Source organism: Lissotriton helveticus, chromosome 6 (assembly GCF_964261635.1).
Source record: "Lissotriton helveticus chromosome 6, aLisHel1.1, whole genome shotgun sequence".
NCBI classification, from domain to species: Eukaryota; Metazoa; Chordata; class Amphibia; order Caudata; family Salamandridae; genus Lissotriton; species Lissotriton helveticus.
The window spans coordinates 2,099,809,434-2,099,881,522 of record NC_136067.1 but is presented as its reverse complement, the minus strand read 5'-3'; the positions used below and the strand labels follow the sequence as shown (position 1 = coordinate 2,099,881,522).

At 44.8% G+C, this 72,089-nt stretch overlaps 1 protein-coding gene across 5 annotated transcripts; it reads right to left on the bottom strand.

Moving 5' to 3' along the window:
* Positions 1-18,832: 18,832 nt before the first annotated feature.
* LOC144764042 (uncharacterized) lies at positions 18,833-71,177 on the bottom strand. 5 transcript variants are annotated; one of them, XM_078650189.1, is made up of 3 exons: positions 71,093-71,175; positions 70,999-71,030; positions 18,833-21,612 (listed from the first exon to the last, which is right to left on the bottom strand). In XM_078650189.1, exon 3 carries the CDS (start codon positions 21,193-21,195, stop codon positions 19,462-19,464), a length of 1,734 nt encoding a protein of 577 aa, XP_078506315.1. In that variant the 5' UTR covers positions 21,196-21,612; positions 70,999-71,030; positions 71,093-71,175; the 3' UTR covers positions 18,833-19,461. The 5 variants fall into 5 exon arrangements, with proteins under 5 accessions (XP_078506315.1, XP_078506314.1, XP_078506313.1 ...); XM_078650188.1 differs by lacking the exon at positions 70,999-71,030 and having other exon boundaries at positions 71,066-71,177; XM_078650187.1 differs by lacking the exon at positions 70,999-71,030 and having other exon boundaries at positions 71,093-71,177.
* Positions 71,178-72,089: the final 912 nt, after the last annotated feature.

Below are 72,089 nucleotides of genomic sequence, written 5' to 3'. Positions count from 1 at the left end.
TGCCATCGAGTTATGGCGTAAGGAAGCGCATAGAAGAACGGAAAAGGAAGTCAGAAAGTCAGAGTTAAGTAGAGAATCCCAAGAACGAGCCCAAGAAAGAGAATTAATCGAGATAGGTGAACAAGTCAAAGCCGAACAGTCAGACAGACAGAGGCATGCCCTTATTAAGGGTATGTATCCTCTTCTTGCCGAAGGTGTGCCAAAAGCGACCCCGGAGGCATCCAGTAATTTCCCGCCACCATTAGTTCCGACCAAGCTACGTCACAAACCGACCGCAGCTGATATTTTCATTTCGTCCTATTTGGATGACACAGTCCCAGAATATGCAAATCCAGTTCGCGCTCCACCTGTCCCTGTAAATCAGGCACTTCCCGCTCTTCCAGGCACCGGAGTACCTGTTACGGTACCCCCGGGTCAGCCCGCCATACAAGTTCAGCCCACGTTACAATTACCGACCCTGCAAGCACGAAGAATGTCAGTTGACGATTCTAGTCTAGGGGCCGCAGGAGGAGGTCCTCCTCAAACCCCGCCGCCACACAAGCGTTTATCAGCACTCGAATTACATGCTCAAGCATCACAGCGTACTCCCAAGAGTAATAAGTCTGTCGCAGAAATCAGGCAAGCCCTTAACGAATGTAGTTATGATCCAGTTCCAGGCGAAAATACTATGGTTTTATATTCCTTGCGTGTAAGAAGAGTGACCGAGTATCTAGTCACCTTGCCGAATATGAAAGAAGATCTAGACAGAATATATCGTTTCATCCGTACAGGGGATGATCCAGAAAGTATTGGCGAGATTATGTCCCAAAGGAAAGCCGAGATTCAGCTCATGATATTAAAGTTCCTGATTAATTGTCTAATAAGAGAACAAGATTACCCGACTAAAGATCCCGCCGACATGAGAATCCTAACAAGGTGGAGTGATAATATAGCCGAGGGTAAGCACAAGACCATTAGTGCCATGGAAAGTATGTACAAGAAAATTCGTAAAGAAATAATAAAGTTACACGAACAGCGTAAAGCAGCACAAGTAAGCGAGAAAGAAAGTGCCTCTGATCCTGAAGAAGAAGACGAGAATCCCGTCAGAATAGCGTATGTAGGAAAATCCAGATTTCCAGATCGCCATTTACGTCCAGAACCTAAGTCTATTTTTCATCATCCAGCACGAGAGCCGCGCTCTCTAGAACAAGTATTTCAAGCTACCGATCACATTCTGAAATCACGAGTCGGTTATAGCGAACTAAGTACTATGCACGAACAAGAACTAGCCCGATCAGCAGTCCGATGGATTACTGATTCTACCACTTTTCCAGACGAAATAGTGGCACAAATGTTTCTGAAACTGCCCCCAGCCGAGCAACGACTGGAGTGTATGTATATGATCCAGCACCTCATTACCCTGTATGAGGGTCAACATTCTGATCCAGGTCCGTTACATGATATCCTGAACGAGTTACTCCAGTATAGATGGAGAGGTCTAGGTACCGATTTAATTAGTGTCATTCTAGAACAGCGCCACAAGTATAGAACGTTCCTGAACCCGCATTTTGTTCATGTCTCACCCCCAGAAAGTAAACCGTTTTACATAGACAGACAGAATCCGTTACGAGAAGTCCACCCAGTCCAAGGGGCGGGTGGCGACATGCAACGAGTGTTTGTATACACTCCGATATCAAAGATGGAACTCCTCGAGATGAAGAAATTAATTCCCTGTCATGACAAAGATCCAGCAGGGTTCCATCGAGAATTAAAAGACATGCTCCGTATGGGAGAATACACCTACCCAGATATCATTAAAATGTTAAAGGTTCTGCTACCCGCAGGGGTGTATGAAAAGTTAAAGGAAAAAGAATGGGAGGTGGGAGAGAAAAAGATCGATTGGACAGCTCTAGAAGCTGAAGACAAGGCACGAGTACCAGGTACCGGTCTTGGAGATAAATGTAAAGAATTACCAGAATTATTGATTCAAGTTTTACCCAGATTATTGACAACTAGGAAAGAAGACTGGGATGCAATCTCAGCCTGCAAACAGAAACAAGAAGAAGATATTAGTGATTTTTATTCTAGATTCGAGAAATGTTTCAGTATTAACAGTGGTCTCAAGACAAGTAGTGAGTCATACCCTCATCTTTTCGTTACCAAATTGGTCGAGAATTCAAGTCCACAGATTAAAAACCGAGTTTTGAAAGTCGAAAGCACCTGGCAAGCAAATAGTCCGTCCCAGATGCTCCAGATGCTCCAGTACCACCAGAATAGAATCAGAGAAGAGCAAGAACACGAGAGAAAACGTATGAAAGACACGAAAATGAAAGTGCTAGTTGCACAATCTATTCCCCAAGACAGTCAGAAGAGGGGTCCGAATCAAGCCAGTCATCCTGCAGCTCCCGTTAAAGGGAACTGCAATTATTGTAAACAGCCAGGTCATTTTATAAACGAGTGTGCAGTTCTGAAGCACAACATAGCTACTGGTAAGACTAAAGAAAGACCACGTCCGCCTAGACAAGAACAAGTTTCACAGGCTCCTCAGTCACAGAATGCACCACAGACAGTTACAGTACCGCAGCCTATTGCTGCAACACAGCACGTTACATCGCAGATGTACCAGTATGCACAGTCTGAGTATCCAGAGTACCAGTCATATTCATGAAACAGCCTAGAGAGGGAGGTAGGCTTGCCTCTCATCGAGATACCTGTAGACCAAGAAGGTCCCTATGTTCATAGTCAAGTATTAGGGAAAGACAGAAAATTTCTGATCGATACAGGGGCAAGTAGGACCACAATTAGTCATGCCGAAGTTCCAGGGGCTCCGCTCTCAGGCTCAAGAAATGTTTCCCTTGGATTTTCAGGAAAACCCATAGTTAATGAAATATCTCAGCCAGTTACTCTAGAAGTAGGTCCATTGTCCCGTACTACTGATCTGTTACTTACTAAGTCATGTCCAGAAAATCTATTGGGTATTAAGACATTGAAAGAATTAGGTGCAATTATTTGTTGTTCCCCAGAGGGAATACGTCTGTTCCTACGTGACTTTAAGGGTCACTATGTATTACGAGATTTTGATTCAAGATTGTCTAATGTTCCGCAGCAGTTATGGGCGCAAGGTCCAACTGATGTAGGTTACATGCAAATCACACCCTATCGTGTGACTCTCAAACCAGGTGTAGTGTTACCCCGAATCAGACAGTACAGATTGCCACCTGAGGCTGTAGCAGCCTTATCCAAAATTATTGACGAGCTCATGGCTCAAGGGGTAGTTGTAGAAACTGACTCCAATATATGCAATTCTCCGATCATTCCAGTCATGAAACGTACTGATCCGAATGCACCCCCAGTATATCGATTAGTGATTGATTTACGAGAGCTTAACAAATGTATTATTCCTCAGTACCCAGTTGTTCCAGACATTTCTTCTCTGTTAACTGCCATTGATTCCGAAGCCATGTTTTTCACTGTTATTGACCTCAAGAATGCATTTTTTAGTGTTCCAATTCATCCAGACAGCCAGTTTCTTTTCGGATTTTGTTTAAATGGAAGGAGCTATATGTTTACACGCGCTCCTCAAGGTTTCACAGAAAGCCCTAGTATTTACAGTCAAGCACTCAAGAGACAACTAGACAACATTCACATGCCAACTGACACTGCCCTGCTCCAGTATGTCGATGATCTACTGATCACAGCCCGTTCTGAACGTGCTTGCGAGCGAGCATCACTTACAGTTCTGTATTTTCTAGCCGAGATGGGGCACAAGGTGTCACCTTCGAAGCTTCAATTCTGTGTCCAGCAAGTGGTATACTTAGGACACTTGCTGTCCAAGAGGGGTAGGCAGTTGACACCCGACCGTATCCAGTTAATAGCGAGTCTTCCCCAGCCCAGAACCCAGAAGGAGGTACGTGCTTTTATCGGCCTTACTTCTTATTGTAGACAATGGATTCCCCAGTATGCATTTCTAGCCAAGCCATTGATACAGTTAACGACACAGGAGGCAGCCGTATCGACTGTCCTCCCTTGGACATCTGAACATACACTTAGTTTCAACGAGTTAAAGAAAGCCCTATGTCAAGCTCCAGTTCTAGCTACACCGAACTACAGTAAGCCTTTTACACTTTTCGTTACAGAACGCGAAGGTACAGCATTATCTGTTCTCACACAAGATCAAGCAGGTCAATACAAGCCCTGTGCTTATTTTTCGAGCACATTAGATCCAGTCGCCCAGGCGTTGCCTGCGTGCCTCAAGTCAGTTGCAGCCACAGCACTAGCTATCAGACAAAGTGATTCCATAGTTTTAGGACATTCCCTGACAGTACAAGTTCCACATTCAGTAGAAGTTCTTTTAAACCGAACACAGACTCAGCACTTGACAATTGCACGTTTAACAGGTTATGAATTGACACTGTTCCAGCCACACATAGAAATTAGACGCTGCAACGTCCTGAATCCTGCTACACTGTTACCATCAGTCAATTCAAATCCAGACCCACATGATTGTGTGGAAGTAGTTAACATTACGACAAAGCCCAGACAAGACCTGACAGACATTCCGTTACTAGATCCTGACCTGACACTTTATGTGGATGGTTCATGTATGAGAACTAGTACAGGAGAACTAGTCGCCGCGTATGCAGTGACTACTGACACTGAAGTTATTGAAACACACCGTATTGATACTCTGTCCGCTCAAGCAGCAGAGCTAGTTGCTCTGACACAAGCCTGTATACATGCCAAGAACCTGAAGGTTAATGTTTACACAGATTCACGTTACGCATTCGGAGTTGTACACGACTTCGGAGTGCTCTGGCAGGAGAGAGGTTTTATGACTTCTCATGGAACCAAGATTCAGCATGGTCTCCTTATTCAAGCCCTGTTAGATGCCATACATTTACCGACATCTATTGCTATCATGAAGTGCAAAGCACATACGAAAGTCACAGACATTATTTCCCAAGGTAATGATCTAGCAGACCGCACAGCCAAGCTTACAGCACAGACTCCAGACGTTCCAGTTAATCAGACACATACTCCAGATCTGATTACATGCATGACAGTTAAGGACCCTACACAAGATGTCATAGATATCCAGTTACATGCTACTCCCGATGAAATCAAGAAATGGTCTGTACAAGGAGGGGTCCAGACAGATCAAGGATGGTTAACGAAGGGTAGAGCCACATGGTTTCTCCCCGATTCTATGGTTCAAGTCATTATCAATACCGCACATAGTCCAGCACATTTAGGAGAAAAAGCTATGTTAGACAGTATCCAGAACATTTGGTTCAACAAGCATTTACGAGCTGCAGCCAAGCAGAAAGTCCGTACCTGTATGATATGTTGTCAGTTTAATCCAGGTAAAAGTGTCCCGGTGGAACAAGGTGGTTTCCAGCCCCCTGACCACCCTTTTGAGGTCCTCCAGATGGATTATATTCAGATGGAGCGATGTCGAGGTTTCAAGTATGTCCTTGTAGTAGTATGCGCTTTGTCCAGGTGGACAGAAGCATATCCAGTCCCAGATTACACAGCCGCGACCACTGCCAAACAGTTGGTTCGTGAATTTTTCCCTAGATACGGACTCCCTAGAGTCGTATATTCTGATAACGGTCAGCCATTCTCATCCGAACTCATGAGACACGTTTCCCTGTTGTTAGGGTACCAGTGGAAGTTCCATTGTGTACGCCATCCAGAAGCAGCTGGACTAGTAGAAAGACATAATCAGACTCTGAAAATCCGTATAGCAAAAGTCTGTAAAGACAAAGGTGTAGACTGGTTAGTAGCTTTGCCAGTCGCTCTGTTTTACATGCGTATGGTCGCACATTCCAGATCAGGTCTGTCCCCGTATGAGGTCGTTTTCGGCCGCCCCCCTAACATGTGGGGTACTCCTAGACCCCGAAGTATTACCGATGTTTCATGTAATATGCTGACAGATTACCTAGCTTCCTTGATGTCTGCCCTCAACTCATGTCGTTCACAGGTTGCCGCCGCATTTCCAGACAATACCGAGGTGGCACCGCACGAGATCGTTCCAGGGTCGTTGGTGATGATCCGCAACTTTGACAGATCAAGTCCGCTGGAACCACGTTGGAAAGAGCCACGTCAAGTCCTCTTGACCACCCGAACTGCCGTCAAGTTAGAAGGCAGGAAGGGGTGGGTCCACCTTTCTCATGTAAAACTTTTTAAAGGACCAAAGCCAGTCGTCAAAGACATTGCCAAGAACATTTCCCAGGATTCGAAGGATTGCCAGAACATTGTTTTAAAGGACTGTCCCGCACCAGACTTTGTTACAACCCCTCCCTTGTTAGAGAAAACTCCGCAACAGGAGTATAAGTTAAAGCTCAGGTCTAATAAGTCAGCCAGTTTGATTGTATAAGTCCTCCCCTAGGTGAAACGGTTAGACTGTTTCTGACATGTATAAAATAGACCCCCATAGTGAGAGAGTCAGTCGCAGTTCACTACAATGCATCGTTTTTCTGAGTTTCATATTATTTCTCAGCCTAATGATTTCCTGCACCAGCTACGCATTTTTTCTGTATTTACCAGTTCCTCATGTAAATATGTCTGCTAATGCTACAGTAGAGCACACGTTTAGTGATCTGCCTCCTCACGAATATGCATACCGCCTTGCCATGCGTAATAACACATTCATCCGTATGTTACATTATTCACACCAGACCAGCAATGCCACTAATTGTTGGGTGTGTGGTCGACTCCCCCCTTTTCAGACATCGAAGGGAGTTCTGCCACTCTTTCCTTATCCATTCTCACACAATGGTTCGTGTGGAGCATGGTCCACGTTAACGTCATCCTCAACAGATATGTCTTTTCTTAACAGTACATGTTTTCCAGACAAGCAAGGTTTTCCCCACAGAACAGGTTTAGATTTAGAAAATGAGGTATATAATTTAGGAAATTATTCGTCGAATTTCATGGTTCTGAATGTTCAGTCTGATACTACTCCAGACTTACCTGCTATTTCAGTACTACCAGTCAAAGGCGAATTATGTATCCGTAGTTATGGTTCTGTACATATAGGTCATAGTGAATGTACTACTGTTGTCAAGTATGGTGACAGTGGGAAATCTATTTTCAAAGCTTCACGTCATTCTTATTTTGTTTGTGGTCAAACTGCATATGTCCGTCTGCCCCTCGATTGGGAGGGAACCTGTTACATTGCCTTCCTACTGCCACCTGTTTTTCTAGCCCCACCTGATTATCATAGGAATTCTTTCTTAGTACACACTAGACCTAGAAGGGAGTCCCCAATTGTCGATCAAACTGAAACTACTCTAGAACAGTATACAGATTTCAATAAAGGTTTCTTTTTCTTTATAGGACCTGTCCAGAATAGTAAACTAATCCGTAGGTTAACAAGAACCCTTGAAGCTGTAGTAAATGAGACTGCCTCTGCTCTAGGTAACCTAACCGAAGAACAATCTGCTATGAGATTTGTCGTTTTGCAAAATCGTCTCGTCCTTGACGTCATATTGGCCGATAGGGGCGGGGCCTGTAGAATTCTCGGATCTAGTTGTTGCATTTTCATTCCAAATAACGCGCCGTCTGTTTATTCAGCTATAACCAGACTTCATAAAATTGCCCATCTGTTACATCAAGATCCAGGCACCTGGACATGGTCCGGTTGGTTCTGGAATATAATTTCCGCATGGGGATGGAAAGTCCTGTCCTTCCTAGGTATTGCAGTAGCGATCATATTTAGCTGCTGCCTCTGTATACAATGTGGCCCTGCGATTTGCAGCATGTGTGCTACCTCTTGTATTCCTAGTCCCAAGCCCCGTTCTAAATCCCGTTCCAAGACAATTCGAGACGAGCAAATGGTACTGTATGAAATGATAGACGGTATCATGAATATTGATGTTTCCTGATGTAAACGTAGTGACAAGGAGGGAATGTGGAAAAGTAAATTTTGCCATGTTCTGTGTCCCTACGCCTCATCCATCATATGTTATGTATGCATGACCAATATGCATATGTTATTCCCCATTTCTGATTAAAGACGCAATTACAGTTGTGTCCACCTCTGGTATGCTATTTTCCAGTCCTCGTGAATACTACGAATATCAGGCCTATGTAAGTAATGTTGCCACGTTTCTCAGTGTGCACGTTATTCAATTATAAAGTCCCCGTTTCTAGGCCTCAAAAGGGCCCGGACCACAGATTCAGCTCCTGTCTCCTGAAAGCCTCGCTGAGGAGCGATACAGCCCCCACCTGTATCCTCGACCCTTCACTTACTTCCTGCCTAGCAGTGCCCGGTGCAGCCCGGCTCTGCCTCTGAGTCTGCCAAAAGTATGTTATAGTTCCTGCTATCAGTTCAGTCCTCCTCTTCTGCATTCCTAAGCTACTGAACTGCATCAATAGTTTCCGTCATTGTCTAGCCTTCTCGGCTCCACGTTAGAGAAATACTGTATTTAATGGTCATTTAATATTCTTCACGCACTACATGTAGAATAATGCATGGTCCAGTCTTAGAATCAGGTTAGCTTTTCCCCTCATGACTTCTAGTTTATATCAACATGTTCCCTAAACATTAGATACCAGATAGGGTTTAGGTACATGTCGCTCCGACCCTCCAGACTCTAGTCTCTGCTCCTAGCACAGAGTTCGTAGCCCCCAACTTCTCCTAGTAACACGTCATTGCCAGTTTTCGCGCACCATTAGGTTAGAGGTCCCGGCTCCTTAGGTAGCCCCCTCCTATGTTTCCGCCCATTCATGACATATTCTGTTACGTTTTCATCACATGTCTATGTAAACTCCCAGTTACACCCACTTTTACTGTTATCTCTCGCGACTGTTACACGTCACGCCTTCTATTCCACCCACTGTTACGCCTACTGCAATGTAATGCTATGTGTTTGCGCTATGTATATATATATCAATGTTATGTTATTGAATGTTAGCGCGCTCATCCCAGACCAAGCCCCAGCAGCTGCTGGGCATCTTTTTCCCCTACTGGGTCCCAGTTGTCCTGCTGGGCCCTGTCGTTCTGCTCATCCTATGCAGGTTGTCCTGATCCTGTCCTTATGCTGTAATAAACCTGCAAAACTCCTACTACCTCGAATCTTGACTCTTATTTATTGAGCTATCTGTTATTTATTCATTCATGCACTCAAAAATAGGGTATTATTTATTTATTTACCACAGTCCGCGGGCAGCTTGCATCTGCTGGGCTCTTGCAGGGGGACAGCTGTTCAGCTCCTAAGTTCACCACACCATCGTTCGCTCGTTAGCAGCGATAGCAGTAGCGACAGTAGCATCAGTGATGGTATCATCAGCAGCAGCTTCAGCGTTTGCTTAAGGCATCGTTGGTAATATTTATACCTGAAAGGTGCCTTGTTTGACGTAAGTTTTTGGACATAAGATGACAATAAAGATGTCACTAGGAAGTGATCGTCTATCAGTGCTCATTAGAGTTCTATTACTAATCAAAACATAGCAAGCGGGGCTTTCCCAGGTTGCTGAGTTTTTATCTTGTTGAAGAACTCAGAGTGTTAATCTAGGAATCTTAGATAGTGTCTTCTGCTGTGTCATTTGCACTAATGAGCTGCAAAGGAAGTTGCAGAGGAAGCGATTCTGAAATGTGGCTCTGTTCGTGTGAGGCCAGAGACGAGATTCTGAATATTGCATTTGATCGGTTATGCCAATATAGGGGTACAAGGGGATTATAGCTGTATCGGGGCATAAGGTCACAGTATCGATTAGGGTCCTAGATTAGAACGCAACAGAACCATTGTACCCGAACCATAATGATTATGGTATAAATGGTGGAAGCAATGCTATTTTTAGATTGCCAAGCTGTCCTGCCCGTAGCGGAACAAAAGTTCCTGTTTTCCTGTTTGAGGTGGAAGTAACACGCCCTGCCTACCACAACCAGGCAACTGCTGCCTGACTTTTGGGGCCCTGCCAACCACAACCAGGCAACTGCTGCCTGACTTTTGGGGCACTCCTGCAGCCTCGCTCAGACATGCTGAAGTGGATGCCTGCTTGTGCCAGGGGACAGCAAAGGGCATTCTAATAGAGAAACACTCTAGTAGGTCCCTGCTTGTGCCCCAGGGGCACTGTAAGTGCAAGCAATGGAAACAAAGATAAACCCCTTTAAGGGGCTTGTCTTGAAGCAAGGAGAGGTGGCGTAACATGTAAAGCTGCAGACGTTGGACCTGGAGAAGAGGGTTCGATTCTCAACTTGGGCTGTATTAATTATAAATAATTAAAAGGTCCACGTGGGCTGTGTTAATCATATATAATTAAACAGAGATCTGAGTTGAGAGACAAATAAAAAAGCATTGGCAGAGACAAATAAAACAAACATTGGCAGAGACTAATAAAACAAGCATTGACAGAGACAAAAAACAAGCATTGGAAATAAAACAAGCATTGACAGAGACAAATAAAACAAGCAATGACAAATAAGACAAATAAAACCAACATTGGCAGAGACAAGTAAAACAAGCATTGACAGAGACAAATAAAACAAGCATTGGAAATAAAACAAGCATTGACAAAGAAAACAAGCAAAGACAAATAAAACAAGCAATGGCAGAGACAAATAAAACAAGCATTGACAGAGACAAATAAAACAAGCATTGTAAATAAAACAAGCATTGGCAATGCAGTGGGGGGGTGTAAGAAGGCATCGGAGGAAAGTAGTCTGTGCAGTAAAGGGGCCAATAGCCGTGGAAGGACACAAAGGAAGACATGTCCATCATAAGGTGGGACTAACAAGCCTACAAATCAATCAGAAGACACCATTTAAGACACCAGACAATGAAAATGATAGGTAGAGAGTGGGCGGAGCTTCTATACACTATACTGTATACAGCATGTCTCAACAAGACAGCGCAAGCGCTGCCTAGGCGAGACCTAAAAAGTCAGTCTTAGAGCTTGGAGTGAGATTTGTTCCAGTAACAACAACAGACCTCGTCAATCTGAAAATCAAACCATTAAAATTTTGCTGGAAAATCCATCTCAAAGCCTTTTTCCACAGTAAAGAGAGCGTTGAGATTCCAGAGCCATCAGGCTTATCCAATAAATTATCTTTCATACTCCCGGCATATAGCATTCCTAAAAAAAATATTAGCTTTCGAACAAACAGTTCCATCATCTGTTACAAAACTTGAAAAGAAAAAGCCATACTTCAAAAGAAATATCACACGGCACCAACAAGCTGCCATCAGAGACTTACGAAATGATGATACAATAGTGATCAAACCCGCTAATAAAGGGGGAGCACTTGTCGTGTGGTCGAAGGAGAAATACATTGCTGAAGCAAATAGTAAAATATACAATGTTGAGTGGTATAGACAGTTGAAGGAAGACTCCACTAGTCATATACAGGGAGAAATCCATAACAAATTCACATGGGGGCTAGAACAAGGGATTTTGGGCCAAGGAGTTTGAATTCTTAAATAAAGCCAACCCACGCACCCCAGTCATTTATTTTTTACTGAAAATACACAAAACCCTCAAAGAACCACCCCGAAGACCAATTGTGTCTGAGTGAACTCAGTTCTGGAGCCAATTGCCAAATATGCGGATGTCTTCCTGAAACGGTTCATGAACCAAGTTACATACCTTAAAGACACCACAGATTTCATCAATAAAATTGACGGCCATCCATTTGATGTCAACAAAGAATGGATGATCTTGTTCAACGTCACTTCTGTTTAGACCCCGATCCCTCAGGATGAGGGTCTGGAAGTGATAGAACTCTTTCTAGAAACCCGACCAAAACCGCAAAGATTTCCTTCAGAATTCATAATGGACTTAGCTAGAATAGCACTTCAAAAAAATTACTTTAGATTTATTGACACGTTCTTTATGCAGGTGAAGGGGACCACCATGGGGTATCCCTAAGCTCCAGAGATGGCGGTCCTCTTTATGGCCGTGTTTGAAGATGTTTCATTCACCACAACAACCCTTACTGTCAATACATACAATGTTGGTATCATTACATTGACGATATATGGTGCCATTGGGGAGGCACGGCCAAACAACTATCGCAATTCTATGAGTGGCTAAACATGAGACACCCAGACATCAAATTCAGCATGACTAAAAGTCAGACGCGGTTGATGCTCTTAGATGTGGAGGCTTTCCCACAAGATTAGCAATTGACAACTACATTACATAGAAAACTCACTGATAAAAATACCATACTTCATTATCAAAGTTTCCACCCGCAAAGTTTGAAAGCAAATCTTCCATACAGTCAATTGCTAAGAGTAAGGCGCAATTGTTCCCGAAAGGATGACTTCACGGCGCACACTGATATCCTGTGCGACCATCTGAAGGCAAGAGGCTACCCGAAGAAGATGCTCAAACATGCCAAAAAAAGAGCATGGTATACACCGAGAGAAGAATTATTAACAAAAAAACAAAAAAAAAAACTCTCGATAAGCTTGTGTGCATGACAAGATACGGTTTACGCACTATTAAATTCCGAAAGATCATTTTGAACAATTGGCATCTATTGTACAGATTAGAGTGTCCAATGGAAAGACCATTATTTGCACTAAAGAAAAATAGGTGCATCGGACAACAAATCATAAGAGCTGACCTGGGCACCTCCAACGTCAAGACGGATTTATGAACAATATGGAACCTTAAACCAGAGAAAGGAGACCACAAATGTGGTAATTGTACATCATGCACCAACACAGTGGAAGGGATAGAGTTTGAATTCAACTCTATTAAATGGACTCACAAAGAGTTCACAAATTGCAAAAGTAGAAATACAGTGTATGCAATTATGTGCCCATGCCCCAAGCTGTACATTGGGAAAACCAATCAACAAATAAATCAAAGACTGACACAACATCGGTCTAGAATTAAACAAAATGTGTTGACAGCACTAATGGTTCAACACTTTATTGACATGAATCACACAGAAAAAGATTTCAAGTGGACCGTGCTCTCGGGTATCAAAACCCCACCCGGAGGAGAAAGAGTGGAATCAATACTTCTCAAGCGAGAAGCCTATTGAATACTAAAATTCAACTGTGTAGTAGACGGGTTGAACTAAATGACAAAACTTCAACAAATATTGCGTTGAGCCCTCTGTACTTATGACTCACCAGTTAATTCATTTGCTTAACCTAATCCCAAACAAGCTTTTTATTTTGCTCAAGTAAATAAAGTTATGTTGTATACATAATTTGTTTACACTAACTAGTCAGCCACCACGGGAATTAGTTTTTTTCAGAAAGTATGTAAATACAACAAAATGAATATACACTCAGAGCAGGTAAACCGTTGTGGCCACACCTCCTTCCAAACACAGAAACCACAACCACCACAATGCAATGCTCTGACATAAGCACTTCCTGTTCAAAGGTACAAATTTAAGTGGTAGTCTCCGCGCTCCTGCTCGAGACAACAGAACGACAAGACGACTGTTAAGGCATGACAAAAATTATGAGTTAAGGTAAGGTCCACTGACCCTGTTAAAGCGTTAGTGAGAAAATATCCTAAGGCGCACAAACTAAAATGCTCATTTGTGTCTCCTCTTCCTCCTTTGATTAGACTAACTGAATCAAGTATGTGTTAAAGGTTTCCTGCATTTCCGAATACAAAGACCCAAGAGCGCACAGTAAGTCCAAACGCGGCATAAACATACATATTGAAACAGCACACCACTTTTGTGTGAATTATTCAGATTAGCAAATATGTGTCACATGATATTCTTTTAAACAGAAGGTGCCACAAACGAGAAGCACCCTTCCCTTTCGCACATCATGTAGCAGAAAGCTACTGACACGCTCTGAAGTAAGTTAAAAAAAAAAGCCTATCCATACGATTCTGTTTTACTGCTTTATTGAAATAAAACACGGTGGTGTTTCTGTCTTTAACTCCCACCTCGGTTAAACTGTTGAAAAGACTTGAGGCCAACTATCCACAAACAACCCAAATCAACATAAGTTTCTACGCTTTTCAGTTTTACTGGAGCAATATATATTTCATGGCCGAATATCAATCGAAACTGAGACAAGATGTCTGTGTCTCTTTCCGTTTTTTCCACTACAAGTCCAGCCTTAAAGTTCTTGAGAAACCTGACTGAGTCTCCTTACTGATAAAGGTACTTTACCCACTCCAATAATTAATAGTCTCAATAGCGAGAAAGAGCCCCTATTTATGTGTCCATTCTATTAAACCAACAGGCTACACTGTGACCAGCCCTGATGAAAATCCCACAACATAACAACGGGATTGGGAACACGTCGGCTTTTCCTTTTCATTCACAAGGGGTCATTCACTAGTCAATGTCTAGCTAGTTTTCTGAGGAGGCCTTCACCTAAAGATTTAGCCCCACAAAAACACTGCCCTTGTGATAGCAGTCCTAACTAACTAAGGCGTTAAGTAGCAGGCTTAAGGATTGCTTGTTGTAACTGATTATGCTGGTGTAATTATTACATGATGTTATTTAATTTTAGTAACAGTATTTGTTGTAGCTTGAATAATTCATGTCTCTTGTTCACTATTATTCAACTGTTAATTGTTTAAAATATTGGATGTAAACTGATTGTGTTGCGCTCAGATATATGTAATTGTAAAAAAACATTTAAGTACATAAGAAATGTATGTGATAAAAGTCACATTTTGCATATGAACAGTGTGGTCAAGGCACTAAATCTGCTTAAATAAATAGCAGCATTCGAAAGTAGTAACTAGGGGATCTTCTTTCTTTCTTAATACTTTCTAAAAGTGGCATTTTCAAACGCACAATTTAAAAACCATCTTTAGTAAAAGATGTGTTATTAAATTCTGAGTTCAGAGAGTGTAAACTTTATTTTTCAATCTTATCCCTATGGGAAAATATGCTTGTAAAATGCTACAAAGCATTCTCCATTCTGTCCTATCAATCGTGAAAAACGAAATTGCCAGTATTTCACTATCAGGACATGTTACACACATCAGTACATGTCCTACCTTTCGCATACTCTGAACCCTGCCCAGAGGGGTTCCTTGGGCCTACCATAAGAGTGTCCTATATGTAAGAAAAGGGAAGGTTAGGGACTGGCAAGTGTGTACACTTATCAAGGTGACATGGCAGTTAGCAGACTGCGCACTGGCACTGCAGTGGCAGGCCTGAGACATCTTTTTAGAGCTACTCATGTGGGTGGCACAATCAGTGCTGCAGGCCCTCTAGTAGTATTTGATTTACCAGCCCCGGCGCACCCAGTGCACTTTACTAGGGACTGACCAGTAAATCAAAATATACTAATCAGGGAGAACCAATCATAATAACAATTTACACAGAGAGCATATGCACTTATGCACTGATTAGCAGTGGGAAAGTGCCCAGAGTCCTAAAACCAAGAACAACAGGTTAGGAAAAAAATAGGAGGAAGAAGCAAAAAGTTTGGGGATAACCCTTCAAAAAGGGCCACATCTAACAGCCCTCAAGACCTGGGTGTTCGAATAAACCTACAGGACCTGCAAGCACCTGGATAACCTATTGGGCGATTAGCCGCGCTTTATGAATCCTGCTCAATTGAAGCCTTGATCACTGTGGAATTAACAGTTAGCCTTTTCATAATGAAGTAAAGCGAAGCGACCAGTTTTTTTATAGCCTTTATCCAAGTATCGATGTTTTCAAGATGGTGAAACACTGACCCATCAAGTTAATTAGTTTTATGTTTTTTTATCATTGTTACTTGGTGGGAGCCCAGTCGGAGAGGAGTATGGTACAGCGCTGTTGAATTTGTCATTACAGTTTATTATAGTAGACTCTGGAACAGGAAAAGGGCTTTGTCATGCTGCTTAGTGACAATGAGCAGGACACATCACTGAATGTGTTATCTCGTCACCACACCCAGAAGTGACATCGTAGACCACCTCAATCTACGTATGCGGGCCTTGAGTTGATAAAATTGATACAAGGTCTCTTGTCTTGTGTTGATGGTTAAAATTTGTATTGTGCTTATATACCTAACCAAAAGACACACAAATGATAGACCAAATTCGGAATAATTCAAACATTCACCCCAGTCAAGTGATCTGGGTTAAATCCATTGGTCTTTTGCTCACCATGCCAGGCCAGTTAAGACTTAGCCATATTCAAATCATTGGCCCTGCTCGACATGGGTACAGTTCATCTTGAACTTTCAAGTCAGGTCCTCCCTGGACCAGAAACAAGCCTACTAGGACCGGTTTCGGGGTATAACCCCTCATCAGTCATCTTGAATCCAGTGCACAGTGAACCCGGGACTAACGTCTAGGCATACCTGTGGCCCTTTATATGGTTCCTCCCCAGGGTGGGCTTTCCTATGGGGATGTATGACGTGACCACGCATACCTTTACAACGTGGTATTTACAATGAATACCGTTACAACGCATAGCGCTTAAAGGTGCTGGATAGTGGTAAGTATAATTTTATATTCCAACTCCAGTCCCCGTGGACACTAGGGAAGGTGTTGGATATAAAATTATACTTATTCCCTATCCTAGAGCGCCCCCCAGCGCAATGCGTTGTAATGGTATGCGTGGTAATGCCTGCATTCTAATGGTAGTGCGTTGTAAAAATTTCTTTGTAAACGTTGCATACCTTCCTATGGTACATTGGCTGTGCGGTGCCCTTTTAATAAATGCCTTGTCACTTTCTGTAGATTCATACGGTTACTTCATTAAAAACACTTTGTAACATTCTCCAGGAACTCGCCCAGAGTTCTGCAAAGCCAGCCCTTACTTCATCACCTAACTCGCCATTGCCTCCGAACACTACATATTGATAGCAGATCTCAGATTCCACATGGAAGACCTTAGCGACGTCAGCACTGCCAACCTAATAGAAAGCATGAGCAACATTGGCCTCATCTAACTCGTCATCGACCCAACACACATCGTTGGGCACACGCTTGACTCCATCCTCATCTCCAGAGAAACAATCAAGTACCACCATCTCACAGACCTCACCTAGACCGACAACTCCATTGTCCACTTCACCATCACAGGGCACAATACTACGGAAAACAAAGCCAAACAACCCAGCACAACTGGAAAACTGTCTCAGACGAGAACTGAAACACTCTCCATGCCAACTGATTGGACACAGCTCCAGACCTTAAACAGGAACTTCACAGACTTGATCACCGACTATGTCACCCCCACAGAGCTGACCAAGATCAGAGGATCGGCAAAGAGTGTCAACTTCTTAACCCCAGAACTTCAGACCTCTAAATGAAACTGTTGTTGGCTAGAAAGAAGATGGTGTACCAATAAGGATCCAGTGCACTGCACCACCTTCAGGACTTTGATCAACCACTACCACCTCCTCCTTAAAGAAGAGAGCCCTCACATGCTGGATAAAGATCAGATCACACCACAGCAATGAGCTTTTCACCATCATTATTGAATTCAGCAACTCAGCAGCCACCGAGAATATCATAACTCCCTCCTAGAATCTGTGATACACGCTTGCTGACTACTTCCATTAGAAGATCGCTATCATCTACAGGGACTTTGAACCTAATCTCTCTTCCAGTGACAGCCTCGACCTCCTCACACCCCCTGACACTAACTCTGACCTCCGGCCTGCTTCCTGGGATATCCTCATTGCACAAGACACCACCTCTATAATGAACTCCATGCAGTTTGGGGTCCCCACTGATCCATGCCCCCACCATATCTTTAACCTCAGGAGCAAGGTGATCAGCTTAGAGCTCACGAACCCACATAACAGATCGATCACCTTGGCCTCCTTCGCAGAAGAGTGGTAACATGTAGAAGTGAAACCCCTCTGAAAAAAACATTCAGCAGGAAATGCCCTCAAATGGATCGCCTCCTACCTCACCAGAAAAACTCTACTAATGAGCCCAAGGACATCATCTGTGGTGCCCCACAAGGATCCTCCGTCATCCCCACCTTCTTCTACACTTCTACACTTACATGATACCCTTAGCCAACATTATTAGTTCGCACAGGCTGAAACTCATCTTCTACACCCACCTCACCAACTCCAGAGACAACTTACATAGGTGCCCGGCCAACATCACCGACTGGATGAAGCACAACTGCCTAAAACTGAACACAGACAAGACGGAAGTCCTCATCTTCAGTAACCATGCATCTCTTTGGAGCGAAGCATGGTGGTCAGCAGAACCTGGTTTCTTCCCCTCCCTCACAGACAATGCCCATGACTCACAATGCACATGCACTGTAAGATCTTTAGATCTTGCAGCTCTCCATCAGCACCAGACAAATGATCACCCAAGCCCTGATGACCAACTGGCTTGGCTACCTAAACTCTGTATGTAGGAATCGACACTAACCACCAGAGACAACTGCAGACAATACAGAACTCAGCAGCAATGCTAATCCTCAACCTTGTGAAGCAGACCCACATCACTCCCCACCTCAGTAAACTCTACTGGCTCCCAGTCCAGAAAAGAGGCAAGATACCGACCCATGCTTATAAGGCACTCCACAACGAAGGATTGTCCTACATCAGCCAAAGTTTATTCTTTAACCAGCCCGCCAGACACCTGCATTCCGCCTCCCTCTTGCTCGCTCACACTCCCAGTGTCAAACCAGGCACGGAGGCTGCTCTTTCTCCCACCTGGCTGTTAAGACCTGGAATGAACTTCCCCTGCACCGGAGATCTGACTCATCAGTGAATCTGGAAAGAACTCAAGATCTGGCTGTTCAACTGATGAGCCCCTCCAGACAGCAACTCCTCCCCCAGCGGCTTGAGAATCTCACGGATGAATTGCTGCGCTTTATAAATACCCATTGATCGATTCGAGTCCGTACATTCATATAGATTTTTCCCAGTGGGGACTTGGATGTTGTTTAACTCTCCCTTGCTAACAAATGCCTTGCTACAACAGTGCAGTCTTCAGGGTGGACTTTTTATTGCTGCGTTAGCTTTCCATTTATGAATTAATGGTCACATTACATACATTTATAAAGTGTCTCTCCTGTGTGAACATTCTGATATATTACGTTTTGTAATCGATCCCTTGCCACATTCTATTTATTAATAGGGTTTCTCCCTAGTATGGATTTGTTGATGCTGCATTAGCTTATTCTTCCTTGGAAGAGTTTATTACACTCTGTAAATACATAGGATTCTTTGCCATGTAAATTTTCAGACATCGCTTCAGTTGTCCATTTATTATGAATGCTTTGAGGTATTCAATACATACATCTTCTCTCCTGTGTGAACGTTCTGATTTTGTATTAAATTTTGCTTTCTGATGAATGCCTTGTCACATTCTGTAAACTGCTAAGTCGCATTCAGTACAGCTCTATCGTTTCTAACCAGTGTGGAATTTCGGATGCACTATTATGTACATTCATAGGGTTTCTCCCTTGTGTGCACTATCTGATGATGCATAAAACATGACATTATAATAACCACCTTCTCACATTCAGTGCAGTTGAATGGTTTCTCCCCAATGTGGATTTTCTAATGTCACTTCAGGTCTACATTTGTTACAAATGCTTTGTCACATTCAGTGCATTCATACGGATTCCCCACCAGTGGGGACCTTTTGATGTTGCTTTAGTTGACTATATTTTATAAATGCCTTGCCACATTCTGTACGTTCATACGGTTTCTCCCCAGTGTGGATATTTTGATGTCGCTTCAGCTCTCCATTTGTTATAAATGCTTTGTCACATTCTGTACATTGATACAGTCTCTCTCCAGTGTGGACTTTTTCATGTCGCTTCAGCTCTCCATTTGCTATAAATGCTTTTTCACATTCTGTACATTGATATGGTCTCTCTCCAGTGTGGACTTTTTGATGTCGCTTCAGCTCTCCATTTGTTATAAATGCTTTGTCACATTCTGTACATTGATATGGTCTCTCTCCAGTGTAGACTTTTTGATGTCGCTTCAGATCTCGATTGGATATAAAAGCTTTGTCACATTCTGTACATTGATATGGTCTCTCTCCAGTGTGGACTTTTTGATGTTGCTTCAGCTGTACATATGTTCTGAATTTTTTGTCACATTCTGTACATTGATGTGATTTCTCCCCAGTGTGGACTCTCTGATGTTCCATTAGTTTTGACTTTCTAATGAATGCCATGTCACATTCTGTACATTGGTATGGTTTCTCCCCAGTGTGGATTTTCTGATGTTGATTTAGCCTACTATTTCTGATAAATGATTTGTCACATTCGGTACATTGATATGATCTCTCTCCAGTGTGGGTTTTCAGATGGTTTTTTAGGTCTCCACTAAAAATAAATGCCATGTCACATTCTGTACATTTATATGGTTTCTCCCCAGTGTGGATTTTCTGATGTTGTTTTAGCCCTCCATTTGTTATAAATGCCTTGTCACATTCTGTACATGCATACAGTTTCTCCCCAGTGTGGATTTTTTGATGTTGTGTTAGCTCACCATTTGTTATAAATGCTTTGTCACATTCTGTACATTGATATGGTTTCTCCCCAGTGTGGACTTTCTGATGTTTCATTAGATGTGACTTTCTAATATATGCCATGTCACATTCTGAACATTGGTACGGTTTCTCCCCAGTGTGTATTTTCTGATGTTGCTTTAACTCTCTATTTCTTATAAATGATTTGTCACATTCTGTACATTGATATGATCTCTCTCCAGTGTGGGTTTTCTGGTGCAGCTTTAGATCTCCATTTCTTATAAATGCTTTGTCACATTCTGTACATTGATATGATCTCTCTCCAGTGTGGGTTTTCTGATGGTTTTTTAGGTCTCCACTGAAAATAAATGCCATGTCACATTCTGTGCATTTATATGGTTTCTTCCCAGTGTGGATTTTCTGATGTCGTTTTAGCTTTCCATTTGTTATAAATGCCTTGTCACATTCTGTACATGCATACAGTTTCTCCCCAGTGTGGGTTTTCTGATGTTGTGTTAACTGTCCATTTGTTATAAATGCTTTGTCACATTCTGTACATTGATATGGTTTCTCCCCAGTGTGGATTTTATGATGTTTCATTAGATGTGACTTTCTAATGAATGCCACGTCACATTCTGTACATTGGTACGGTTTCTCCCCAGTGTGGATTTTCTGATGTTGTGTTAGCTTTTCATTTGTTATAAATGCTTTGTCACATTCTGTACATTCATACGGTTTCTCCCCAGTGTGAATCATTTGATGCCGTTTTAGACTCTCCTTCCATCTGAACAATTTATTACATTCTGTACATTTATATGGTTTATCCTCTATGTGGACACTATGATGCTGCATTAGGTCTTTCATTGCAAAGAACACATTTCCACAGTCAATCCATCGATCTGGTATTTCTCCAGTATGAATTTTCTAGTGTCACACTTGCTCTTTTTTTGCCTAATAAATATTTTGTCACATTCTAGAAATTCATTTGGTTTTTCTCCTTTGTGTTCTTTCTGATACCAGGTTATCTCTTTATTCGTAATGAGCACCTTAGACTTGCTTCAGTATGCCAGTGTGTTGTGTCTCCAATGTCTATCAGCTGATATCTAAGAGCCAAGTACAGACCTCATTGGGCAGTTTGGGTTTTCTGCCGTAGAAAAAGACTTCGGCGAGGCATTAGCCTTCAAGGGAAGAGTTTTTGAGGCATACTGTTTTTACATCACTCCCCACACCAGTGATGTTTAATAGCTTTACTTTTGTCATTCATTACTGCATTTATTTCACCTGTTAGATTAAGAAAAAGAAACAATGAATAAGCTTAAATGCAAAGCCCATCAGAAAAACCTATTGACATTTAATGATACATTCAAGTGTCCATATAGATAAGTGTGCTGAAGAAATTCTAGATTACACTTTCAATGTAAAGATGCAATAGGCAGAGTAAGGGCATACGATCTTTCTGTGATCTCCTTCTATTGAGGAGTGTGGACTCAAGGAGTAACCAAGAGACCAGAGGCTGTTGATTGTTCAGTGTTCAGTGAGTGAGATCTTCTCCCACGACAATGTTAAATTCATAGCAACTAGATGCCTCCCTTCTTATCCAAGGAACGGTTCCTATTATCACACGGCCAAACAAATAATGCAAGATGAAACCTGTTAGAATCCAGGCCTCTAGTTGGCAGAGGTATGCACCATGTCCAAGTAGGGCCAGCAATCCTGGTCAGGGTAAGTCACAACACAATTCCAAATTATTCTGTGCTCACCCCCTGGTAGCTGGGCACAGAGCAGGCATGCTTAAAAGGCAATGTTTAAAGGGTTTGTGCAATAACTCATGCAACAACACAGTGAATACATCACAAAACGACTCAGTTTAGAAATGTAGAGAACATTTATCTGAGTAGGACAAGTCCAAAACGATCATCAAAATCAATCAAGTAGAAGCTAAGATATTGAATTTTGAAGAAATAAAAGCTAATAAAATGATTAAAAGCAGTTAACACTAAAAAAGGATACTTCAGGTTGATCAAGAGGGACCGGTACAAATTGAAAGTGCAGGCCGACTACAATGGAGCGCAGAAAGACTACAGGGACCCATTTGGGCACACTGAATACAATACCTTGGAGCTTGGTGTGCAGTGTGCGCGGGGAGGCCATGTGCCATCTAGCGGAAGAGACTTTGCTGGTCTTCGCGCTGAGTCACATCAGATTTGGCAGAGACTCAGCTGCAGAAACCACTTCTGAGTTCCAAATTTGGAGGGGGCACCTCAAATAAGGGTAGGACTTACAGAAGGGAGAGTCCAGCAGCATTAGCAGAACTGCAGGAAGTCGTTTGTGTCTCTGACACTTCAGAAACAGGAGGCAAGCTAACAAGCCCTTGGAGCACACTTTGGAGTGAAGGCAGAGTCTAGCTATCCTTCCAGCAGTCATAGAGCTGCACTCCACAGGGAAACACAGAAAAGCAGTTCTTCCACAAAAACAATCCACTTGAGTCTTTTCTGCAGCACCACAGTTCTTCTGACAGCGGTTCTGTGTAGATCCAGATCTGTCAGATTTGACGGGGCCAAAGACTTAGCACTTACTTCCAAATATGCCCTTGATATGAGGGAAACTCCAAAGAGTGGTTTTGAAGTGCACCAGTATCTCTTTCAATCCCAGCACTCACTCCAGAATACCAAAGGGAGTTATCAGTAATTTGTATGGGTCAGTCCACTACCCTGTGATGTGTAAGGGTGGGCCCCTTCCTCCCATCTGCCCAGGAAAACCCATCAGAATACAGATGGATGCAGATGGGTGCTAAATCACACCCAACCCCTGCACTGCCTGTCGCTGTCTAGACGGAATGGACAAAGGGGTCGGTCACCTAGCCCAGACGTGTATTAGAGACAGGGTAAAAGGCACAAAGAGCAGTACAAGCATAGAAAAGTCCACTTTCTAAAAGTAGCATTTTTAAAATAGGAATGTTAAATCAGACTTTACCAGTAACTAGGATTTATCATTACTATTCCAAAGATATTAAATATGAAACATGAAACAGTTCTAGCCAATGAAAGTCGGCCTGACAGCAGTGAAAAATGAATTTAGCTCTTTGTCACTACCAGGACATGTAAAACATAGAGTATATGTTGCGACTTTAACTTACATAGCACTCTCCCTTTGGTTTACCAAGGGCCATCTTTAGGGGCAGTTTATATGTAAAGAAAGGAGATTTGAAGGCTTGGCAAGTAGTATTAAATGCATAGTTGATGTGGCAGTAAACTGCACACACACAGGCACTGCAGTGGCAGGCCTGAGACATGGTTTCAGGCTGAATATGTGGGTAGCACAATCAGTGCTGCTGACCACTAGTAGCAAATAATTATCAGACCCTGGGCACATGTAGTGCACTTTACTAGGGACTTATAAGCAAATTAAATATGCCAAGTGAGTACGAGCCCATGTTATCATGTGTAGGGGAGACAGCACAAACACTTTAGCACTGATTAGCAGTGGTTACGTATGCAGAGTCCTAAAGCCAGCAACAATGAGCACAGAAAATGGAGGGAGGCAGGTAAAAAGTTGGGGAAAGACCAGCCTACGACTGTCAGGCCTAACAGAGCCTTTTCCAGTGAATGGACCACGCAACACAGAGCATCACAATAACAGCGGGAAACATAAGCAACTGCCACAAGGGAGTACTTTATACTATCAGGGAGCCTGGGATAGGACCTGGACAGGTAATCTGAGCATCTTCCACATATGCCACATGGCGGCCACATCCTAATGCCTCTGACGGGACCACCGACACCCTGTTGGGCGGTCCCATTTACCAAAGGGTGGCGGTCGGATGAAAGTCGGACTGGCATCCTAATCAGCCCCTTAGTTTGAACAAGGCATTGAGCGTGAAACAAGGCAGCTGTTTGTATGACAGTTGATGCTTCTTTAAATGTTTAAAGCATTTTGGCTTCACCCAGGAATATTCCTTGGTTTCCTCTGAAGTTTTGCATTGTAATGCACGAGGAACTGATTTACATCTGAGAAATACTCCCCAAACGTTCAATTCTTAATGGATACATAGATTTTATAAAGAAGGTAATCTATTTTGTTTAGTTTTTTTGGAGGGGGGTTGCTGCAATAGTTTTTAAAATGTTTGTAATTGCTATAGAGCGAGCCCATACCACTACCACTGTTGAACACTACCACTGTTGAACACTACCACTGTTGCCAATCTAATGACCTCAAACACAAGTAGATGATGGACAGAGCGGTGAAACTTTTCAGACACTTGCCCCCCAGTCACGGATCTCAGTTGAATCCATCATGATTACTTAGCTCACTTTGCCACCTCAGTTCAGACCCAGCTATATGCTAGTAGGTCTTGACCCTGTGCCTCAAGGGAGCAGTCCAGACCAAACTGCCAAGCCAGGTCTTTCCTGGACCGGAAATAAGCATCCTGGGACCGGTTTCTGGGTAACACCCTTCATCAGCCAGGCTAGCTGGAATCCAGTGGCAAAGTGAGCAAGGGACCCAAGTCTGGGTATACCCTGCCAACTTAGGGCAAACAAAGCAAACACAAGGAGATGATGGACGGAGTGCTGAAACTTTTCAAATACTCACCCCCAGTCACAGATCTGGGCTGAATTCATCATCATTCTTTAGCTCACTTATACTCATCGCAAAGCTTCTCTTACTGTTATGGTCTACCAATAAATGTTCTAGTCTCTTTCCCCTTCTATCCCCCATTATCCCTTTCAATCCAACAGTCACATGTCTACCAGTCAAATGAACTCAAATTTCACTATACTAATCTACCACTAGTCCTTTTTGGGTTCCGGAGTAGCGCAATACTCACCGAAAAGCGCGGCAACACCTTGTCGGGAGAAGTAAGCGCTATATAAATGCAATTACAATACAATAAAATCAGAGGAAGACAGAGCATATAAACACCTCGGCCAAAAAGTGTGTCTTGGATGTTAAGATACCCATAAAAAGTCAAACCCTTCATCCCTTCTTAAACTCTAAAGACTTTGGAGCAAACTTTAGTCCTCCCAAAGTTAGACTACAGCAATGATCATGGGCACCCCAAAAACAGACCTTGGACCCCTGAAAGACACACTCCATGCAGCGGCCAGACTTCTGTCCGGGGAGATTCTCTTCAACCACATAACTCCTGCTCTCAAGAATTATAACTGGCGACCAACAGAAGCAAGAGCTACATTCAAAACTGTGCGCATAACCCACAATGCATTAGACACTGAAAACCCAATTTACCTCACAGATAAATTAACAAAAGCTGTCCATAAGAGCCCCTCCGAAGCTCTAACAGTCTACTCTTGATTCCACCAAAATTTAAGAGAGCAAAATCTTGCACATGTTGTTTCTCCGGAAATACCCCCGAGAATTTGGAACTCACAACCTCAAGATTTACGGGACAATCAGTCATTCCCTCACTTGAAGAAGAAACTGAAACTGCTTCTCTTCAACAAATACCTAAACTCCCCCTTTAAACCGCCAGTCCAAACTATTTGCCTCCATCCCACACCCTTTAACTTAGTATATTGTCGGGCTTTCATACTCCTTTTAATAATTGTATTCAATTTAACTATCCCAAGTGCTTTCCAAAAAGTCTTGTTGTTTTGGTGCTAAGGATTAAAATAAAATATATCCCACATGCATAAAGATTCTCATGAAATCCTTATTTTACGGCACGGACTTCTGTGGATTTGGCTAATGTGAACTATGGTTAGCTAAAAGAAAACAGATGCTGATTTTACTCACATATCTGTATAGTATAATGTGCATAGAATGTAATTATATTTTGTAAAATAAGTGTTATTCTCAAACAGTTGAATTCCTATTTTAGACTTTGAATTGACACGTTGCCAGCGCTCCGAGACTGAGGAATTCGAAATAGTGGTAAAGGTGTGCTATTTATAAGTTATCCACTTCCTACATCCAAATATACCTCTAGTGTGGTAATATTACATCCAATAAATACTGCACCCTGCAGTTTCACATTATTTATAATGCAGTAGTATCCCAACAAAATGTGCACGGCCTTTGAAACAAGGGTCTTATTCAGCCCCACTGGTGTTCAAATCTTTTGACCTCTGCAATATGCTCCGTTCTCTGAACCTCACTGGTTTGTTAAAAACTCACCTTTGTGAATTGAACCCTCTGTAGAGTTGTCATACTTTAAATCCCTCCCAGTTCCAGGAGTCGGGTACTTTTCAATCATGACACTTGAGGAGGAAGGAATAACCAGCACTTTTGGCATGCAGCTCATCTTCTCAAATTGCTTGTGTTTTTAATAGGACAATCTAGTCATTCGATACATATCAATAACACATGCCTTCCTAGCTAGAGCATTATTATGTTATAAAAGTGAGTTTAATTTTGGATATGATTATTAGCATCAAAAAGTTGCCTGTTCTTCTTGTGGAGGCATAGTGATAATTCTTTCACATTGTTTATAAATTAGGGTCATCCAACGCAGGTTGACGAGGGCCAGACTACACACCCATTCTGGTTCCCATTTTCATTAACAACATGTAAATAAGATTCAGTTGGATGTTGTGAAAACCTAACATGGCTCCACCCTGTCTTTACTGACCAGGTAGGTTTACATGATGGCTCCATGTCAATGAGAATGCCCTGCTCGTCGTGTCCCTGCTCGTCGTGTCCCTGCTCGTCGTGTCCTTGCTCGTCATGTACCTGCTCATCGTGTACCTGCTCGTCGTGTCCCTGCTCGTCGTGTCTCTGCTCATTGTGACTCTGCTCGTCGTGTCTCTGCTCGTCGTGTCTCTGCTCGTCGTGTCTCTGCTCATCGTGTCCCTGCTCGTCGTGTCTCTGCTCATTGTGACTCTGCTCGTCGTGTCTCTGCTCGTCGTGTCCCTGCTCGTCGTGTCTCTGCTCGTCGTGTCTCTGCTCGTCGTGTCTCTGCTCGTCGTGTCTCTGCTCGTCGTGTCTCTGCTCGTCGTGTCTCTGCTCGTCGTGTCTCTGCTCGTCGTGTCTCTGCTCGTCGTGTCTCTGCTCATCGTGTCTCTGCTCATCGTGTCCCTGTTCATCGTGTCCCTGCTCGTGTCCCTGCTCATCGTGTCCCTGCTCATCGTGTCCCTGCTCGTCGTGTCCCTGCTCGTCGTGTCCCTGCTCGTCGTGTCTCTGCTCGTCGTGTCTCTGCTCGTCGTGTCTCTGCTCGTCGTGTCTCTGCTCGTCGTGTCTCTGCTCGTCGTGTCTCTGCTCATCGTGTCTCTGCTCATCGTGTCCCTGCTCATCGTGTCCCCGCTCATCTTGTCTCTGCTCATCGTGTCTCTGCTCATCGTGTCTCTGCTCATCGTGTCCCTGCTCATCGTGTCCCTGCTCGTCGTGTCCCTGCTCGTCGTGTCCCTGCTCGTCGTGTCCCTGCTCGTCGTGTCCCTGCTCGTCGTGTCCCTGCTCGTCGTGTCTCTGCTCATCGTGTCTCTGCTCATCTTGTCTCTGCTCATCGTGTCTCTGCTCATCGTGTCTCTGCTCGTCGTGTCCCTGCTCGTCGTGTCCCTGCTCGTCTTGTCTCTGCTCGTCGTGTCCCTGCTCGTCGTGTCTCTGCTCGTTGTGTCTCTGCTCGTCGTGTCCCTGCTCGTCGTGTCCCTGCTCGTCGTGTCCCTGCTCGTCGTGTCTCTGCTCGTCGTGTCTCTGCTCGTCGTATCTCTGCTCGTCGTGTCTCTGCTCGTCGTGTCTCTGCTCGTCGTGTCTCTGCTCGTCGTGTCTCTGCTCGTCGTGTCTCTGCTCATCGTGTCTCTGCTCATCGTGTCTCTGCTCATCGTGTCCCTGCTCATCGTGCCCCTGCTCATCATGCCCCTGCTCATCATGCCCCTGCTCATCGTGTCTCTGCTCATCGTGTCTCTGCTCATCGTGTCTTTGTGTCCCCATGCCTATGCACTTAGTGCATCCCCAGGCTGTCTCCATGCTCATCCTATCATTACAACCTCCGACTATGTTTCATTAGTCTGTGCACAAACCCACTAGTTTCAACTTAGAATGTTCTCTTTATTTTGCTCGTTGTGGGCCCCTAGGGATAATCGCATCACCCAACGGGGTGTTAAAAACCAAGTAAAATTAGCACCATCATACTGCTTAACATTATTAAATACCCACAAATAAAATAATCAGGGAACTCCTATTCTCTTGGATTCAATATGTCCATACAAGGCATTTCCCTTTATGTAATAAAGCATTCTCGTTGTGTCCTTACTAAATGCATAGTATTAATTTGCTAAAAGAAATCCTGGATTGCTTTAAACTGTATCCCTGTAAGCCCCATACACCAGAAACACAATGGATACGCTATCTTTAAGATTAATGGTAAAACGTACAATTGCCATCATTTACATTACATTTACATTTATTTCACTTGTAAAGCGCATAATTCACCCGAAGGTCTCAGAGTGCTGGGAGCAGACAAGATCCTTGGATTTCAGCAGATTCAAGGGGTTTAAGGGTTCGGAATACTAGGGATTAAAGAGACAGGTTTTGAGCAGTTTCCGGAATCTGGCGTGATCTGGCTCTTCTCTCAGAGATGTGGGGAGGGAATTCCATGCTTCTGGGGCGGTTTTACTGAAAGCTCTGTCCCCGTTTCTGACCGTTCGGACTCTGGGAATGGAGAGAAAGGCTTTACTGGAGGAGCGTAGAGTCCTAATTGGGATATGAGCTTTAAGTTTCCTTTCCAGGTAAGCCGGTCCATGTCCATTTACTGCCTTATGAACCAGGCAGCAGAGTTTGAACTTTAGACGTTTTTTGAACGGAGAGCCAGTGCAATGTTCTGAGACATGCTGCTGACGGGGTGCGAGGGGGTAGATCTAATACTAGCCTCGCAGCAGTATTTTGAAGAACCTGAAGTCGGTTTAGTAGTGACTGGTTGATGGCTGAAAACAGGGCGTTCCCGTAGTCCATCCTGTTTATAACCAGTCCTTGGACTAGGGGCATGCGTGCTGAGAGTGGGATCCATTTAAAGATCTTCCTCAGGCTACGTATCTGGCCGTAGCTATTTCACATCCATCTACTACTAAACACATAAGTAAAAAATATGTAAATTTACAATGCCACTAGTCCTAACTCTAACAAATGCGAGACCTATTGATTTGCAAATACTTGTTTTTTTCTTGATGTTGTGCAGCATTGGGAAAGCTTATACATCTAAACGTTGAGACTTCTTGACTTTGCCAATGTGTGTTTATTATGGTTGTAAACCTCCTGTTCCTTGTGTAGATCTGCTCAGAGCCTCTGATCTCTGGGTATTGCGGTGGGTGCAGCTGGCTGCAGCACACTCCGCAGTGCAAAAAGGGAACACTTAACAATTCCCTGCCCTTCGTGGTAGGCACCACATGGTGCAGAGATATGTCGTGCCCCCAAAACCCACAGCTGAGGGCCAGGAGGGAGGAGGGGGACCCGCTACGGTCCCGGATGTCCCTTTCGGTCTCCCTTTTCATGGCGGGATAACTGCCATGAAAAGGCGGGCGCAAAGGGACACTGTAATCCCTGAGGTTGTGCCTGGCAGGCACTGCAACCATTTTCGTGAATACAACCATGAAATCGGGCTCACCTATGGATATCATCCCCGCTAGCATTGCTGCCAAATTTGCCGAACAGCTGGCCCCCCATTTGCTCAATCCTTAACTGCTCCCTTAGCTAGAATAAACTGCCCCCTGCTTGGAAAGATGCCCAAATCAAACCTATACGCAAGGACCCCAAGATCCCCACCACTGAATTCAGCAATTACTGACCCATATCCCTTCTACCCCTACAATCCAAGCTTATTGAGAAACACATTAATAGACACCTGTCAGATTATCTGGAGACCTACCAACTTCTGGATGTCTCTCAATCTGGGTTTCGGGCTAAACATAGCACCAAATCCGCCCTCATTGAGGTCACTGACAACATTCGCATGGCTGCTGACAATGGTCAGGTAGCTCTATTGGTGCTGCTTGACCTGTCAGCAGCGTTTGACACTGTCTCCCATCACATTCTTCTGGACAGATTCTATGACATAGGTATTCGGGGTTGGCTCTGAAGTGGCTCACCGACTTTTTAACAGATAGAACTCAGACTGTCACCATGGGATCTTTTAAATCCACTACTACCAAGGTTAGCAAGGGGGTCCCGCAGGGCTCCTGCCTGAGCCCAACCCTTTTTAACATTTATGTCACCCCTCTGGCCAGACTCATGAGATCCTTGGGATTTACCCCCATTTCATACACCGACGACACTCTGCTCCTACTTACATTTGATCAAAATACACCTGTCATCGAACTTAGGTTCTCTGAAGGCATGAAATCCATCGCTGCTTGGATGCGTAACAAATATCTACAACTTAATGCGGGCAAATCCGAAATCATGCTGTTCGGAGGAGCTGCCACTTATTGGTCACCTACCTGGTGGCTGGAAGAGCTGGGTACTGCCCCTACTCCTAAAAAAGTGGTCAAGAACTTAGGTGTCAGGATTGATCACAAACTCACTCATCACACACACGCCAACGCCACGGCAGGCTCTTGCTTCTACATTAATGGTCTCCTGCGAAGGATCTTTCCCCTTTTACCCTCTTTCACTAAGAAAACGCTGATGCAGGCCTTGGTACTCAGTAGACTCGACTACTGTAATGTCCTCCTATTCTCAGCCAGCCATTAATAAACTTCAGGTGGTACAGAATACTGCTGCCCGACTCACTGGGAACGCCCCAGCGAGAACACCCTCGGCACCCCTCCTGAACCATCTCCACTGGCTCCCTATAAGGAAAAGGGTGAAATTCAAAATAGGCTGTATTATTTATAAAGCCTGCAATGGTCAGGGTCCTACGTATCTCAATAACAAGCTCTCTTCCTACACCCCATCACGAACTCTTAGGTCCAGCACTGAGCATCTGCTCATCATCCCCAGAGTCAAAAAGGCAAGTAGCCATGGCAAGGCATTCTCCTATCTCGCCCCTCTATTTTGGAACAATTTACCATCTCATCTACGCTCCGGACTCAATCTTTCCCAATTCAGAAAGATGCTAAAAGCCCACCTCTTCTAAATCTTCCCCTGGTCTATGATGATTCTTCACCGTCCTAAGCGCCGAGATACCCTCATGGGTGATTCAGCGCTATACAAACCAATAAACTTCAATAAACTTCAAACTTCAAACTTAAACCACCTCCTCCACACCAGCATGCTCAAGGAGCCCTTCAGATGTGTGGTGGTCTGTCTTTCCAACAGCCAACCATCTGCAAGCCATTGTTATATAGAGGACGGAGATCATGGCTGTCGGCGGTGCGGTCACCGTCATCGTAATCAGCCGCTAACTGTGTTTTAATAATCCACATTTGTATAGCGCACAATCACCCGTTAGGGTCTCTAGGCACTGGGGGCCGTCGGGAAGATTAAGCAAGCTATTGCCCAGAGTCGCATGGTGCTGGGCTAACCTGCCGCCGGAGCCAGGGATCGAACCCTGATCCCCAGATTCCAGCGTCAGTCGCGCTGGCCGCGGCGCCACACCTCTCCCACAATTTTTTAAACAATGTTTTAAACAATGCATCTGAAGTTCCCATGTAAAACTTAAACTTCTAGGGGGTCAAAGTACCATTCCTCAGACGAGATCCCTGAAGCACCTATTCTTTAATGTTTCTTCAACAAAAGTCAACAAGTCAACAAAGCAGCAAGATAGGAAGGAGTCCACCAACAAAACCTTACTTTCAACCCCACTTCTCATATGAAGACCTGAACAAAGGAGTCAGGACAAGACAGAAGCAGCTACAAAAACAAGTTGTGTCACCAAACGCAGCCACACCCTTCAACCTCCAAAAGATGTTTCATTGAATCTGCGATTTGGTGCACAAAATATAATTGTGTGCTCTATTCGGTGTCACAACACTGTGGTGCAGGAGTCTCAAATGTTCTCCTGACAAGCTACAAGTTTCCTCATTAAACCTCCTACTTATATGCAAGCATTCCCAATGCCATTTCCCTCCCAAGTACCGACATGTGAATTACTCACCATAAAACCCATGAGAGCGACAGACTCACAATAGTCACGCTTCACCAAGCGCTTTGTGTTTTAATTCTCCTCAGATGCACTAAGGGTGACCCTTTTTTTCCCCCTGTTCCCTGTATAGGACAACAACTATGTTGCCTTCTGTGTCCCCTGAATCCCTCACAGGACCAATCCTAGTGATGAAACACGTGTCGGCAGGTTGTTTGGTTCAATAAAGTTGTTGCTTGTGATAAAAAAACTTTTCAAACTTACACTGGTGTCAACTGCTGCATTTTCAATACGTATAAAAACTTGCACTAACATTGTGATATCCTCACCACGTGTGCCCAGGACTGTGCTTATTTTCCAGTGTGGATCTTTCGACTCACACGACTCCGGGGTTTATAGGGTAAATCCCCCGACTTGACAGCACCGTACCTACTCAGATCCATAGAAGACACCACGCTCATTAGTCTGAGCGCCATTCTTCCTGACTTCACTAAAAAAAACACCCCTAGCCTTGTAATGAGTATGGTGTCCCTATTACTGGGTTGACATGTTTCGAGCTTTCCCCTAAAGTTTTTCTTCAGGACCACACAAGGGCCAGCCCATGCATACCACTCCTAAACAATCCTGTGAATAGGAAACAATGGGGTGCACACCTAATGTGTGTTCACCTGATATTGAATACGTACAGTAATGAGGGTGAACCTAACCTTAACCTCTACCTCCCCCTATTTTTTGATTGCACGCTAGACGAGCGCCAGTAACATAAGATGGGCACACTACACAAGCGACATAACATAACAAGGGCGCACTACACAAGCGCCAGTAACATAACATGGGCACGCTACACAAGCGCCAGTATCAAGGACCCCCGTTTTGGCAAGTCCCCATGTACCACCAAGGACATCTGCAATTCCTCCAACAAGGAAATAATCTCCCTTTGTAGGTCTCACCTAGCGTTGCAGCACATGCGCTACACGCTCGGTGAAACATATAGTGAGAGAGTAGATTTGAGAAAGGGACTTGAAGCCCTGCCCCTTATTTTCATTGGCTGGCGTCACTGTTTATGCTAAACGGTGGCCTGCCATTGGAAAAGAGTTTTTTTTGTTGCCGCCCTTTCACCTTTTCGTCCGGCCGATTCGGACAGGGGTGTCTGCTTTGCGGCTGTCGCAAAGCACTTTCTTATCTTTAGGGGGAGTGAGGGGCCATCTGTTTCTAATTAGCATGGCCTTAGCGTGGCCATGCTATATAGAAACAGATGCCCCCCCCCTAAAGATAAGAAAGGCAAAAAGCAGCGTTCACTCTTCATTGTACACATCTTCCTCGCGTGGGCTGGGCACGTCCTTTCTTTTCTTTGTCCAACCTTCCGCGTTTGGCCGAATCCATAACAAAGAGAGCGCTTTCTAGACAATGATCCCCATGAGGCTGTCCTGCTATTCTATTCTATTCTATTGTTTTGGTAGAGCGCAAAACAGCTGCCCCAGCAATGAGGCGTCCCGGCGCTAGAGAAACCACAGACCCTGGCCTGAGCGGGATAAGATGGGAGGGAATTAGGGAAGAGGGAATAGGTGCGTTTTAATTGCTTTCCGGAATGCCGGCAGACTTTCTATGGAGTGGATGTTTTGTGGCAAACGGTCAGGCTATGTGCCAGAGGTATCAGAAGTATCACGTCCTTGTATTGCTAGATGCCAGAGTCTGCCATGCTCAGGTCAGGCTTGCTAGGTGTTAAAGGTACTCTCCCCTGAGCAGGCTGTGCCCCAGATGTTGTCATGCCCTGACCAGGGAAAGTACCAGAGGCTGCCATCTTCAGCTCCAGCCGTGTATTAGCTGTATCTTGCTGAGTAGGCTGCGTGCCAGAAGTGGCCAAGCCCTAGCCAGGGAGGGTGACCAGAACAGTCAATTTTGACCGTTAGCAGTAGCCCTTGCAGGTCACGTGACATGTTGATGCCAGTGCAGGCTGCCCTGGGGCCGCCGTCCTTGGATTACGCTGCGTGACAGAGATGCAGTGCCTATGCATACCTGACTGGGTGCCAAAGACTGCAGTGCCCGGGGTTCGCTTGGTGCCAGATGGAGCAGTGCCAAATCTTTGGATGCACTGCCAAAGACGGCAGTAATGAAGGCGGACAGGGTACCAGAGGCTGATGTGACCACGTCAGGACATGCTCTGGGCAGACATAGTTGTAGAGTCTGTGCTCCCAGCTGGCGCTTCCCTACACTTCAGTACCCAATACAGGCATTTGGCACGGGATTCCGTGCCCAGTAAGGGCTGGTGGCAGAGCATGCCTGCCCTCCAGGTTCGCAGGTCCGCATCTTTGGCTGCTGTGCCAGCCACGCCCCTGCCTCCCTGTCTGTGCTCGGAACAGGCAGCATGCCAGGGCACCCGTGCCCAGAGCAGAGAGGGAGTGGGGGAGGAGGGGTAAAGTGACACTGTGTTGAGGCCCATTGGCGCATATGTCACTCTGTGCTGCCAGCCATGCCGCTCTCTCCTCCCCTGCCCCCCTCCGCAGTCCCTGCAGCTGCTGCCACGTGTGTCGTGACTCACGCAGCCACTCGCTGAACTCACTCCAGCCTGTGCCCTTTCCACAAAAATGAGCATTTAGAACACCTACTTTCCCATTTAAATAACACACTTCGCAGCCTCTGGAAACTCCATTACCAATCTGCCGAACACAGAGTTGTGGCGTGCTCCCCTCACGCTGCACTCTCAGCAGTAATTAACTTTTCAGACTGTCTAGAATGACAGTTGCATGGGGGCATGTAAGTACCTCTAACTTCACCCATCAATACACACATGAATGCAATTAATCCAGCACTGCTCGATTACCCACTTCTGGAAGCCGAAGTGCACCGACCTGCCTTCACTGTGTGAACATTGACAGCAGCCTCCCTCAAACACCCCACCCCCTTTCCTGTGCACCCCTCACTCACCTGGCAGAAGCTGTGTGCTGCTAGGACGCAGGGTAGAAGCCACCTCCTCCCTGTCAGCCGGGGCTAGATACATTGATTGGACCCAGAATGGCACCCACGTTTTAAAAACAAAAAAACACCACTTAAGAGAGTTAACAGCAATCCCAGCCTGGAAGGTCCCGGTACCCAGTTCTGTCCTTTCCCCAGCTCTTTAGGGTTTTATTAAAGGCGCGTCGGACGTCATTCAGGCAGAGGGACAGGCCCTGCATTTCTTCTCCAAGGAAACTTTTTTTCCTGCCTTGAACTTGCTTTTTTCTTCCCACCTCCACTATTCTCTGCAATGATGCGACTAAGGATTCTTAAAGGGAAAGTAACCGAGCACACATTCTGCGGTGCACGGGGTCATCACTCTAGTGTGGCTAGTAGCGCTGCAGGACAACACTTTTCACAGCTCTGCTGATGACATGGAGCACTAGTGTACTCTGCTGCAGGAATGCCTCTAAGATCAGAAAGCGAAGCACTACGCAGACATACTCCAAGTCCAGATAAGAAGTTTTCAAGTTATAACACTTTCCTTATTTTGAAATTTGTTTCATACATTTTAAATTTGAACTATTTAGTGATCTGTTGTGAAACATTGGGCCCGCCTTTTCCGTCTTTGCAGGTGAAAAAACTGATTGCACATTTATTGCACAGTTTTGGCAGAAACGAAAAGCGAGGAGCTGGGATTCTGTGACCTGCCCAAGATAAGAGAGTTTGGTGAGGTGGGTGTAGCCACGATTATAACCAGTGGGTGGATTTCCCTCCATCGTGTCCAGGCCCCGCTTGCATCTGAGTGCAGGCAAAATATGTCAGTGCGATGACACGCCTTGTCAGGGTCACTTCTGGGGCATCCTGCAGACCTTCTCTTCACAGGGGACAGCAGGGACAAGGGATCCACTCGCTGTACTCCTCTCTCTGATGCCCTACAGGGCACTCATAGCCTAAGGGGATCGCAGGACACTCCCTGGGACATTCGGTCGGGTCTTCAACCGACTTCTGGGGGCTGGGGGCAAGGAAGGCCTAACTGCTAACGGCAGAGCTGCAATAAGGAACGTCTACTCAGGCACTCCGTTCGTGCCGTCAGCCAAGTGTGCAGACGTCACCCTTTATTATATACTCCCCGGTCCGCGCCTGGCCCAGGGAGTTGATTGCGCTACAAAGTATTGCAGTGGCCTGGCGGCTCACTACATTCCATCCAACCTAAGAACCTGGAACAAAACTATAACAGAGTCTCATGTTGTAACTTCCCTGGGGATGGCTGTCCTGACTGTGGCCAAAATCACTTTGTTCGGCCACCCCCCTTGTCTCTCAGGGGTAGCCTCGACCGTCAGGTCCCGATCGATCAGCACTTCTGCTTATGCCTCGTCCCACACCTCTCTGTCAGGCTCTTATGCCGCCGCACTAGGACCAAGGGCCTTCTTGAAACCATCTGTCACAGAATAAAGTCCCCTTTGGAACAATTATAAGCAGTCAAACACACATACACATAGCACATTACATTACAAACAATGACCAAGATTGTTTTTGTCAGTCAGTTTTCAACAATTAGTAATCAAATTAAAAATGTGTTCAATAAAAATTGGCACATTCTTAATCATGAAGTACTCACTAAAGTAGAAAAGCCATTATTCGCTTTTAAAAAGAACAAGAATCTTAGAGACCTATTAGTTAATACATACCGCGAAGATCCCAAAATTACTCAGCGAACGATTGATAATAGTGTCGTTGTTGGTAATTTTCGCTGTGGAACTTGTAATATATGTCCACATTAATGCCTACAGGTGAATGAGATGAAAACAAACGGTATAACATTGAAAAGTAAATGTCTGACCAACTGTAAAAGTAAAAATATTGTATATCTTTTACAGTGCCCTTGCGGTCTCTGTTATGTTGGGGAAACTTGCAGAGAAGCTAGGACACACTTTCAAGAACACAGGTCAGCCATTAAAACGAAAAAGCTAACTGCACCCCTCGTTGAACATTTTCTCAAAATGGGCCACAGTGAGAATGATTTCAAGTCGTTCATTATTGAGAAAATCAAAATAGGTAAGCGAGGTGGCAATATACTGCTTAAGCGCAAAGCCCGGGAACAATGGTATGTTTCCCTTCTGAATACTGGCAGAGCAGGATTAAACTCAAAAGAGGAATGGGAACGTCTAATCAAACCGTAAAAAATCTACCTATTCTGTAATTGCTATATAGGATTGAGCTCTCTATGATATTGAATACACTATATATAGAAGGCTCCAATTGCACTTCATACCGACAGGTGAGGAGTGTATCTACAATGGTTCCAAGTGAAACATCAGGAACTTCCCAATGATAATATCTGATGTTGGGCATTGGAACTATGATTATCTCCCTATCTATATAAATTGTTTAGGTATAATAGCTCTAGAGATTCTATGTATCATTGGAACAAGCTTCTATAGTCCCATTGTACTGTTCAAATGTATCTCCCTTATATGTAACTCCACATGTTGGTATAACATCACTTTGTAACAATGTTATTCTAAATATTCTTTGAGATTCTAGTTTACATTGGAACTGGTACTATAGTTAAAATACATTGTGTATGGATATATTAACCTCGTATGTAACAGTACTTGTGTAATAATGCTATGATAGGAACAAATGCTTAAAAAATACTATGCATATTGTCTGGATTTATAAACCAATTGTAAACTTCATAGTCCTGTGATGTTAAACATGCACTGAAGTTAAAATATGTACTGAAGATGAATCAACTTACAGGTATGTCCAGCTAATATTAAAAATCCTTAGAAGCTGAATACAACAATCCTTAAATTATGGGACATTAAAACTATGAGGCTAATATACTGGTGTAGATAGACAACAACAATCACCACTATAATATTGAGCGCCATGTTGGAATCAAAAGCTCATAACGTGTAGGTGATTTAAACCTAAATATCTTGGCAAGATATAACATAGGGTTACATGTTGGTCCTATGGTCTTGTTATGTATGTTATTCTTTAATTTAAAGTCGAATCATGAAAGCCAAATTAAAATTATAAAAACCAAATTCGAAATACGATCTTAATATGGAGTAACAACACTATAGGTGTATTTAATTGAAATCTAACTTGCATAAATCTTACATAAGGAGAATTGTATAAATTCTAATAATCATAGGGTGTTTACGAAATATAGGACAGAAATAGAAAATAAGTTGTCCTCGGTAAACGGACTGATCTCGCGAGTCTGTTTTCCAGTTCTATCTCTCTGCTTGACGTACAACCCGGAAGAGGATCTTCGCGCTTGTCAGAAAAGTACGCGTGAACTCTAGGTATTTACTTGACCTGATAGTTTATGATACCGATTTTGAATAACAGAACCCCACAAGTAGGAAGGCACACCACTCGATTGCAGGTATGTTGCTTAGGCGCCTCCTGATTTAATTAAAAAACGGACTGCATATATATGCGTTCTATATACTGATCGTCATACTTATGTTGTAGACTGCTGGCGGTCTCGCTTTTTAAGCTTCGTCGAAAAAGAGCTGTTAGCCACTCAACGCCGAGCCAAATATTTTAAGGTATACTTCCTGTCTACTGCATGCCCGTTTTCTAGAGAGACATGTAATGGGCCGTTTAGCCGCCCTTTATTATTTAAAGGGTTTTTGAGGTGAAAATTACCGGATTGCAAGGGTTTAAAGTATAGTGATATTGACCGTATGAAAATCCACTATATGTATTCTACTTTAATAAGGTTTTAGAGTAACTGTCTTTGCTAGGAAATTTTCCCGAAATAGATTGCATTTAACTTATGGAAATGTGTCATTCGTGCACATTAGCATTGCATTGAAACTCCACGTAACATTCTAGTGAAACCTCTATGCATTTTGTGGAGTTCTAGTTGAACCAACACTCACTCGACTAGGATGATAACTTTTGTATATATTGCTTAACTTGGCAATGTGTTCAAATTTGATATTTTTATTTTTGCAATTTATTTCCAGATAGACGGTAAGTTGTCTTCAATTTAACAAACTCATCTAGCTAAGCGCTGAGAGACGAATATATAACAAAGTCCTCACGGGTGAGCGTTATCTATACAAAAATGAACTGTGTTTATAAAAGGAAAAGAAATCGCTTATGATTATTAATTCATCTTATGTATAAATCTCACAGGCGACAGCAGTGGGTTGTGTATTTAATCACTTCCTACCTTGTGATAAAATATTGGAAGGACCAAAACTGGCCTGTGGCTACCAACTTTATGAGGTAAACTTCCACCAACACAGGGGTGAGAGTTTAATGTGATAAGAAAGTACACCTATGAGGCGACCCTACCTTACCCTCTATACTGCAAATTGGTGTGTGGTATGACCATAGTCAAAACCCGGTTTACCATCTTTAATTTAGAAGTGAGAATGGTCACAAATATTATATTTCAATCTATATGTCTGAGAATCCTAAAATATATTCTTCATGTTGAAGGCTCATGCTTAACTGCTTTTAAAGATGTGTTATGTATGTGTTATAGAGATTAGTATGTTTCACTTATTGAGCGACTATATGATGATGATGCTATATTTGGTTAGCATTATTATATTAGTGCCAATGTTTTTGATATTATATTTTTATATTCTTTGCAGATGTTTCTTATATTGTGGGAACGTAAAATTTTATCCTGATGAAGGTGTTGGCTTGGAAATTTAATTTGCCAAAACCGAAACGCGTCGATGCCCTTGTGTACTGGGATACACTAAATCATTGGATTGTACAACTTTTCCAATTGGATAGATATAATCACAAAATTGGAACATGATTTACTGAAATTGCATTATAGTATCCCTGTGTTATCTTTTAACCATTGTGTTGTCTTTTTTTCCCACTGTGTGATCATTATCTGCATATACTGTATCAGGATATATTGTTTATCCTTTTTTAATGTAAATGTTTTTTTTAAAAATATTAAATTGTGTACTTTTTATGATTTCTGACTCTTTTCGTATCATCTTTAGTATTGCTCAAGTTTGAAAGAATGTACTAACTAGTAATGTGCTATGTGTATTTGTGTTTGACTGCTTATAATTGTTCCAAAGGGGACTTTATTCTGTGACAGATTGTCTTTTGGAACCCTACCACTTTGGTATTTTGGGTCCCTCTCTTTAATTAGAGATACTGTGCTCGGCCCTTGTGGCTGGAGAGATAACTAGGAATATTTATTCCAGGTTACAAACATAATGGATCAGTTTAAAACCTTTGGGTTTAGCGAAGAACAACTACAGAAGATCATAAATACTAAAAATGGTAACAGAATCACAGTCTTAACTGGGAAAAATGAATATTGGGTTAAACTTTTAAATTTAAAAAAGAAATTGGTTCGGACTGAAGCCCATGCAGACTTTTTGGTTGCATATGTAAAGTCAGAAACCATCCCCATTGGCCTACAGGTACGTAATGAACCTGAGCTATTTGTTGACAATAGAAAATTCCTAGAAACATGGACTATGATTTCTAACAGATGCAGCCGTGACTGGATGCTACTTATAATCGAAACAGCCCAGTCACTTATTATTATTGAAAAAGAAGCCATCGATAAGTTAGAATTAGAACTTAAAAACTGTCCAGCCTTGGAACAAGCCAAAAAGAAATTAAAAGATATAAATAGGGATGTTGATGGATATAGTGAGTACCTGACTAATAAGAAAACCAATAAACTTAAAAAAGACATTGAAAAATTCTCAGATGAGAGAGTCTACCCTTTTCTAAAAGAGAATTATTATCAACAACAGAAAAATGAAACTAATTGGGACAGACCACAACATAGACAAATGTTCAATAAAGGGGGAAAAAAACATATCACCTTCTCAGAATCTTCGGGTTCTAGTAGTGAGGAAGAAGGCCCAGAAAGAGAAGAACAGACAAGTAGAAATTACCCCAATGATCAGGGGAATTTTTTAGGACAGCGACCGAAGAGGGGTCGGCGCTACAATGGGAACTCCGGAAGAGGCAATTTCAACCGGGCCCCTCCACAACAGGAGTACATAAATACAAGGAGCAAGCGCTACTGGAGGCCGACAGAATACCAGTCATAAATCTCTCCAGTCGACCCCTAAGTGACATAGAGATTAGAGTCCTTAGTAGGGGTTTAAGTTTTTCCCATCTAATAAAGTTGATCAGTTTCAATTAGAAAAAGATATGAGGTCCTTTTTTAGAAAAATTAGACTGAATAAATTCTTTGAGAATAGAGAACCTAGAGAACGATGCAATATCTCAGGCTTAAAACCAAAGTCTTCATTTACTCCAACTCTATCTATGGTAGGGAAAAACATAGAGGCTTTTGAAAAAGCTGTAGAAAGTGGCATATCCAACGTCTTAAGTAGAACCAACAAACCTAGTACCCACAATATCAGTAGAGAAGAAAGAGCTTCACTCAATTCCCTAAAAGATGATGTTTCTCTGACCATAAAACCCGCAGATAAGGGTGGTGGGATCGTGGTATTTGATACCGCTGATTATGAAAACCATATGTTAAGTCTTTTGGAGGTAGGTGAACATTACACCCGCACCAAAGCAAGTAGTTTATTGAAGATATCCAAAGAATGTATAGGAACTGCTAAATATAGCTAAGGAATCCAATAGGATATGCGATGATGAGTTTAAATATTTGAACAATACTGAACCGAGAACTCCCGCGATCTATGGTCTCCCCAAGACCCATAAAAATCTGGAAAACCCGCCCATGCGTCCCATTGTAAGCAGCATTGGATCACTACTTGAGCCTATCAGTAAATATGTAGACCATTTTTTTAAACCAATTGTCTGTCAACTGAGGTCATATGTGAGAGATTCAGCTCATATGATATCATTAATTGAGGGGAAATGTTTTTGTGGAGAGACTCAGTGTTTAGTTACTCTGGACATTGAGTCTTTCTACACTAACATACCCCAGATTGACACAGTTCTGGTTATTGATCGTATCCTTGACTCCTATGATCTAGCAGGAGCGAGTAAGGAATTCATTGTGAGAGGCATCGAACTCATCCTCTTCAACAATGTTTTCCTATTTAAAGATGAATACTTTAAACAACTGAAAAGTACCAGTATGGGGGCCACATGTGCCCCCAGTCTGGCTTGCCTTTATGTAGGTGAGTTCGAGAAGAAACATATTTACAATGAGCTAGCGCCCTTTTTCGAAAATGTAGCGGGCTGGTACAGCTACATTGATGATATTTTTTTCATTTGGGATGGCCCACAAAATATTTTGGAAGAGTTTTTGGTTTGGCTCAATTTAGGTGACCCCAATCTAAAGTTTACTTCTACATATAGCACTACAAGTGTAGATTTCTTAGATATTACTATTAAAAACGTTGATGGTTCCCTTGAGGTTGAGCTTTTTACAAAGCCAACTGCAAAAAATACCCTTTTGCACTTTTCAAGCTTCCACCCAAAAACTCAGAGGGAAAGTATTCGGTTTAGTCAATTTCTCCGCCTGCATAGGAATTGCTCTGATTTAAATGATTTCTACAAACACTCAGAAGTTTTAACGAAACAATTCAAAGATAGGGGCTATCCCAAGAAACTACTATCTCATTCGATGAAAAGAGCTAGATTCTACGACCGGAGGCTCCCCAATACCGGGCTGGATCCTGTGCTGTACTGGAAGTATCCGCTAGAGTGTGCTAGAGAGCTGAGAGAGACACTCTCCTGCTGCAAACGCCATTCCGCCGGAGTTGGACGTCGGAGCGGGTTGCTGCTGCCCGCCCTGCCTGGTTCTCAGGAGACGCGGAGGTGACCGGTGGAGACGCGGCTAAGTGGCTGCCTTTGAGAGGTACTACCCACGGCTGCGGAGTCACGCTGCCAACGAGCCTGCAAGCAGGGTGGCGTTTCAATTACAGCGGAGCTACTGAAGCTGTTGAAGCCCCCGCTGCTGCCTTACGGAAGCCCGCGGTAGCTCTCGAAAAGAAGTGACCTGCAGAAGTCCCTCACCTGGCACCTCTTGTCTGGCCACCCTCACCTCACCCTCACCTGTGTGGCGTTCATCCCCAGCGTCCGTCTGGCTCCACATCACTCTGCTCCGCAGGTGTTGCTGCGTATCTGCAGTACAGCTGTTCACGGGAGGAGCACAGCTGCGTGACGGGCCGAAGGAGAGCCTCGCTTGGGAGCCGGTGAGTAGGTGAGCGACGTAGCGTTGGGAGGGAGCTCCAATGTGCAAGAAGTGAGCGGCTTGCTGGTAGTTAGCTGAGTTGTGGCTTTCTGCTTCGCTTTAACAGCTGATACGCTGCAACCTTACCTACCCGTCTGCCTGCATCCTGCACTGCCACTGCCTTGCTGTGACCTTTCGCCGCCTCCCGCTGCCCGTGTGCTCGCAAGACATCTGAGCTGGGCTGCAGTGAGGAGCGCGGTGAGGGGCTGCGAATTCAGCTACCAGCAGCCCTTGGGTCCCACACCTGCGTGACACCGCCTCCAAGCGCCAGGAGGTGCTTTAAAAACAGCCCGGAGGACGGGACGGGCCACACCACTTGGCTGTTTAAAACCTTGCATTACCCTCCAACCAAGCAAGCAAGGTAAAATCTTAATCATCACACTGCATCCTGTCAGCCTAAGCTCAATTGTTGACCAGGGCATACAACGAAATAACAACTGTGATACAAAACAGTCAGTAGTCAAACAGGTTATTACATATTACATACCATACAGATCTTCCATGGCCCTGAAAAAATTAAGATCAAGAACAATATTTTTAAAAAGAATTGGAACGGAGGAGGCCATTAGGAAATCATCTGATAAAGCGTTATCACAGGGTCGGTTATCAGTCACTCCGGCTATAACCAATTATTTTTCAGGTCTTTCATCTAAGCAAACAGTAATACCTTTTGAGCCAAAGCCAGAGATGCACTCAGAATCACTGCAACCGAGTGGTAAAGTCTTATTTACACCTAACAATTCGCCACTGGTTGAAAATTCGAGTACTCAAAGATCAGAAAGCGATTCAAAGGGAATTTCTACTCCCCAAGATTCTCTAAAAACAAATATCGAAGAGTCGAAATCTAATCCTGAAACTCTTGCAACTAACATAGCTCGATTCGTGGACGCAGAAGAAATTGAAGGTCATAGAAACAAAGCAGTAACTAAACCCCAAGAAGCACTACTAAATACAGGCAACTTGTCAATTATCTTAATGGAAGAATCTCCTGAAACTGAAACTGATCATGATCTAGAAATTACCCCAGATCCTTTTATCATGGATAACATGAGTCTACCAATACCAGTAACACCTATGTCCAAAGCCCTCTTTTCTCTACAGGAAATCCTGGAGTCAGTTTTAACCTTCCTGGGCCACATAGTAGAAAATTCGGACCAAACCTTGGATGTACAGATTGGCTTACTCAAACATTTAGTAGGAGAAAAAAGAAAGAAAGAAAGCTCGGATGGGAAAAACCCACAACAAACATTTGGCAACAACCAAAACAACAAGAGTGAGAACATAATGACTAAAGGCACAAAAAAAGACGCAACTACTCAAACGCCTGAACATGAGTCACGAGATTCACTTATGAATGAACCCCGAAAAAAACAGGAAAACGAGGCCATCTATTCATTGAAAAAACTTTTCAAAGAACCAAAAACAATTAGACAATATCCAATGTTTTCAAATACAAAGGATAACAACTCTATATCTAAACCTGATGAAGGAAAAGGAGATAATAATTCACAAACAACAAATGAAAATTCAGAAGAGGAAAATATGGAAAAAATTATAGAAGAGCAATCATGCCAAAATGGGGCTAAGAATCGAAGAAGAAAACCGCAAAGAAGAATACTAAAGAAAAAAGCCCGTAAATTAAGATTTCAAAACCCCAAAATTTATTCCAAAACTGAGGATAAACAAACAAAGGAACCAATCATCGGCGCCCCTCTTAATAAGGGTAAGGAGGATAACACAATTAATCAAAATTACTCACTATTAAATCCTAATGCGGGGGAATATCTACCAGTTAAATCTTATACACGAATATGTTCAAGAAACCAAGAAGTAACTCAAAATTCTGAAACAAATTCCTTATGTATGGAAGGCCTATCCTCAAAATATCTCCTGTTTGAAGAACTTTTTCCAAATGACAACGAGCCTTTAAACCGAGGGAGAATTGTTAACCTATTACAACAGATATCATCACTACGATCTCTGACTAGCAGAGAAATTGCACTGGTGTCCTTTCCAAATAAATGTCAAAACAAAATAGCTATGGTTACTTTCTGGTCACCTACCTTGCCAGGGATCATTCTAGGAGACAAGGAAGTTATATACAAATGTGGGTTTGACGTAAGAGAAATATCTGATCCTAATGAAGTCAAACCTACGGAAAGACAACCAGGGAATACAGTACGAAATCTGAATATGTTAAGTGGTAATGGGAGTATAATCCAGCAAAAAAACTCAACTTCTCATGGAAAAGAGTCTCTAAAAGTACAAGTACATAAAGGTGCGAGAATAATGTGGACTCAAGATTTACAAGCGCAAGAACTTTTAGCAAACATTCAATCCTGGGCATGGATCTCAGAAACATTAAATAGCAAAACTAATTCTTGCCATCATCAACCTATGGTTTAACCCTGGCTCTAAATTTAATATAGTATCTTGGAATATGGCTGGAAAAACTGACAGTAAAATGACTGATGCTATAAAAAATCAACCAGACATTTTAGCTCTACAAGAAACTTGGTCTACAAATTCCTTCAGTATAAATGGCTATTACGTATACGACACTCCAGCAAAGGAATCAAAGAATGGACATGCCAAAGGGGGGTTGGCAATACTCCTGAGTGAGGAAGATCAATGGGATCAAGAGATCATTGAGACCAACTCTGTTCATGTACAATGTATTAAGGTCCTAATGTATACCAACGACTCAGACAATCGAAGATCATTATTATTGTTTAATGCATACTTTCCCCCTGGTTCCAAGGGAGACAGTATCTTTTTAGAGAATATGGAAACTATGTTACAGATACTTGAAAGTCTACAATATCCGCAGTATCTAATAATGGGTGATTTAAATGCAAAAATTTCAAACAAAGATATCAGTAATTGGGCAAAAATGTACAAAGAGGAATCAGTAGAAGTGCCCATTCCTACATTTCCAATAGGAAATCGCTCAGACTCGAGAGGCAAAAGTCTATTATCGACCTTACCCAGTCTAAATGGGACTATATTAAACGGCAATGTGGAAGGCGACATTCCGGCAACAACAACCAGGCGGGGAAATGGTACCAAGTCAACACTGGACTATTTCATCTGTGAATTTGATCTCTTTGAATCATTTGATCATTTACACACAATTTTTACAGAGGAGAGTGATCACGCTCAGTTACATCTAACCTCTAATTGGATAGCTTCTCCTACCCCGACCTGTCACATAATTCACCAAGAAAGCTGTGTCAATATCAATCCCACCCACCGGCGCATATTCTGGAATTCTCAAGCCCTAGATCTAATCAGCTCTTTAATTCCTATCTTGCCAGTATTAACTGATGCTTATTCCTTAGATCCAATTACCAACTTTGAATACACAATTAATAAACTAAAAAATATTCTCCTAGATGGATTAACAAAAAAGGCCAATGCAAATAACAACAGAAAACACATAGGAAACAGAGTGTGTAATTCATCATTGGCAAAAAAACTAAACAAGCTAATCAGAGCACAATTCCTGAAGTTCTCTCTATCCACCAAGTCGGACATAAATAGACTAAAGAACAAACTAAGAAGAGAGAAAAACGGCAAGAAAAAGAAATTCCATGATAAAAACTGGATTGATATCCAGAAAGCCTCAAAGAGCCATAATCAAAAAGACTACTGGGTGTTAATTGCTACTATATCAGGGACAAAAAAGAAACTACAACCAATCCCTGTTACACCCCAAGACTGGGAAATCTATTTGACAGATCTATACAAAACCAATTTGAGCGTCACAGAAGTGTCTGATGCTGCTACGAGTCGAGTTGAAAGAATAAGCTTGATTGATAACACCACACCATTTTCAATTGAATTGCACATAAAGAACGCAAGAACTACAGGTGCATCAGGTCCTGATCAAATTCCCATTAAAGTACTGCAAGCTAATCCAAAAGAATGGAGCCAAATGTTGTGCCCCCTCTTCAATCATCTGTTTAAAATACAGCAAGTTCCAAAATCTTGGCAAGGGAGCATTATCATTCCAATCTTTAAGAAAGGAAACAAGAACGTTGCAGGCAATTACCGCCAGATAGCATTGATGGATGCTACGGGAAAGATCTTTGCAGCTGAAGTACTGGATCGTTTAAAAACATGGGCATTTTCTGAAGGTATTATACCGATAGTACAAGCTGGATTCCGGCCCAATCATTCAGTAATTGATAACATCGCAATTTTGCAGACCATATTGGATAAGTACACAGGAAGGAGATCTCAAACTGTGTATGCAGCATACATAGACTATTCAACAGCTTTCGATCGGGTTGATCGACCCACATTATGGAAAAAGCTAAGAATCCTTGGAATTCCGGAACAACTGTTACAAATAATAATTAGTCTTCACTCTAAAACGTGGTGCCAAGTACAAATGGGAGGAAAAAAAGGCTATACTAAACAAATCACAACAGATAATGGACTTAAGCAAGGCTGCTTGCTGGCACCAATACTTTTTTCACTATATCTGAGTGACTTACCAAGTTTTCTCCAAAAAAGCTCCAGTTTTCCGCCGAAAATAGCTGCACAGAGCATACATGCGCTACTCTATGCTGACGACATAGTGATGTTCGATCTCACCCCCTTCGGCCTTCAAGAACTTCTATGTATTTTATACAACTATTCTAGGAACAACTACTTAATTCCCAACCTAACCAAAACGAAAATCGTGGCTTTCACTGGTCGAAACAAAAAAGGGGTTAGGTATTGCTGGAAGTTGGGAAATGAGAAAGTCGAACAGGTAGAGGAATGTACCTACTTAGGTAGAATTTTTGCAAAATCACTAAAGAATTCAAATCAAATAACTAACTTAAAAAGAAAGTCGCAAATGCATGCTGGAGCACTGGCAAGACTATATTCGGCAACTGGGACAAAACACTTTGCATCAATGATAAAGGTTTTTAAAGTAAAAATTCCATCAGTCCTATCATATTCCACGGAATATATACCAATGAAGCAATGGTCGTTCATGGACCAGGAAGAGGGAAAAATCTTAAAGAAAATGATGAAAGTCTCTGCCTCAATCCCAGTACAAGCTCTAAGGCTGGAGTTTTCAATCACTAGCTCATATGCGACTGCAGTTGCAAATGTGATACGGTGGACCTTCAACCTTCTTCATGCAAAAAGTGATACTTTACGAGCATTGCTCAAGAAAGAGATGTTTGAAACTGAGTCCTCTTATCAGACCTTCTCTCGAAATATGGTTAAAGCGCTTGATCTTGCACAAATTAATCTGGATATTTTACGATCTTGGACAGCTGCTCAGTTGAAATTGTTTTTAAAATGTTTTACACCCAAATTTAGTTATGAGACTGATTTTGCACATTGTAATACGCTATCACTATATAAACCATTTACAGCAATTATTGAATATAAAAAGGAGCCAGTATACGTAGGTCTTACATTAACTCACGGGGCAAGACGGGCAATAATGATGCTTCGCCTGGGCATCCTTCCTTTACAGACTTTTACCTACAAATGGACTCTAGGAGGCACAACGATGTGCTCTTTGTGTCTGGGGGGAGATCAGACAATTGAACATTTATTGTTTGTATGTCCCAACTCAATAGTAGTATCGGCAAGATCCAGATACCTAAGACCGATTTACTGCAAATGTAGAATAGTTACTGTAAAAGAACTGCTCATATTATGTAAGCATTCACCTAATGAATTTGTGTGCTATAATCTTTTTAAATTTCTCAAAGCAACCTTGAACATGTTTTAACTTTATGAATTTTAAATCAGATCGTTGAAGTGTATTTTATTTTTGTAAAATTATTTTAAAAATTTGTGGTCCTCGGTTGAGTACCAAAACAAATAAACATACTTGACTTGACTTGACTTGACTTGACTACGACCGTGAAGCTGTGGCCACAAAGCAGAAAAAAATAAAGAACCAATGACCAAGATTGTTTTTGTCAGTCAGTTTTCAACAATTAGTAATCAAATTAAAAATGTGTTCAATAAAAATTGGCACATTCTTAATCATGAAGAACTCACTAAAGTAGAAAAGCCATTATTCGCTTTTAAAAAGAACAAGAATCTTAGAGACCTATTAGTTAATACATACCGCGAAGATCCCAAAATTACTCAGCGAACGATTGATAATAGTGTCGTTGTTGGTAATTTTGGCTGTGGAACTTGTAATATATGTCCACAATGCCTACAGGTGAATGAGATGAAAACAAACGGTATAACATTGAAAAGTAAATGTCTGACCAACTGTAAAAGTAAAAATATTGTATATCTTTTACAGTGCCCTTGCGGTCTCTGTTATGTTGGGGAAACTGGCAGAGAAGCTAGGACACGCTTTCAAGAACACAGTTCAGCCATTAAAACGAAAAAGCTAACTGCACCCCTCGTTGAACATTTTCTCAAAATGGGCCACAGTGAGAATGATTTCAAGTGGTTCATTATTGAGAAAATCAAAATAGGTAAGCGAGGTGGCAATATACTGCTGAAGCGCAAAGCTCGGGAACAATGGTATATTTCCCTTCTGAATACTGTCAGAGCAGGATTAAACTCAAAAGAGGAATGGGAACGTCTAATCAAACCGTAAAAATTCTACCTATTCTGTAATTGCTATATAGGATTGAGCTCTCTATGATATTGAATACACTATATATAGAAGGCTCCAATTGCACTTCATACCGACAGGTGAGGAGTGTATCTACAATGGTTCCAAGTGAAACATCAGGAACTTCCCAATGATAATATCTGATGTTGGGCATTGCAACTATGATTATCTCCCTATATATATAAACTGTTTAGATATAATAGCTCTAGAGATTCTATGTATCATTAGAACAAGCTTCTATAGTCCCATCGTACTGTACAAATGTATTTACCTTATATGTAACTCCACATGTTTGTATAACATCGCTTTGTAACAATGCTATTCTAAATATTCTTTGAAATTCTAGTGTACATTGGAACTGGTACTATAGTTGAAATACATTGTGTATGGATATATTAACCTCGTATGTAACCGTACTTGTGTAATAATGCTATGATAGGAACAAATGCTTAAAAATACTATGCATATTGTCTGGATTTATAAACCAATTGTAAACTTCATAGTCCTGTGATGTTAAACATGCACTGAAGTTAAAATATGTACTGAAGATGAATCAACTTACAGGTATGTCCAGCTAATATTAAAAATCCTTAGAAGCTGAATACAACAATCCTTAAATTATGGGACATTAAAACTATGAGGCTAATATACTGGTGTAGATAGACAACAACAATCACCACCATAATATTGAGCGCCATGATGGAATCAAAAGCTCATAATGTGTAGGTGATTTAAACCTAAATATCTTGGCAAGATATAACATAGGGCTACATGTTGGTCCTATGGTCTTGTTATGTATGTTATTCTTTAATTTAAAGTCGAATTACGAAAACCAAATTCAAATTATAAAAACCAAATTCGAAATACGATCTTAATATGGAGAAACAACACAATAGGTGTATTTAATTGAAATCTAACTTGCATAAATCTTACATCAGGAGAATTGTATAAATTCTAATAATCATAGGGTGTTTACGAAATATAGGACAGAAATAGAAAATAAGTTGTCCTCGGTAAACGGACTGATCTCGCGAGTCCGTTTTCCAGTTCTATCTCTCTGCTTGACGTACAACCCGGAAGAGGATCTTCGCGCTTGTCAGAAAAGTACGCGCGAACTCTAGGTATTTAAATGACCTGATAGTTTATGATACCGATTTTGAATAACAGAACCCCACAAGTAGGAAGGCACACCACTCGATTGCAGGTATGTTGCTTAGGCGCCTCCTGATTTAATTAAAAAACGTACTGCATAAATATGCGTTCTATATACTGATCGCCATACTTATGTTGTAGACTGCTGGCGGTCTCGCGTTTTTAGCTTCGTCGAAAAAGAGGAGCTGTTATCAACTCAACACCGAGCCAAATATTTTAAGGTATACTTCCTGTCTACTGCATGCCCGTTTTCTAGAGAGACATGTAATGTGCCGTGTAGCCGTCCTTTATTATTTAAAGGGTTTTTGAGGTGAAAATTACCGGATTGCGAGGGTTTAAAGTATAGCGATATTGACCTTATGAAAATCCACTATATGTATTCTACTTTAATAACGTTTTAGAGTAACTGTCTTTGCTAGGAAATTTTCCCGAAATAGATTGCATTTAACTTATGGAAATGTGTCATTCGTGCACATTAGCATTGCATTGAAACTCCACGTAACATGCTAGTGAAACCTCTATGCATTTTGTGGAGTTCTTATTGAACCAACATTCACTCGACTAGGATGATAACTTTTGTATGTGTTGCTTAACTTGGCAATGTGTTCAAATTTGATATTTTTATTTTTGCAATTTTCAATTTATTTCCAGATAGACTGCAAGGTGTCTTCAATTTAACAAACTCATCTAGCTAAGCGCTGAGAGACGAAATATATAACAAAGTCCTCACGGGTGAGCGTTATCTATACAAAAATGAACTGTGTTTATAAAGGAAAAGAAATCGCTTATGATGATTAATTCATCTTATGTATAAATCTCACAGGCGACAGCAGTGGGTTGTGTATTTAATCACTTCCTACCTTGTGATAAAATATTGGAAGGACCAAAACTGGCCTGTGGCTACCAACTTTATGAGGTAAACTTCCACCAACCCAGGGGTGAGGGTTTAATGTGATAAGAAAGTACACGTATAAGGCGACCCTACCTTACCCTCTATACTGCAAATTGGTGTGTGGTATGACCATAGTCAAAACCCGGTTTACCATCTTTGATTTAGAATTGAGAATGGTCACAAATATTATATTTCAATCTATATGTCTGAGAATCCTAAAATATATTCTTCATGTTGAAGACTCATGCTTAACTGCTTTTAAGGATGTGTTATGTATGTGTTATAGAGATTAGTATGTTTCACTTATTGAGCGACTATATGATGATGAGGTTATATTTGGTTAGCAATAATATATTAGCGCCAATGTTTTTGATATTATATTTTTATATTCTTTGCAGATGTTTCTTATATTGTGGGAACGTAAAATTTTATCCTGATGAAGGTGTTGGCTTGGAAATTTAATTTGCCAAAACCGAAACGCGTCAATGCCCTTGTGTACTAGGATACACTAAATCATTGGATTGTACAACTTTTCCAATTGGATAGACATAATCACAAAATTGGAACATGATTTACTGAAATTGCATTATAGTTTCCCTGTGTTATCTTTTAACCATTGTGTTGTCTTTTTTCCCACTGTGTGATCATTATCTGCATATACTGTATCAGGATATATTGTTTATCCTTTTTTAATGTAAATGTTTTTTAAAAAAATAATAAATTGTGTACTTTTTATGATTTCTGTCTATTTACGCATCATCTTTAGTATTGCTCAAGTTTGAAAGAATGTACTAACTTGTAATGTGCTATGTGTATGTGTGTTTGACTGCTTATAATTGTTCCAAAGGGGACTTTATTCTGTGACAGATTGTCTTTTGGAACCCTACCCCTTTGGTATTTTGGGTCCCTCTCTTTAATTAGAGACCTTCTTGAAACCATGACATATTCCTGGCTATTAGGGATTTCCCTTCTCTGCCACGACCAGAGGTCCTTTGACCCTCACTACCCTCCTTAGTTCGTGCTCAAATGGTGTGCGAAACTTGGATCCCGGGTGTCGGTCTTTTCCCACCACGTAGTCTCCTACCTGGATGTAAGCCAGTCGAGCCCCTATCCTCTTGCTGTCCCGGTCATTGTTATTTTGGCGGCGGGCCTGGGACCGTTCCACATCCAGAACCGCAGGGTCCACACTTCACTGTTGGGTATACCATCCTGCACCGCTCTTTTCAGCAGGAGATTTGATGGGTGCATATTTGGTTGTACAGTGAGGCGTTTGGGAGTATGCACTCAAAAACTGGTACAGTAGGATTCCAAATTGGTACCTTGAGCCACCTCAATACTTTGTGCTTTGTTTAATGTTCCCATGAAACGCTCCACATCTCCATTCGCCTGGGGCCCTTAAGGTGTTATTTTCCAATGTCGTATGGCATGCTGATCGAGGAAATCATGGAATTCCTGTCCCTGAAACGGCGGCTCATTGTCTGTTGGGAGCTCCTCCGGCATTCCCAGCAGGGCAAAGTCTTCTCCAGTACCGGCTGAATGGACTCAAAGGCCGTCGAAGCAACCACCTCCACCAACGGAAACTTCGAATGGCTGTCCACGAACACTACCATTTGCCTCCCATCAGGAAAACTTCCCAAATTCAAGTTCACTCGTGCCCTTGGTGACATGCTCGGTCCTTCCGTTATGATAGGGGCTTCGGGAGGGCCAGCCCTCATTCTCAGGCATGCATGGCACTTCCGTACTCTGTCCTTCATGCCCGGGAACCATACTTTCGCTCTCAGGCGGGCTTTGGTCTTCTCGATTCCTTGGTGCCCCTGGTGCGTCAGATCGACCGTTCCGCCTCGCAGCGCTGCTGGTATTACTATACGCGGGCCCCGCAAGATTATACCGTCCTCCGCCAAATTCAGCTCCTCTCGGCACTTCCACAGGCTCTCCTAGAATTCCTTGTCATCGGCTGATCTTCTGTTATTTCCTTGTAGGAACCACTTCCACTGATGGTCACTTAGCGTGCGGGCAACCTTCTGTAAGCACCCATCTTGCAGCGATGCCTTCTTAATGTCTTCTAGTAGTAAGGCAGGGGGGCGGGCTTCTTCTAACAGTTGTCTCACAAATACCTATGCTCCTTCATCCACCTCCTGCCCATAGACTCCACTCGGAGCCAGAAAGTGCTGTAACAGATAGTCAGCCGAGTTGCTTGCTCCCAGGCGGTATACCACCTAAAACCTGTATTGCTGAATCTGGACAGCCCAACTCCCGATTCGTGGAGGTCCATTCCTTGCCGTGCCCGCGAAGAAAGGCACCAGCAACTTGTGGTCTGTTACCACTGTGAACATGTGCCCATAAGGTATATGTTGAAGTGTTGACACGCCGACCGTATGGCCAAAGCCTCCCTCTCAATCGGTGCATAGCAGGTGTCCACTGCAGTGAGTGCCCGGCTGGCATATGCAATAGGCACCCACTCATCCTGGTCTGTCCTCTGTAGTAGCACGGTTCCTAGTCCCACAGAGCTTGCATCCACAATAAGCTACGTGACCGCTCCCGGCCGAAAATATGCTACGGTCGCGCCTTTCAGAAGAGCTTTCTTTACGTCGGCGAACACTTGTGCTTCCTTATCCAACCACTGCCACGTGACATCCTTTTGAGCTGCCGGACAGGTTCCGAGATAGGGGCCAAATGGGGAATGAACCAGCCACAGTAGTTGGCCATCTCTAGGAAACTTTGCACTTCGGAGGCCGTTTGAGGGATTGCTGCTGTCCTGATGGCCTCCACCATAGCTGGATCCACTTGCAATCCCAGGGCCGAGAACCGATACCCAAAGAACTCGACCTCTGTAGCATAGAAGTCGCACTCTGTTTGATGCAGGGTTAGGCCTTGTTCCACCAGTCGCTGAAGAGTAGCTCTCAACCTCCCATGGTGCTCCTCCAGCGATTTCGAGAAGATCAGGATGTAATTGCTGACATTGATGACTCCCACTAGGCCTTATAGTGCCTCTTGGACTGCTTCTTGAAACACTTCGCTGCCGAGGATACTCTAAAGCTCAGCCTTTTGGAACGGCGCAGCCCCACATGTGTGGAGAAACTGGTGATGTATCAGCTCTCTTCCTCAAGCATCAGTTGATGGTACCCAGAGTTCAAGTCCACTTTCAAGAACCACTGTGCCCCATTTAGATCGGTTACAATATTATCAATGGTCGGGGTGATGTGCCTCTCCCGGCGAATGGCCTTGTTCTGCAGTCTCATGTCCACGCACAGCCTGATGGCCCAAGCTGTGGGTGCTATTACCAGTGGAGACACCCAAGGCGTTGTGCCTGACACCTTCTCAATTACTCCATCACGTTCAAGATGGTCCAGCTAGGCTTCCACCAGTGGTCTCAGATGGAACGGCACTCTTCAGTGGCAGAGCGCCACCGGCTGAACAGACTCATCAATGTGCAGCTGGACCTCTACTCCTTTCAGGCAGTCCAACCCCCAGAACAGCTCAGGAATCTCAGCAAGTATCTGGTCCGCCTGCGACTGGTGTATATGGTTTGCGAACATCACCAACCCCAGATCATCAACCGTGTGGCAACTTAGCAATGATCCAGCTCGATCACATGTGACATAGAATCGAGTGGCAGTGATTCTGTCCTTATACTTGACCTCCCCATCAATGACTCACTGAAGCGGAATCGGAGTGCTCCCTCCATAAGTGAGAATTTTGGCTGCAGTCGGCATCAGTCGAGGCCTCGGGCTGAGCCTCCTATATTGATCAGCATCCAGTATGTTCACAGACGCCCCTGTGTCCCCTGTGTCAATCAGCGTCCTTACACAAGACTCCCCTATCCACACTTGGCACGTAGGCGGTGACCTCTTGGCGGTGTTGAGCCCCGGATGTGTGAGCTGGCAAACACATTTGCCTCATCGTCCTCAGTGACCGCCAACTTTTGACATCGGCTGTCCAGGTCGTCCTCCTCCTGCACCGCCTTCGCAAACTTCGCAAGTCCCTGTCCTGGATGCCTTCCTCCTCCCTGCTGTGTCCCACTCTGGCATACCTTTGCAAAATGTCCATATTTGGAGCATTTGAAGCCCTGCCTCCCTTGTGCTGGGCACACTCTTTGTGCATGCGCTCCCATTCAGCAGTTCCAGCATCCGCGTTTCTGGCGCCTCTCCTCCTGTCTGGTGCCTGCTCCGGCTTCTTGGCCATATGCTTTCTTGAGCGCATCGACCCTCCCTCCCTTGATGGGCGTCCGGAACAGCGGCTGTGCTCGTGCAGACTTTTTTGCCAATAGTTTGGAAAGAATGGGGACCCCTACATACTAGTTAGTTTTTGCCAATGCCACCTCCATCTCGCCGGCCCTTACATCAGCCAGCTCATGCGAGCTCTCCAAGACCAGAATCTCATCCAAAGTGTTCCTCAGCTGTCGCAGGATCAGTTTGCGTAGTTCAATGTACTTGCACCCCACTATCAGCTGGGATCTGGTCTCGAATGCTCGATCAATCCCCACACAGGTGCTGGCTAATTTCCTCAACCTCTCAAAGAACATGTCAATGGACTCACCGTTGCGTTGTTTTGCCTGCCGCAGCATGAAATGTTAAAAATCTGCGTTAACTTGCGGATCAAAATGGCAATTAAGGGCCTGGACCGCCTTCTCGTAGTCGTCACTGTCACCAGGGTCGGGCAGATCCTGGGACTGGTCATCGCCCCCATCAACAGCATCGTCGATCTCTTTACTGCGTATTCATTCTCCCGCGTGGCAACAAAATAGTTTTCCAACTGTCCTAGCCACTTCTTCCAGTGCGGAGCCGCCGTTGCTGGGTCCACTAATTGGCTGGATTCCGGGAGGGCTTTCACGGCCATGCAACCAGGCCAAAATCATGCCGCACCCACTCCGGGGTAACCCCCTATACGGTGAATCCAGCAACACCGCTGGGAGATCTCCCCACACTCAGGCAGGTCCCACTGCCCTGCCGGGGCAGTCGCTGATTTACCAGGGCGCTGGGCGAAATAACGACAACACTCTGTCCTCGCCAGGCCCCGCCCTTTCCGGGCAGGCACAGACAACTTTTGCCCAGCGATGAGCTGAGCAGGCCAGGAAACCACGCTGGATCCTGAGTGGGTTCTCTGCTCACCAACCCCCCAGTGTAGCCCCTCACTCTGCGCGCAGACCCCACCTGCTGCCTCTCAGCAGGTCCCAACCACTCAGCCGAAGGCAAAGGCCGTCCCACACACTAAACACCTGGCCGCCCGCGAGGTTCGCGTTCACCTTGTCACCAATGTGATGCTCTACAGGGCACTCGTAGCCTAGGGGGATCGCGGGACACTCACTGGGACATGCGGTCGAGGCTTCAACCGACTTCTGGGGGCTGAGGGCAAGGAAGGCCTAACTGCTAACTGTGGAGCTGCAATAAGGAACGACTACTCAGGTAGTCCGTTTGTGCCGTCAGCCATGTTCGCTGACATCACCCTTTATTATATACTCCCTGGTCCGCGCCCGGCCCAGGGAGTTGATTGCGCTACAAAATATTGCAGTGGCCTGGTGGCTCACTACACTCTCTTCAGTACGGCTTATCAAAATTCCATCTAAACTAAAGTGAGCAATTGCTGTGCCCTCATTAGCCGATCTGGTACAGCCCCCTCTGTGCGGGTTAACCCTTCTGAAACATTTCAGTTTGTTCATGCCTGCATACACTCCCAAACATATATTCAAGAAAAATCATTTAACTTTTTTGTATACATGTATGTATTCCATAAATAATTTTTGTTTGATGGTTGTAAATTACACTCTTGAAGAGACAGTTCAAGAGAAAGGCCTACATGATTTAACAATTCTTTTATAATTTATAAATAACTCTATTGGCCTGGACAACAACATGAGGTCTTTACCGAAAGAGATTATCCAGTGCTTAAACAGAACTAAAAGCTGACACAAACATTAACATGAAGTCTCTTATTAGAGCCTACAACCCATAATGATGGACATATTATTTACAAATGTGATCTCTTTAGGCAAATGCCAGATATTCTATTCAGACTCAATTTTCTACGATGGGCTTGCAGGCTCCGGCGCAGGAAGGGGATTACTCCGAGGTGAGGCGATGTTTACTACAGGTCGCGTCCAGAAGAGCGCAAATATTAGTTCAGAGCGGTTGTTGTCACCGGCTGGAGGGAGGAGATGCTTTCTTTCTTCAGAAGGGGAGGCTATTTTTGAATCCCTGCATGTCTCAGCGTCAAGGCATCTTTTTACTAATTCAACCCGCCACCAGGCTGCAAAAGGCATGGAATGCGCTTGCCGTACTTTATGTTATCACCAGCCGACATTTTGGGGACGTTTCACGACTGCAAATCGAGTGTTATTTAATTTCTAGCAGATGTTTGTTTTTTAGCAATTGCTGTAATGTGTGGATCCCTGGTATTATAAAGTCTCCTGACATCCCTTAGGACAGTTAAAATACACTGGAACCAAGCTGGGGTGGTGTTCTTACCCGTGGGAGAAGATCTTCGCATGGGTATTTATATAGAACCTACTACCACTGATGAGGCGCTGAGGTGTTTAGTGCAGATATTTTCAAGGTTATATCTCCAAGGAAAATAGTGGATTGGACTAAAATATTTAAAGCGATCTGAAAAATATAAGAACAACATCTTATTTGAAAGCATTCAATGTGTTAATATTATGAGAATATACATTTTTTTTTTAATTTAATTTTGATCCGCGGTGAAACTATAGAATTGTTGCAAAATGTTTAAGATGTTATTGTGAGATATTCCTTTTTATGACGGGCACATGCTGATGAGCTTTGCGGGGGTCAACGGGGAGTAAAAGACATTGTCATTTACAACGCCATTACTTGATTAATAGCCTCCAAAGGAGAGAAAAAAAACAATAACATTTTTAATGCCAATAGCTCAAAACAATTTAATTGTGAGACCTATTGCATTGTAAATGCTTGTTTAGACAGAGGTTGGGGCAGAGGAAGAGTGCATCAAAGAGAGTACAATGGCAGGAACAACCAACCCTCTCGGTAGAGACGAGGAGCCAGACAAGAGGGAAGAAAAATTGATTGTTAATCTCTCCTGTAGGACTCTTACCTCTTCCGAAGATAAAGTACTACAGAAAGGCTTGGGTTATGTCCCTACCCCTACGACTGATAAGTTTTGTGACACCTGTGAAATTCAAGGCTTTTTTTGTAAGATACGCCTCAAAGCCTTTTTCCAAGACAAACCAACCATCCCGACTGAGGCCTCAGGGCTACAAAAACCATCCGCCTTCACACCAAACAGTAGCATGGTACCAAACGAGGTATTGACATTTGAACAGGCTGTACTCCTAACCAGTGACATTAAAGCCACTACCTTTCACAATTTATCCTCAGCTGAGCTGACGGCTGTCAGGGCTCCGGCGGATGACCTCGACATTACCATTAAACAAGCCGATAAGGGAGGGGCCACAGTTATCATGTCAACTGTTGACTACGATACAGAATGCCTACGACAACTCAGCAACCAGAGATATTACACTCCCATAACAGATGACCCCACCCCGCAACTAGCCACCATTATATCAACTGTGGTCTTCTCTGCTGAGACTGAGGGGTGGATCACTAAGAAGGAAGCAGAATTCCTCATCACCAGTACTTAATTTGAGCCGGTGTTTTCCGGTGCTAAGCACCAACACTTAATTGGTTCTCAGTGCTCGGCACTGGCACCTAATCGTCAACGCCATACACAGAACAATCTACCACATGGTGGCGCTGCTCATCTAATTTAGAGATGAGCAGAACATCAGTTGTTTAGGTATACAATATACATTAAAATTGCTAATTACCTGCCTCGCCAGCCATTCCTTTAGCTTTGGAGACCTGGAAAAATCTGAACCGTCACATTAACATGTGAGAGAGATGGTTAGTAGTTGTTTTGGCAGCAATGACAAGGGTGATGGGTGGTGCAAGCTGCAGTGGCCTCCTGGTCAGAGCCCTGGCACATAATATGTTACAAATTAAGCACTGCTCATCACCAAGGACCCAAGACACCCTTCTTTTACATCTTGCCAAAGATTCACAAAGGGGTTACTCCAGTACCCGGTAGGCCAAACGTCTTGGGGATTGGGTCAATCCTCGAACCACTCTCTAGGTTCTGTGATTTTTTTTTTGCAACCCCTGCTTAGAGCCATTCCATCGTTCTTACCAGAGACCGCCTGATTGAGGGGGTCCAGCATCCAGAAGAAATCAACCTCCTGGTTACCCTGGATGTTGAGGCCCTCTACACCAACATCCCACAACGTGCCACATTAAGTGTGAGAGGATACACTGACTCGATCACATTGGGGCTCGCCGACTCCAGTGCCATTCGTGCTTGAACGTGCCACGCTGGCATTGACTGAGAACTGTTTAGAATATAATGAACTACACTATCATCAGACCCAGGGCACTTCAATGGGAAGCACATTCATGCCGAGTGTGGAGTGCTTGTATATGTCTGCCTTTGAGGAAAGAAAGATCCACAGTCCATCGAACCCCTACCTCACTTATGTGGTTTTGTGGAAGAGGTTTATTGATGGCCTCCTCATCTTGTGGAAGAGGTGAAAGATTGAGATGTGATGAATTTTGTCACTGGATCAACACCTTAAACCCCTATATGAAGTTCACCAGCACCATCTCAGACAATAATATCCCTTTCCTTGACCTCAGGATCATGTTAGACGAAGGTCAAATCAGTACTGCACTGTACAGAAAACCCACCGAAAGCCACCACCCAACAGCCTTGAAAGAAAACCTGCCTTTCGGTCAGTATAGGAAAGTGGGTTTCTGTTGCAGTAAACTCCCCACTTTTTGCCGAACTACTGATGCACTTTTTCTTAGTGTACCCTGGGTCCCTGCCAATCAGGTTCCCAGGGCCTGTGTTCATTCCCCAAAACTAACCCAATTGGCATCTCTAGCCACAGGTCAGCCGCTGGTAAATGGTACCTCAGGTACCCAGGGCACTGTGACCAGAGAAGACCTCTAAGGGCTGCAGCACTTATTGTGTCACCCTTGGAGGCTGTGTACGTTATCACACACATACAGACACACTGCCTTGGCAGGCTGCGTGTTTTGGTGCAGACCAAAGTGAAGAGTCGACATGGCACACTGTGTGCCATGCCTACAACCCACTGCCCTGGCATCGGTCAGTCACCTCTCTAGCCGGTTGCCCTATGTCAGTGGTGAGGGTATAGGTACATGAGCCCTGTACCCCTACAGTGTCTAAGTCCATTCTTAGACATTGTAAGTGCAGTGCCGCCATTAAGAGTATATGGTGCTGGTAGCGTGTCATTAGGAGCTCCACAGCACCATAATGGTTACACTGAAAACTGAGAAGTTTGGTATCAAACTTCTCAGCACATTAAACCCACACTGATGCCAGTGTGGGATTTAATGAAAAATGCAAACAGAAGGCATCTTGTAGGTGCCCCCTGAAAAACGACCAGCCTCTGGTGGGTTCCCTGACTGGCACACACCAGCCTGCCACCACAAGACATGTTTCTGCACCCCTAGGGTAGGAGCCTACGCTCCCTGAACCCAGAAACAAAGCCTTTCCTGGGTGGAGGTGTTCACACTTCCCCCAGGTCAGGAAGAGCCATCTGTGGCACGGGAGCGTCAAAGGTTTGGCAGCCTTTGTAATGCGAACCCGTCTCTCCTGCTATCAGGAGCAGGCCCCCTTCCTGTCTTCCCTCCTTTTCGGCGGGAAGACAAGCGGAAAAAACTAGCCAGCCCAGGAGGTGTGCCCACCTCTGCCAACTCCACCCCTCAGGTGGGAGAGGCAAAGTGAAGCCCACTCTCCAGTGGTCACAATCTTGCAGATGGCAGGCACTCCCCAATCAGGACTAGGGATTGTGCTCACACCCCCAAGTGGGGTCAGCACACCAAGGGTGTAGTCATCCTAAGGTCAGTAGCCCATCAAGACCCCTAAAACGCCCCCTAAATACAGCATTTAGGGGGCAGCCCTGAACCAAGAAGGCAGATCCAGACTAACTACAAGAAGAAAAGAAGAAGGACAAAGAGCGGTGCACAGCTAACAAGAGGACATCGCCCACTGACGTAGCCCAAGTCCTACTGGCCTGTCTCCCGTCGAACCTGCTCCAACGAAATCCCGGCATGTGCAGCATCCAGCAACGTCACAAACCCTGGAGGAACTGCCTGCCTTCACTTCCCAGACTGTTTCTCCCGTGAACACCAGAGGTGTTTAAACTGCAGATTCTGGTGCTAGCCAGAGACCACAAATCCAGCCCTCTCTGCACCCGCCGAACCCGGCCAGAGCTCGAGTGGAAAAACACCACGAGGAGGTCACCCCAGTGATCCTAACCTGAGACCGATGACCCCTGACCTGCCTCCAGACTAGGCCTGCAGCCTAAATCCAGATGGCGCCCCTAAATGCGACCAGGAGCTGGTAAGAAGATCCGACCCCAATGTACTGCTACAAAATGTTTCTAAGTGTGGAGTTTTGAAAACTGAAAATATTCTTTAAAATCATTCGAATAACCAAAACGTAATTACTTACCTGTTTCTAGGAAATGTCCCAGTGCTGAATCTAGGTATCCCGCACTGAGTTAGTAAAATAATGTAAAAAGTAAGTTACCTGCAATTTACTGAAAAAGCCTATTCACTTCCATGTACTGTATTTGCTAATTGTTGCATTCTACTGCTCCCCTGGAAATCAAACAAAGTACAATTTCTATTGCATTTTCAAACTGTTCTATATCCAGTAACTTATTACTGAAAAGTATTTAATGCTCACCTGTACCAGGCTTGCTTGGTTTTAAAAATAAACAGTATATTTTTATACAACAACAATTGGCCTAGAGTTCAGTTCTTGAGTGTGTGAATTCATTTGCTGACTGAGTGGGTACATCAAATGCTTAACACTGTCCTCCAATACTGCCTTACTGCTCAACCAAGCTACCGCTATTAGAGAGTAAGGTTCTATCTAACTTTAACCTCTGCTTACCTTTTGGGACTCCTGTACCTCACTTTGGTGCAATATATATATATATAGAGCCAGTTTCTTACAGTCAGTTCCTCCGAATTAGGAGGAATTGCAGTTCAGTGGCCGGCTTTAAAACTGTTACAGCAAACAAATGATTGAGGGAATGCTGACAATGCAAACATTCTCCCCCAGTCAAAAGATCTGAATTGAATTGAATTGAAAATAAATTTATAAACGCGCAACTTAGCCCGAAGGCATCAAGGCGCCTACAAAGAAAATCAGAAAAAGAAGGAGAAAGCTAACACCCACGGCTATGGATATGCTCTGCCAAAGAGCCAAGTTTTTAAAGCCCTTCTAAAAGAGGGCATTGAAGGTAGGATCCTAATCTCCAAGGGAGCCATATTCCACCATCTAGGAGCCAGATTGGAAAATGCTCTGCCTCCCCATTTGGCTCTACGCACCCGAGGTACAGTGAGGAGCAGTTTCGACGAGGAGCGGAGGTTCCTTTCAGGTGAGTACAAGGAGAGGAGATTTTTTATGTCCCCGGACTCCTTCTTATTTAAAGCACCGTATGCCAAGCATAGCACTTTAAATGTGATCCTAGCATCAATGGGGAGCCAGTGCAGGGATTTCCTGGCAGCGGTCGCAGACGACCTTTTTGGGAGATCCAGGACAAACTTCGCCGCAGCGTTTTGCACCGATTGAAGACCTCGCAGCAGACCTTTATTGGCCCCGGCATATAGGGCATTGCAATAGTCGAGCCTAGATGTTATCAAGGCCACGACTGTCTGTTTTCGAGCTTGCACCGATAGATAGTATTTGATTTTGCGCAAGATTGCGATGATGCCCCAGCAAGTGGAGATAGTCCGCCGTACTTGAAGAGCCATGTCAAGGGAGGGATCAATCATGACCCCCAGATTTCGTGCTGCCCGCGTTGGAGCCGGGCAGGTCCCCAGAGATTCCGGCCACCATTCCGCCGACCAGATGTCTTCCTTCTCGCCGAATACAAGGATCTCTGTCTTTTCGCCATTTAGCCGCAGTGAATTGTTGATCATCCAGAGGGCGACTGCCTCCATACAGAGTCTAAACTTGGAGGCAGAAGAGCTGACAGATTCGGCGAGAGACAGTAAGATCTGAGTGTCATCGGCGTAAGATACTACCTCCATCCCAAAAGATCTAATGAGCCGGGCCAGGGGGGTCACATAGATATTAAACAGGGTCGGACTTAACGCCGACCCCTGTGGGACCCCCCAATTCAGCGGCAGGGATGGAGATAGGAACTCTCCCAGCTTCACTCTCTGTTCCCTCCGGTCCAGGAAAGAGGCTAACAAGCTTAACGCCTGCCCCTCCACCCCTATCTCCCTCAGACGAGATGTTAAGACGAGGGGAGACAGGGTGTCAAACGCAGCTGTGAGATCCAGAAGGATCAGCAACGTACTTCCGCCCCTATCAACGGTGGTGCGGATGTTATCAAGCACCACGGTAAGGGCGGATTCCGTGCTATGACCCCTCCGGAAGCCATGCTGCGAGTGATCCAAAAGACCGGCGGTCTCCAGAAAGGCAGAAAGGTGCTGGTGTAGATGGATTTCCAGCATCTTAGCAGGAGCTGGGAGCAGCGAAATGGGGCGGAAGTTTTTCAGCACTTCTGGGTCCAATGACGGCTTCTTCAAGAGCGGCTTCACAACCGCTTTCTTCCATTGGGAAGGGAAAATGCCATCGCTTAAGGCCTTGTTCATTATTTGAAGTAGCGGGGGCAAGAGGGTCTCCTTGCATTGTTTAATGATATTAAGAGGACAGGGATCAAGGGGCGAACCAGATTTGGGTTAAATCCATTGTTCTTTTGCTCACCAAAGTTCCCAGTTTAGACCCGGCCATATGCAAATCAGTCTTGACCCTGTGCCTCATGGGAAAAGTCCAGACCGAACTGCCAAGCTACACTCAACCTGCCCACTCCGAGGTATGCTTTTAAAGGTCACCAGCAACCTTGAGGATATGCTGATACATACCAGGCCCAAAGTCCACAATACCACCACACAGAGATCATTGTGGGACCTTCCACCTGTTGTGGTACACTACCTATGCGGTGCCTGTACAGTTTGCCCACTTACAAAACCTACTAAAGATATCACATTTTGCAGTGGGTTTAAATGGCAGCGAAGGAGGCACACTAACTGCAACCCTCCTAATCGCATATACATGCTCACCTGCCCCTGTGGACTCCGTTTTATAGGCATGACCACCAGACCTATCAAGACACGCATTACAGAACACGGGAGCAATATCCTATGTCATAAAACTAACACCAAGATGACAACATATTTTGAACTCCTGAAACATTCCCCAGATTCACGGTGCAAGTGCTACTGGCCACTCAGACTGCTGAAAGTGCAAGGGACACGAACACTGGCTGCATGCCCACCATGTTGAGAAAGCTTCATCACCTTTGTTTTTTGATCAATGTGTGAAGCAAGAAACTTTTAAATTGGAAATGAACAAATTCCACAGCAAGTATCTTTTAATGATGGTGAGCTGATTGAAGAAGGAGCAGAGAACGTCCACTGGGCAACTTCACTCCTGTTGAGCCCAAATTGATACCAATACCTCTATTTGAGCATCCGGATTGTGATTCGCCCACGTATAATTTGAGACCTAGGGCTGTCAAAAACTATAGACTTTGAATGAAAAAACTCTCTCTGGAGAGTTAGCAACCCATGCCGGTGGTCAAGACCGCCAACGTCTGGACCTGCACATGAGCCTGCCAGTGAGGCTTTGAAGTAAAGGAGACTGGGAACTCTTGATGTTCTTTGGTAGAATAGAAAAGGATTTTATTTTAGGAGGTCTTAGCGACGTTACTTTGTTAGGTGTTTTTTATTTGGTTCTCTTTTTGGAAAAGAAAAAAAGGAGAATGGTCTGAGCATAAAGACAAAATATTAGGAGAAGCAATACTCATCAAGAACAAGTATGTGCACATCACACAGGGGCCTCATCACCATGCCCTGGACGGTTGACAGAACATGGCAATGAGACCAACTCACACCTAAGCAAGAGACAGGTGGATAATGGAGAGGGTACGCAACCAGCCAGACAACCGTCCAAAGACACAAACAGCAGAGAATGCATGCAAACCCCGACAAGAACACACCCCTGGTCCTCACAGCCAACCTACTGTCACGATCAGTGTACACTACTCAGGCAATAAATAGCTTGGGTGGAGGGAACTCCATTAAAAAAATTATGACATCAAAATATGTGCTCCGAGTGGGAGGAGGGTACACTAATATGTGCTCTGAGTGGGGGGAGGGTACACCCAATATGTGCTCCGAGTGGGAGTAGGGTACACCCAATATGTGCTTTGAGTGGGAGGAGGGTACACCCAATATGTGCTCCAAGTGGGAGGAGGGTACACCCAATATGTGCTCCAAGTGGGAGGAGGGTACACCCAATATGTGCTCTGAGTGGGGGGAGGGTACACCCAATATGTGCTTTGAGTGGGAGGAGGGTACACCCAATATGTGCTCCAAGTGGGAGGAGGGTACACCCAATATGTGCTCCAAGTGGGAGGAGGGTACACCCAATATGTGCTTTGAGTGGGAGGAGGGTACACCCAATATGTGCTCCGAGTGGGAGTAGGGTACACCCAATATGTGCTCCAAGTGGGAGGAGGGTACACCCAATATGTGCTCCGAGTGGGAGTAGGGTACACCCAATATGTGCTCCAAGTGGGAGGAGGGTACACCCAATATGTGCTTTGAGTGGGAGGAGGGTGCACCCAATATGTGCTTCGAGTGGGAGGAGGGTACACCCAATATGTGCTCCAAGTGGGAGGAGGGTACACCCAATATGTGCTCCAAGTGGGAGTAAGGTACACTAATATGTGCTCTGAGTGGGGGGAGGGTACACCCAATATGTGCTTTGAGTGGGAGGAGGGTACACCCAATATGTGCTCCAAGTGGGAGGAGGGTACACCCAATATGTGCTTCGAGTGGGAGGAGGGTACACTAATATGTGCTCTGAGTGGGGGGGAGGGTACATCCAATATGTATTCGGAGAGGGGTACACCCAAGATGAGCTCTGAGTGAGAGTAGGAGTACCCAACAGGAGTGGCAGTCTGAGCGGTGATTTTTTTATTAAATTGTTCCTAGACACCTATGTAAGATTGGAAATGTTACAGGCAGGTCGCTCCCCACGCCGCACAGCGCCACCAGTTTGTGCCCTTGCTCCCGCCCTCCCTGCGAGTTTCTGCCTGCCCTCTCATCTGTTTTTCCCCTTCGCCTGCCTGCCGCTTTTCTATTCACTTTTGATTCTCACTGCATTTCATCCCTTTTGCGTTCATTTTGCTTCTATCTGCCTCATTTGCCTTTTCTCCTATCTCTCTTGTCCTTGCTATTCCGCATATTCTCCCCTTCCCGCTGCTGCATCCCTGGAGGCCCGCCCCCCTCGCTAGCCCATTTGCTCCCCCCTCCCGCCTCCCAGCTGCTCCTCCCTCCCACCTCCACTTCTTAATGGAGGCCGCTAGGCACCTAAGGCAAGCCCAGATGCGCCCGCCCGTGCCTGGACTGCGCCCAGCGCCAGACCCCCTGGCCCACGCGAGTGCTACGACACCGCTACAACGCCAACATCCTCCCGCACTCAACGCCGGCCATTCATCTACCTGCTTCCAGGCCACCCCGAAGCACACCCACGGACCCTTCACCTGCCGAAACTGCAGCTTCACCAGCCAGCATACACCAGCACGACCTGCCCCTCCCACCAGGGCAGGCCACAACCATCTCAGATGCATACTGCTCAACACCCGCTCCGTCGAACTCTGGGACCTGCTTGACTCATCCTGCCCAGACGTCGCTTTCCTGACGGAGACCTGGTTGAACCCCTCATCGGCACCCAATATTGCCATAGCCATCCCGGTTAGCTACAAGGTCAGCCGCAGAGACCGTAACAACAGACCAGGAGGAGGAATCACCATCGTCCACAGAAATACCCTCAGAATCTTGACCAACACCGAAGACAACATTCAGCACTGCCGAACTCCTGCACTTCTAGATCCACATCGATTCCAACACCACCCTCAGAGGAACCCTCTTCTACAGACCCCCTGGCCTCGGCCACAGTTCAGCGTCTCCATCACAGGCGTCTTCAGCTCGCACGCCCAGGCCCCCAGAGACTACATTCTCCTTGAGAACACTAACAACAGCAACTCCACCACCCTGCTGGACAACCTCGCTAACCTCTGACTCAAACAGCTCGTCACGACACCAACTCACTTCGCCGGACACATGCTCGACCCCATCTTCTCCGCCAGCAGCCACGTCACTTTCAGCCACACCACCGAACTCCACTGGACCGACCACCACTACATTCAATTCTCCTTCAAGAAAAACAACACACACAACCACCCACAACGGATCCCCAACCGCAGCTGGAACAAGGTCACCGAAGACCAGCTAATCACCACCCTCACCCGACAATGACCTACCAACCACACCGTCACTGACACAGCCGCCTGCAACCTCAGGCAATGGATCGACGACTGCGCCAACACTCTCGCCCCGATCAAGAAACCCTCAAACAGACGCACCAACAGAAGGGCCAATAGGTTCACCACCGACCTCCAGACATCCAAGCAGACCTGCCGAAGACTAAGAAGAAGTGGCACCATGAGAAGACACCGGACAACCACGCAGCCCTCAAGAACGCCAGCCGCAGGCACCACCAACTCATTCGAACTGCCAAAAGGACCTCCTTTAAGGAACGTATCGACAACAATGCACACAACAGCAAAGAGCTCTTCAACATCGTGAAGGAACTCGCCAACCCCAGCTCCAGCTCTAGTGACATCCTGTCGTATCAAGACCTCCGAGACTCTTTAGCCACCTTCTTCCACCGCAAGATCATAGACATCCACAACAGCTTCAACACTCAGACTCCCCCGACAGCTGTCGATACCTCAGACTCACCGCCCCCCAGTCACACCAGCCTCCTGCTCTCCTGGAACCACGTCAATGAATAAGGCACAGTCAAAGCCATGAACACCATCCACTTCAGCTCACCATCAGACCCCACCCCTCACCACATCTTCAACAAAGCGAGCTCCATCATCGCACCACAACTCCGGAAGATCTCCAGCAGCTTCTTCGAGACCGCCACCTTCCGGGGAGTTGGAAACCCGCAGAGATCAGCACCCTAACTCAAGAAACCCAAGACAGACCCAAAGGACCTCAAGAACTTCCATCCCATCTCCCTGCCCCAGTTCCCTGCAAAAGTCATCGAGAAGATAGTTAACAGACAACTGACCCGCTTCCTCGAAGAGAATAAGACCCTGGACTCTCCCAATCCGGATTCTACTACAACCACTGCACCAAAACTGCCCTCATCGCCGCCGCCAATGACAGCAGGACCCTGCTGTACAACGGCGAAACCGCGGCCCTCATCCTCCTAGACCTCTCTGCCGCCTTCGACACCATCTGCCACCACTTCTATGCGCACGCCTCCACAACGCAGGGATCTGCGACAAAACCCTGGACTGGATCACCTCCTTCCTCACTGACAGAACAGAGAGAGTTTGCCTCCCTCCATTCCGATTCGAAGCCACCAAGATCACCTGCGGCGTACCCCAAGGATCATCCTCAGCCCGACCCTTTTCAACGACTACATGACACCTCTCGCCAACATCGTCCGATCGCACAAACTCAAAATCGTCTCATACGCCGACAATGCCCAGCTGATCCTCTCCCTCACCATGGACCCTGCCACCGCCTAAACCAACTTCAACGGAGGAATGAAGGCCATCGCTGAATGGATGAAGAACAGTCGCTGGAAACTGAACTCGGACAAGTTGGAGGTCCTCATCCTCAGCTCCACCCCCTCCACCTGGGACAACTCCTGGTGGCCAGCCTTGCTGTGAGCTGCGCCGACACCCGACAACGCACGTAACCTGGGGTTCATCCTGGACTCATCACTGACATTGAGCCAGCAAGTCAACGCCATCTCCTCCTGCTTCAACACCCTCTGCATGCTTCGCAAGATCTACAGATGGATCCGCACCGGATCCAGAAGAACGGTCACCCAGGCCCTCGTCACCAGCAGGCTGGACTATGGGGGACCACGACCAAACTCCAGAAAAGACATCAACGCATACAGAACGCCTCTGCATGCCTCGTCCTTGACGTCCCCGCCACAGCCCCATCACTGGCCACCCGAGGGACCTGCACTGGCTCCCCGTCAACAAGAGTACCACCTTCAAGCTCCTCACCCATGCTCACAAAGCACTCTACGACGCCGGACCAACGTACCTCAACAGACGACTCACCTTCTACACTCCCAACCGCCAGCTGCGCTCCGCCGACCTCACCCTCGCCACCGTTCCATGCATCCACCGAACGACCACCGGCAGCAGATCCTTCTCCCACCTCGCTGCCAAGACATGGAACACCCTCCGCATCCACCTGTGACACACCCAGGACCTGCGGACCTTCAGGACACTTCTCAAGAGCCGGCTGTTGGAGCATTAGCAGCTCCCCCGCTCCTCTGCGCCTTGAGACGGGTGAGTAGCGCGCTACAAATGCTTAATTGATTGATTGATTGCACTGGATTAGAGACAAGGCCCTGGATAGGAGGGGTAAAAACAAAGCAAGTCTTGCTCTAGTGCAGACGGTCTCTTGAAATACAATTAGAACAGTCTTTATGGACCCAGCGCCAGCGTCTATTACTTAAAACATTACACTTCGGCTTTGAACACGCGGCTGAAAACTGCAGGAAGTACAAACACAGCACCCCCGGGTGAAAGTAATGCGAGTGTCAGTGTCTGCCACCAACAACTCACCTGCAGCAGATCACACGGCTCACCTGCAGCAGATCACACAGCGCGCTCACCTCACCTGCCGCAGATCACACAGCGCGCTCACCTCACCTGCCGCAGATCACACGGCGCGCTCACCTCACCTGCCGCAGATCACACGGCGCGCTCACCTCACCTGCCGCAGATCACACGGCGCGCTCACCTCACCTGCCGCAGATCACACGGCGCGCTCACCTCACGCAGCAGATCACACGGCGCGCTCACCTCACCTGCAGCAGATCACACGGCGCGCTCACCTCACGCAGCACTTCGGGGTGAAAATAATTCTCCTGGCTTAGTCTGACATTCAGGACTTATGTGGTCGCTCCGCCATTGCCAGTGACGTTGGAAGCGCGTCATCCAGGGGGGAGTGGTCAGCGGGGGGTGGGGCGGGGGTAGGGGCAGTCCTAAAAACACCCTCTAGTCACCCCCACCCGAGGGATAATTGATGTTGATGACTGTCTGTTATGCCCCTTGGTTTGCGCCCCTCCCCCAAGGTAGGGGGACATGGCATGACCGGGGGCTTTACTGGACCCCCCTCCAGAGCAGACCCGGCCTGGAGCGGGCGGGGGAAGGGGAGTGAAGGTGGGGAAGGGACGGGCAGCGGGGAGCTGGGTTCAGCCCAGTCATAAAGTTAATCACAGGAATGTGTGAGGGGGGGGTAAATAACCCCTACAGAGGGGAGAAGAGGGACTGGGAGGGCTAGGGATGGAGGACATGCCATGCGAGGTGGGGAGCACCTGGATTGTGCCCCCCCCCCCCAGAAGGCCTGTGGGGGTGGCTCTCCAACCGCGGGGCCGTGGGAAGGGATCACCCAGCCCCCTCCGTAGTGTGCGTGGATACAGGCTCACAGCAGTGCTAAAGACGGGCTTTGTAGCGCTCCGAGGCTGCAGGCTGCGGCGCTGGGCGCCCGGTGGATACAGGCTCACAGCAGTGCTAAAGACGGGCTTTGTAGCGCTCCGAGGCTGCAGGCTGCGGCGCTGGGCGCCCGGTGGATACAGGCTCACAGCAGTGCTAGAGACGGGCTTTGTAGCGCTCCGAGGCTGCACGCTGCGGCGCTGGGCGCCCGGTGGATACAGGCTCACAGCAGTGCTAAGGACGGGCTTTGTAGCGCTCCGAGGCTGCAGGCTGCGGCGCTGGGCGCCCGGTGGATACAGGCTCCCACTGTTGACTGGTGCTGAGCACGATAAACCACTGGCGCAAGTGATAGTAGTAATAATCATTATTCGGTTAAAAATATACCATAAAAGATGC

Coding starts and splice junctions, on each gene's coding strand:
- LOC144764042 (XM_078650188.1), bottom strand. CDS start 21,195: ATGAAAGACCTAATGCAGCATCATAGTGTCCACATAGAGGATAAACCA.